General features: G+C 46.2%; 17 non-coding genes across 17 annotated transcripts; 1 reads left to right on the forward strand and 16 right to left on the reverse strand.

Moving 5' to 3' along the window:
* The first annotated feature begins 3,453 nt into the window (after positions 1–3,453).
* On the forward strand, positions 3,454–3,526 carry trnak-uuu (transfer RNA lysine (anticodon UUU)). The gene has a single exon. It is a non-coding gene; the product is annotated as a tRNA-Lys (tRNA).
* A 6,781-nt stretch (positions 3,527–10,307) lies between these two features.
* On the reverse strand, positions 10,308–10,380 carry trnak-uuu (transfer RNA lysine (anticodon UUU)). Its single transcript has one exon. It is a non-coding gene; the product is annotated as a tRNA-Lys (tRNA).
* Positions 10,381–16,928: 6,548 nt separating this feature from the next.
* On the reverse strand, positions 16,929–17,001 carry trnak-uuu (transfer RNA lysine (anticodon UUU)). Its single transcript has one exon. It is a non-coding gene; the product is annotated as a tRNA-Lys (tRNA).
* Positions 17,002–20,248: 3,247 nt separating this feature from the next.
* On the reverse strand, positions 20,249–20,321 carry trnak-uuu (transfer RNA lysine (anticodon UUU)). The gene has a single exon. It is a non-coding gene; the product is annotated as a tRNA-Lys (tRNA).
* A 729-nt stretch (positions 20,322–21,050) lies between these two features.
* Positions 21,051–21,123, reverse strand: trnak-uuu (transfer RNA lysine (anticodon UUU)). Its single transcript has one exon. It is a non-coding gene; the product is annotated as a tRNA-Lys (tRNA).
* A 2,719-nt stretch (positions 21,124–23,842) lies between these two features.
* On the reverse strand, positions 23,843–23,915 carry trnak-uuu (transfer RNA lysine (anticodon UUU)). The gene has a single exon. It is a non-coding gene; the product is annotated as a tRNA-Lys (tRNA).
* Positions 23,916–26,207: 2,292 nt separating this feature from the next.
* trnak-uuu (transfer RNA lysine (anticodon UUU)) lies at positions 26,208–26,280 on the reverse strand. Its single transcript has one exon. It is a non-coding gene; the product is annotated as a tRNA-Lys (tRNA).
* A 3,132-nt stretch (positions 26,281–29,412) lies between these two features.
* trnak-uuu (transfer RNA lysine (anticodon UUU)) lies at positions 29,413–29,485 on the reverse strand. Its single transcript has one exon. It is a non-coding gene; the product is annotated as a tRNA-Lys (tRNA).
* A 2,300-nt stretch (positions 29,486–31,785) lies between these two features.
* On the reverse strand, positions 31,786–31,858 carry trnak-uuu (transfer RNA lysine (anticodon UUU)). The gene has a single exon. It is a non-coding gene; the product is annotated as a tRNA-Lys (tRNA).
* A 1,541-nt stretch (positions 31,859–33,399) lies between these two features.
* trnak-uuu (transfer RNA lysine (anticodon UUU)) lies at positions 33,400–33,472 on the reverse strand. The gene has a single exon. It is a non-coding gene; the product is annotated as a tRNA-Lys (tRNA).
* Positions 33,473–36,589: 3,117 nt separating this feature from the next.
* trnak-uuu (transfer RNA lysine (anticodon UUU)) lies at positions 36,590–36,662 on the reverse strand. The gene has a single exon. It is a non-coding gene; the product is annotated as a tRNA-Lys (tRNA).
* Positions 36,663–37,390: 728 nt separating this feature from the next.
* Positions 37,391–37,463, reverse strand: trnak-uuu (transfer RNA lysine (anticodon UUU)). Its single transcript has one exon. It is a non-coding gene; the product is annotated as a tRNA-Lys (tRNA).
* Positions 37,464–40,392: 2,929 nt separating this feature from the next.
* On the reverse strand, positions 40,393–40,465 carry trnak-uuu (transfer RNA lysine (anticodon UUU)). The gene has a single exon. It is a non-coding gene; the product is annotated as a tRNA-Lys (tRNA).
* Positions 40,466–42,764: 2,299 nt separating this feature from the next.
* trnak-uuu (transfer RNA lysine (anticodon UUU)) lies at positions 42,765–42,837 on the reverse strand. The gene has a single exon. It is a non-coding gene; the product is annotated as a tRNA-Lys (tRNA).
* A 2,578-nt stretch (positions 42,838–45,415) lies between these two features.
* On the reverse strand, positions 45,416–45,488 carry trnak-uuu (transfer RNA lysine (anticodon UUU)). The gene has a single exon. It is a non-coding gene; the product is annotated as a tRNA-Lys (tRNA).
* A 2,025-nt stretch (positions 45,489–47,513) lies between these two features.
* On the reverse strand, positions 47,514–47,586 carry trnak-uuu (transfer RNA lysine (anticodon UUU)). Its single transcript has one exon. It is a non-coding gene; the product is annotated as a tRNA-Lys (tRNA).
* A 3,095-nt stretch (positions 47,587–50,681) lies between these two features.
* On the reverse strand, positions 50,682–50,754 carry trnak-uuu (transfer RNA lysine (anticodon UUU)). The gene has a single exon. It is a non-coding gene; the product is annotated as a tRNA-Lys (tRNA).
* Between the last annotated feature and the right edge of the window lie 8,944 nt (positions 50,755–59,698).

The raw sequence follows: 59,698 nt of genomic DNA on the forward strand, positions 1-59,698 counted from the left end.
GTGACTCGCGGTGTTCCCCAAGGATGTGTACTGGAACCTGCGCTGTATGTTTTATATATACAGTATAGTAAAGACATAGTTGAGTAGGTCAGTAGATTTACAAACAATACGAAGGCCGGTGGTGTTGTGGATAGCGTAGAAGACTGGCGAAGGACACAACGGCACATAACTCAATCGTAGATATAGTCATTGTCATAGTCATAGTCATAGTCATAATTTACTGATTCCGGGGGAAATTGGTTTTCGTTACAGTTGCACCATAAATAATCAATAGTAATAGAAATAGTAATAGTAATATTACTATTAGTAAATAGTAAATAGTGATAGTCATGGAAATAATAGTAATAGAATAGTAATAGAGTAATAGAACCATAAATAGTTAAATAGTAATATGTAAATTATGCCAAGAAATGAGTCCAGGACCAGCCTATTGACTCAGGGTGTCTGACCCTGCATCGGAGGAGTTGTAAAGTTTGATGGCCACAGGCAGGAATGACTTCCTATGACGCTCTGTGCTGCATCTCAGAGGAATGAGTCTCTGGCTGAATGTACTCCTGTGCCCAACCAGTACATTATGTAGTGGATGGGACACATTGACCAAGATGGCATGCAACTTAGACAGCATCCTCTTTTCAGACACCATCGTCAGAGAGTCCAGTTCCACCCCTACAACATCACTGGCCTTACGAATAAGTTTGTTGATTCTGTTGGTGTCTGCTACCCTCAGCCTGCTGCCCCAGCACACAACAGCAAGCATGATCGCACTGGCCACCACAGACTGGTAGAACATCCTCAGCATCGTCCGGCAGATGTTAAAGGACTTCAGTCTCCTCAGGAAACAGAGACTGCTCTGACCCTTCTTGTAGACAGCCTCAGTGTTCTTAGACCAGTCCAGTTTATTGTCAATTCGTATCGCCAGGTATTTGTAATACTCCACCATGTCCACACTGATCCCCTGGATGGAAACAGGGGTCACCGGTACCTTAGCTCTCCTCAGGTCTACCACCAGCTCCTTAGTCTTTTTTACATTAAGCTGCAGATAATTTTGCTCACAGCATGTGACAAAGTTTCCTACCGTAGCCCTGTACTCAACCTCATCTCCCTTGCTGATGCATCCAACTATGGCAGAATAATCAGAAAACTTCTGAAGATGACAAGACTCTGTGCAGTAGCTGAATTCCGAGGTGTAAATGGTGAAGAGAAAGGGAGACAAGACAGTCCCCTGTGGAGCCCCAGTGCTGCTGATCACTCTGTCGGACACACAGTGTTGCAAGCACACGTACTGTGGTCTGCCAGTCAGGTAATCAAGAATCCATGTTACCAGGGAAGCATCCACCTGCATCGCTGTCAGTTTCTCCCCCAGCAGAGCAGAGCGGACGGTGTTGAACGCACTGGAGACGTCAAAAAACATGACCCTCACAGTGCTTGCTGGCTTGTCCAGGTGGGCGTAGGCACGGTTCAGCAGGTAGACGATGGCATCCTCAACTCCTAGTCGGGGCTGGTAGGCGAACTGGAGGGGATCTAAGTGTGGCCTGAGCATAGGCCGGAGCAGCTCCAGAACAAGTCTCTCCAGGGTCTTCATGATGTGGGAGGTCAATGCCACCGGTCTGTAGTCATTGAGGCCGCTGGGGCGCGGCGTCTTTGGCACAGGGACGAGGCAGAACATCTTCCACAGTACAGGAACTCTCCGGAGCCTCAGGAATGAGCGGAGGAATGACAGTTGGAGCACATCCTGGCCAAATTGGAAGCGGTACACCTCGGGAGATCGAACGGAAAGGGATTGTATGCGGTTAACGGCAAGGCTGTTAACAGTGTTGCTGCGCGGAAGTATCCTGGACCCTAAGTTCATGCATGAAGGATACCAGGATTGGCCCCGTTAGTCACGTTTTCACGGAAGCACGCAGGGGAAAACGTCATTTGCGTCAGCAGCCAGCGCTGTCCGGCGATATGCTGGGTGTGGGGGCCAGCCCGCAAGTGTCTGCATGCCTCGGGCGCCAGCAGAGCATGCCCAACAGTTCCCGAGCCTTGGGAACGTGGGAGGAATCCGGGGCACCTGGAGGAAACGCACGCGCTCGCGGGGGAAAGCGGCAGCAGCGGGGAATGAAACCCCGCGCCGCCGAGCCGTCCTGACGCGGCCATCCAGCGGGCTTGGCAGAGAGCACGCAGGGCAGACCTGCTTTTATTGGACGCAGGAACTGAGTTCAAGGGACCGGTAGATGTGCCGCAGATTTATAAAACTCTAATTCGGCGGTACCTGGAGGATTTGCACTCCATTCTGATCGCCCCATTAGAGGGATGATGTGGGGTCTCTGGAGAGGACGCGGAAGAGGTTCGCCAAGATGCTGCCTGGATTGGAGGGCGTTTGATACAAGGAGAGGATGGACCAACTTGGATAGTTTTCTTGGAGCGGCGGGGGCTGATGGGAGAGCCGATATATATATATATATATATATATATATATATATAGAGAGAGAGAGAGAGAGAGAGAGAGAGAGAGAGAGAGGGAGGAATACATTGATTCGACAGTCTGCATCTCTTTCCCTGCGTTGCAATATTTCATAGCAGCGGTAAGGCATTTTAGGCGAGAGGGGGTAAGCCGAAAGGAGACAAGCGGGCCACTTCTTGAAACAGTGTGGTGTCTGCCCTGCTGCGGGTGGGAGTAAAGGGAAATACGGTAGAGGAGTTGAACTAACTTTTAGCTGACCACATGAAATGAGGATGTGCTCGTTTTGCAGGCAGAAGGGGTCAGTTCAGTCCGGCAATGGTTTATTAATAGGATAATTTCAGCACAACATGCAGGATCAGCTTTTCACTGTACCTCGATGCGCGGGAAAGTGATGAAGAATTTACTAATTTAAGCAACGCGCAGTAAACGCTGAAAGAAACTCGGCAGACCGGGCAGCGTTTATGGAAAAGAGTAAACAGTCGACGTTTCGGGCCGAGACCCTTCATCGGGACTGGAGAGAGAAAAAACAAAAGACGAGGAGTCCAAGTTAGAAGGTGGGGGGTGGGGAGGAGAGGGAGAAGCACAGGATGAGAGGTGAGACCGGGAGAGGGGGAGGGGTGAAGTAAAGAGCGAGGAAATATGGGGCTGGAGAAGGGGGAGCCTGATAGGAGAGGACAGAAGGCCACGGGAGAAAGAAACGGGGGGGGGGGGGCGGGAGGAAGGAGCACCAGAGGGAGGCGATGAGTAGGGCAAGGAGATGAGGTGAGAGAGGGAAACGGGAATGTGGAATAGTGAAGGAGGGAGAGAGGTTCATTACCCTAAGTTGGAGAAGTCAATGTTCATGCCATCAGGTTGGAGGCTACCCAGACGGAATATAAGGGTGTTGCTCCTCCAAACTGAAAGTGGCCTCATCGCGACAGTAGACTAATTTAACACGCGTGGAGCACTCGCGATACCGTGGAGTCACTCGAACGACAGAGGGCGCGTTGCACAAGGAATTAGCCCGGGCCTGGATAGCTCAGTCGGTAGAGCATCAGACTTTTAATCTGAGGGTCCAGGGTTCAAGTCCCTGTTCGGGCGATGCATTTTAAATGCCTATTCCGAGCACGGACAGTAAACAGAAGCTTACATTTGGCGTGAGAGCGGTAATTTCAAAGATTTTTTTTGGTTGTTTATCGAGAAAGAAAAGGGGGCAGTCAGAAAGAAGGGGCAAGGATTCATGAACGCACGGTGTTCTATTAATCGAAAAACTGCTGAACGCGCTCGCCAATCTTTACAGATGCGCCATTGCAAACAGCAAACCCGGGTGCATCCATGACTTGGTCGCACAGAAAAAGTTACAAAACAACAGCAGACTGTGGTGGACACGGCTCAGCGCATCTCGGAAACTAAACTCCCAACCACGGGCCCTGTCTACACTCCTAAAGTTTAGAAATGCAGCCAGCGTGATCAGCGGTTCGTCCACCTCGAACGTGCTCCCCTCGCCCGCCCTCCCGTCACGAGGAAGAGAGAGAGAGAGAGAGAGAGACCTCAGTACACCGGGTTACACCGAAGAAGAAGCGGCGTCTGATCACTGGTCCAGCATCATCGCCAATTTTAAACAGAGGCACCACAGAGGCATCGCAGCTCGGTACCAGAGGAAGGGAGACTGGAACCTGCACAGACTACACAGCACAGCAAACCAAGGAAAAATGGCTCTCCATTATATTGTGTTGTAACTAAGGGTTCTAATGAAGGTCTTTGGCCCGAACTATCTTTCCATTACCCACCTCTCATTCATCATTCCCCATCCCCTTTTCCCTCTCTTACCCGCCCATCGCCTCCCCTGGTGCACCTTCCCCCCTCCTTTTATTTCTTCCATGGCCTTCTGCCCTCTCCTGTCAGACTCCCGGCCCCCTTCTCCAGCCCCGTATCTCTTTCACCAATCACCTTCCCAGCTTTTTACTTCACCCCTCCCCCCTCCCGGTTTTACCGATCACCTCGCGCTTCTTCCTCCCCACCTACACACACCTTCTAACTCGGACTCCACTTCTTTTTCATTTCTCCAGTCCTGCCGAAGGTTCTCATCCCGAAACGCCGACTGTTTAATCTTTTTCTGTCGATACTGCCTGGCCCACTGTGTTGTTCCGGCATTTTGCGTGTGCTGCCTTTATTTCCAGCATCAGCAGATTTTCTCTTGCTTGCCTTTCTGTGGATGCTGCCTGACCCGCTGAGCTCCACCAGCATTTGGCGCGTGTTTCCCTCGGTGGATCCTGTCTATCCTTCCGGCTAACTCGGGGGAACAGGCAGCGCTATCAAACACGGACTATTCTCTCCTCTTCCCTCAGCCCACCACCGCCCCCTATCGGGCAAAATGTAAAATAAGAGCCGGAAAGCACGTGACACCTGGCTGGAAAGCAGCTTCTGTCACACTGAGATAGGATAACTGAAAGGTCAGTAAGATTACCACTATAACATGCACTCTTGTCCTAGCAAAACAACTTGCATTGGCTCTGGCCTGCAATAGTCTATGCGTAGACTATTGTCTACGTAATAGTATGTGTCCTTTCTCTCACTCTCCTTTTTCTCCCTCTGTCCCTCTGACTATACCCCTTGCTCATCCTCTGGTTCACCCCCGCCCCCCTTGTCTTTCTCGCCGGACCTCCTGTCCCATGATCCTCTCATATCCCTTTTGCCAATCACCCGTCCAGCTCTTGGCTCCATCCCTCCCCCTCCTGTCTTCTCCTATCATTTTGGATCTCCCCCTCCCTCTCCCACTTTCAAATCTCTTACTAACTCTTCCTTCAGTTAGAGCTGACGAAGGGTCTCGGTCTGAAACGTCGACTGTACCACTTCCTAGAGATGCTGCCTGTCCTGCTGCGTTCACCAGCAACTTTGATGTCATTACTTCAATGATGGTTTCGAGGAGGTGACGAAGGTGATCCATGAGGTTAGAGCCGATATTGTCTACAGGGTTTTTATTTTATAAGGCGTTTGACATAGTCCTTCATTGTTGACGAATCTGAGATGCGAAGAATCCGTGGTGAAGTGGCCATTTGAATTTAGAACTGACAGAGTGATGTGATGGAGTGTTACTCTACACGGAGGGACGGGAGGGTGGGGGTGTAATTGGCGCTGTTTTGTCGGGATCCGAGCAGGGAACGTTGCTCTTTGTGATATACTGGATGGAAACCTACATGCGGCAATGAACAGTCTTACAGAGCACACCAAGGTCGGTAGTGTGCACAGCGTGGAAGACTGGCGAAGGATACAGCTTCATGTCGATCAGTGACAGGAATGGGCGGAGATATGGCAGGTGGAGTTTGACGCGGCCAAGGGTGAAGCCTCACACCCGAGGAGATAAAATGTAAAAGGTGTCCGTATCTCCCGGATAGTGGGCATACAGGTTGATAGGTCTGTAAAGAAGGCATAAGCCCGTAAGACCATAAGACGTTGGGTCAGAATTAGGTCATTCAGTCCATCGAATCTGCTCCGCCATTCCTTCATGGATGCTCCCGGATCCCACTCATCCCCATATACTTGGCTTCTCGCCGTATCCTCTGATGCCCCGACCGATCAGGAAACGATCAACGTCCACCTTGAGCTGTCGTATGGAGGGGCGTTGCTGGCGGACCGAAATGCAAGACACAGACACTGAAGTACAAGGAACAGGACCAGGACGAGAGTTAAGTAAGCCAGGGAAGTTGGGAAGAAAGGACGCTGGACATTGACACAGGCCCTGGACGAGACTAGGATGCAGGGCCTGGGCTAGGAAATGGACAAAAGACACCGGACCTGGACGTGTAACTAGGAACGAGAAGCCTGGACTAGGACACGCAACTCGGGAACCAGAGCCTGGACAAGGACCCAGAACCTGGGTCTTGACTCGGGCTCGGACTCCGGAACTAAGCGAGGATATGACATGGCTACAGGACGACGAGTGACAACAGGACTGGACGTGAGACTCCTGGACAGGGCAAGGGAACCCCAGCTCTGGGCTGGGCGAGACACATGGATAGGACGAGAACACAAAGCCGTGGCTAGGACTGGACGAGGTTCTTGCACGTGACTGGACGGGGTCCCGAAGCCCTGACTTGGTCTTGGGAGACAAGAACGTAGAACACAGAGCCTTGGTAATCTTGGGAGTCAGGGACGCAGAGCACAGAGCCGGGACCCCCCTTGGGAACTGGACGTAGGGCCTGTACTCATACACAGAATGCTGAACACGACGAGATAGTTCCCAACACTAGGTAGCGGCAAACGGCCGAACCTACCCAGCGAATGCGTAAACACGGAGACAGTTCAAAACAATGATAGACAGTTCCTTATCTTGCTCCGGCGGTTGGACTTGACAGCGGTGCAGGCGAAGGTTACAGGCGAGGGTTACATTGCGAGGCAAGGCTTCAGGCGAGGCAAGGCTTCAGACATTGGTTGCAGGGCAAGGCTTCAAGAAGAAGGGGCAGAGAAGGGATTCAGACAGAGGTTGGACAAGAACAATCCAGCAGCCAAGCCCTGGTTTCCGGAGGTATTTATGTGTCTGCCCAAACGAGAATTATGTGCCTTCATTACAGCACCCAACAGAACAATGTGAAACCGGAAAACCTGGAATAAGGATCGACGGACCGGACCGTGAACCAGAATGCGGACTTCATGGACTGGACCATGACATAAATATACCCATGGGCTTGGCCTCCATCGCAGCCTGTGGCAGAGCATTCCACAGATTCACTACTCTCTTGTTAAAAAAATCCTCCTTACCCCTGTTCTAAAGGTTCGGCCCTCAATTTTGAGGCTGTGCCCTCTAGTTCTGGATACCCCCACCATAGGAAACATCCTCTCCACATCCACCCTATCTAGTCCTTTCCACATTCGGTAGCTTTCAATGAGATCAGACCTGCATTCTTCTAAATTCCAGTGAGCACAGGCCCAAAGCTGCCAACCGCTCCTCGTATATTAACCACTTCGTTCCCGGCACCATCCTCGCAAGCCTCCTCTTTACTCGCTCCAATGACAACACATCCCTTCTGAGATATAGGGCCCCAAATTGTTGACGATACTCCAAGTGCGGCCTGAGTGTGCCTTATAAGTCCTCAGCATTGTCTCCTTGCTTATAGCGCACGCGTGCCATTATTTGTCGAGAAACTTGAGGTCAGAAGTTGGGAACGCGTGTTGCAGATTTATAAACCTCGAGTGAGACCACATCTGGGGTACCGACTTCAATTCTGCCCCCCCCCCCCATTACATGAAGGACGTGGAGACTTTGGCGAGGGCGAAGAAGAAGTTTGGCAACGTGTTGCCCGAGTTACAGTGCACGGACAATTGGGTTGTTTTATCAGGAGAACTTAAGGTGAGAGGGGGAAATTTTGGATGGGTTCTGCGGGGCAAGATTTTTGTTTTACATATTCTACGTGTTGTCTCTTTGCTAGTTATTTATTTTTATCTAGCGATTCAGCGCGATTAGGCCCTTCCGCCCGAAAGAGCAGGACCGCCCAGAAACCCGCCATTTTAAAACTAGCCCAGTCACCGGACAATATACAACGACCAATGAGAGGAATTAAGGATGTGGAGCTTTGAAGCGGGCTAGGAGGTTTACCAGGATGTTACCCTACTTGGATGGCACGTCTTATAGGGAGGACGGGGTTGTGTGCAAAGTAGAGTTGAGAGGAGATCAGATAGAGTTTTCAATTGGTTTCAACAGGTACATTTAATGTCAGAGAAACGTAGACATCGTGAAATTCTTTTTCTTCGCAAACGTTCACGAAAGCAGAGGAGTGCCCCGAAGAATGAATGACAATTAAATGATAGAACCCCAAAGCCCCGCCCCAGCTCTCCCTCCCTACGAATAAGCAGCAGCAACAGCAACGACCTCCGCTTCCCCCACAAGCGAAAATGTATCGGCACCACCCACCCGCCCCCTACCGAGCACTCAAGCGTGCAGCAAAGCTTCAATAAAGACACAGACTTGCAGTACCCCAAAGACTACTCGTACACCCGGTATTCGACATACCACAGGCTCTCTCTCTCTCTCTCTCTCTCTCTCTCACTCACTCTCTCCTTAATAAGGGAAAAAAGAAGCGTCTCCGTTTCACAGCCAGAGGGGAAGCACAACAAGTAATTCGTTGATTTAAAAATCTGTTGCGTCGCTTTTACCGAGCTCTGCGCCCAGAGAGTCGGCCCCAAGGCGCAGCTCCCTGGACACACGGCCCACGGCAGCTAACCCGCTGCTCCCGAAGTTCCGTGTCCATATGGAATCACCCCGCCTCCAGAGCCACGAAAACCCGACACCCCGAATGCGTGCTGGTCTTCCAGGTCTCATCCTTGGCGTATCAAAAAGCGGCCGCTCGTGAGGCCCGGAACGTGGGGTCCATTCCCGCAAAGGACCGAAGTCAGAGAGTAGCTCCAGGTCAGGGGTCTTAAAAAAAGAGATATTAGAGATAGAATAGAGCTGTTTCCGAAGGTGCCAGCAAAGGAGTCACCGTTTAACGCTATCTTGACTTTGCTCCGCCCCTCCGTTCTCATCCTCATTCCCATTTATTCTGCTGCCCCACCGACACCAGAACGCGGTCAGCTTTGCAATAGAACATAAACGATACTAGAACAGTACAACACAGTACCGACCCTTCGGCCCACGAGGTTGTGACGACTCTTTAACCTACTCCATTATCAATCTAACACTTCCCTCCCAGATAACCACCCATAGCACTCTATGTACTTACATAAAAGTGTCTCAAAATGACCGTAAATAATCTGCATCGATCAGACGTGTTCCACGCATCTACCTATCACTGTTACACAAGAAATAACTACCCCTATACTTTTTGTCTATCACTGTTGAATTGTTCCCACTGGTAATCGTCATGTCCCCCCTGGGAAAATCCGAGTAGCCAGGGCATCAAAGGTTATGGTGAGAAGGCGGGCAAATGGGACTAAATGGGAGAATGGATCAGCTCATGATAAAATGGCGGAGCAGACTCGATGGGCCGAATGGCCGACTTCTGCTCCTTTGTCTTATGGTCTTATGGACTTTGGGTCTCTATTTGTATCTATGCTTCGTAACTTCTTGTACACCTCCGTCGTCACCTCTTCCTCTTCTTCTCTCCAAAGAGGAAAGCCCAAGCGGGATCAACCGATCCTCAGAAGACATGCTCTCTAATCCAGGCAGCATCCTGGTGAATATCCCCTGCAACTTCTCGGAAGCTTCACCATCCGCTCTGTAGTGAGGCGACCTGACTTGTACACAGTCGTCGCTGAACACGAGTAATCACAAAACTATCGCGGTGCAAAATGGTGTCATGTTGGCAAATAATAAAAATAGTCAGCAGTGTGAGAAATACTGCAACACATTCAGCACGAGAATGTTGTAAATGTGTTTATGGGGTGTAAATATGCGATATAAAGACAACTCCTCACCCGGGAGTTGCACCGCCGACCCTCAGATTAAAGATCCGATTCTTCACTGACTGCGCTCTCCAGACTCCGCATCACAGCTGCCAGCGCGCCCTCTGCTGGCTGAGTAAACCCTCTACACCGGTGATCGTCCATGCAATAAGCTGGTTCCCAGTTGAAGTACAGTTAAAGTGAATCAGACAATCAGGTTTATCGTCACATAGCACGAAAAGTGATGCCTTGCGGCGGCAGTTCAGTGTAAGACCTAAAAATCACTATGTTACTAAAACAGGTAGAGTATAATCGTTTGGACAGTAACTGTCTTACAGTGAGCTGTTTGGTCACGGGGAGAATATGACGGGGCAGATGTTATCTTCGGTACTGTTGAAGAGTTAAGACCGAATGACTTCTCAGATTATTGAAATAGGGAACACCATTTGCATATGTTCAGAACCATATATGTTGCGCTTGTGGTGAACCGACAAGATAAAGACAGCGCCTGAACAGGGACTCGAACCCTGGACCCTCAGATTAAAAGTCTGATGCTCTACCGACTGAGCTATCCAGGCTCAGTTGAAACGCCGGCCGATGGCGCCAATCGGAGCCGGGCCGGTACACCCAAGATCCGGTACCGGCCGCGATCCACCTCAAGAATCAAGATTGTTGAACGTCGTTCCCAGCACACAAACGCAAAGGCGAACAGAATAGCTCACAATCCAGATCGGATGCGGCACAAGAAACGCAATAAGATAAAGAACACAATATAATAAAGCACATTAATGCAAGTACATGCAAGGTTCCGTCGGCTGCGTAAGCCTCGGGAAGACAATCTCTGGCCCTGTCAAGCGGGTGAAGTTGAGATGCGGGTTCACCCCGAAACCACCCCAGCCCACTCCGCCATCTGTGTGGATGCCCTGTTACAAATCAGCGCCACGAAAATACAGACAGTACACCGCATACAATGAAAGGATTTTGCTTCATAATTCTTAATTTGACTACAGGGTTAGTGAAGAGAAAAGCCAAAAAGGAAAGGGGCCCATTTTAACGAAAAGTTGGGAGCTCACGGTTTCCCCTTTGCCGACCCTCCATCGAATTCTCCCGGGCTTCGACGACTGCCGGCCCGACTCCAAGTCCATCCGACGACCTCTCCTCTCCTGCGTCTCCTCCCTCCATCTGCCGCCAAACAAAAGACCCAGATCACCTCGGTGTCAGGCACACAACACAGTCCCCACAGTCCAAAGCACCGTTATCTCTAACTATAACCCAAACACTGCTGCTAGAGAAAGACCATCACGTCAGCAGTGAAATCTTTCCCAGGGTGTTACAGTATAACAAAACACATTAATATAAATACATAAGATAAGATATACACAGACTGATTGTGTGGACATACAGTGACGCTAGGTACTGTTACGTACCCCGTAACGGTTTAAAGAACCAGCAGAAATGGAACATTCCTTTGGAGTCTTCTATTGCTATTAACTAATGCTCCTTCATTAGTAACTACGCAATACAGTAATATAAATTCAGATATATCAAGTAGGTTAGCAATGATTTTATACCCCCCCCCCCCCACACACACACACACGCACACATATATATATGGGTGGAAATATATAAAAGCCAAGCTTATTCAAGCTTTGGAAGTTAATGGATACAGTCTTACGATGATGGGTAAAGTTCAGTTCAGTTCGTGGTATTGAGTTGAGTAGTGATGAAGAGAGAGAGAGAGAGAGAGAGGTGTTTAGTTCTTCACGTAAGTTGATGCCGTCGATTCTTCGTTGTCCTCCGAAATCCTTTAGAAGTCACCGACTGTGACCACAACAAAGGAACCGTCTTCTGTGGGTAAGTTATCAACCCAGGCGAGGGTTGGACACTGTAATAACTTCTCAGCCTCTGTTCCACACTGCGAGAGCCACTGATCGATCCTCCAAAATGTCACCCTTCCGTGGGTATGCAACAAAGCTCATCCAGTGTCTAACAACCAGCTGACTTTGTGTTTATCTCAGTAGGCTGAACACCAGCTGTCCATCACGTAGCTCCTCCCTTCTCTCTCTGTAGGAACTCAGAAGCTGGCAGTGTCCTTGCACAAATTCCAAACGAACTGTGAGCAGTCTTCGCCTCTCTCTCTCTTTCTCCCTCTCTCTCTCTCTCTCTCTCTCTCTCTCTCTCTCTCAGTAACAAGTTGCTTGTGCTGTACAGCTCGCTTTCTCTTTTTAAAAGCACAGTCCATGGGGATAATTCAGGATCCCGACACAGTACGGAAGTGTATGAGCATAAGGTGGCACTGAAAGACAACGATAAAGTAGTGGTGGGTTGTGTTCGTGGGTGCAGGTGCTGATCAGCGTTAATAATTAGGAAAACGAACTTTAAAAAAAAAAGTGGTGGCCCTGGCGTGGATGCTACGCAACGCCGTCCTTGATGGGACAAACAGTTCATGAGCAGGTTTGGGTGGGTGGGACCCTTTATGATGTTACTGGGAATCCCCTGGCACCTTTCTGTGTGTATTTTCCTGTTACCCCTCCTGGCCTGACTGACCGACTCGGCTCCCAGATCCGTTATCTCAGCTCACCTTGGCACAGCAGGTTACGCAAGGTTACGGAGAAATTACTTTAACAGAGGGTGGTGAATATGTGGAATTTGTTGCCTCGAGCGGCTGTGAAGGCCAAGTCATTTGGTGCAATTTAAGGCAGAGATAGACAGGTTCGTGATTAGCCAGGGCATCAAAGGGTATGGGGTGACGGGAAGAATTGGATCAGCCCATGGCTGAATGGCGGAGCAGACCCAATGGGCCAAATGGCCCACTTCTGCTCCTATATCTTATGGTCATATCGTCTTATGGAATCAGGAGGTGTTAAGTTTTATACGTAGTTTCAAACGAAAGCACTGTCTACACCTTGGAAATATGGAACTGCCCTATGATGTTTGGCACATAAAATATCGAACCCCAGGTAGGTGACTCTGCTGCGCAAGAGGGCAAGAAAAAGAGTGGCGGAGTTGTTGTGGTAGGGGATTCCATGGTGAGGAGAATAGAGAGGAGCCGCATGTGGTGTGTTTCCTCCCGGGTGCAAGGGTCAGAGATGTCTCGGAGAGGCTGCAGGCCATTCTGAAAGGGGAGGGTGAGCAGCCAGCTGTCGTGGTGCATGTAGCTACTAACGACGTAGGAAGAAAGCGGAATGAGGTCCTACAAGCTGAATTTAGGGAGATAGGAGATGAATTAAAGAGTAGGACGTCCAAGGTAATAATCTCAGGATTACTACCAGTGCCAGGTGCTAGCCAGAGTTGGAATAGCAGGATAGCTAGAATGAATACGTGGCTTGAGCGGTGGTGCAGGAGGAAGGGTTTCACATTCTTGGGGCATTGGAACCGTTTCTGGGGGAGGTGGGACCGGCACCGTCTGGATAGTTTGCATCTGGGCAGGGCTGGGATCAATGTCCCTGAGAGATTTATTGCTCTCTGCTGCTGGGGAGGTTTTAGATTAATATGGCAGGGGGATGGGAACCCACACAGAATAGAAGTGGGAAGTGATGCAGAGACCAAATCTAGAATTAGTGAAGAAAAAAAGTAAGAGTTCAGTCCATAAAAGTAAAAAGCAAAGATCGCATAGGTCTCTAGATTCTGAAAGGACAATGAGTATAAGTGCAGTTTATCTAAATGCCCGTAGTACTGCAAACAAGGCTAGTGAACTTGTGGCACGGATCAGTACCAAGGCATATGATTTAGTGGCCATTACAGAAAACTGGTTGCAAGGTGGAGATGACTGGGAATTAAATATCCAAAGGTATCTGGTAATACAGAAAGATAGGCAGGAAGGCAAACAAGGTGGTGTGGCGCTCTTAATTAAGGATGAGATCCGGGCGATTGTGAGAGACGATTATAAGATCTACGGAGCGGAATGTTGACTCCATCTGGCTAGAGATTAAGAATAGTACGGGGAAAAAAATCACTGGTGGGTGTTGTCTATAGGCCACCTAATAAAAATATTGCAGTGGCAGAGGCGATTAACCAAGAAATAACTGAGGCTTGTAAGAACTGAACGGCAGTTGTCATGGGGAATTTAACTTCCACATAGATTGGGTAAATCAGGTTGGTCAAGGAAGTCTTGAGGAGAACTTCATGGAATGCATCCGTGATGGCTTTCTTGAGCAGCATGTTAGTGAACCTACAAGGGAAAATGCTATCTTAGACCTAGTCCTGTGCAGTGAGGCGGGTAAGATTAATGATCTCGTAGTCAGGGATCCTCTTGGAAAGAGTGATCATAGTATGACTGAATTTCGCATACAGATGGAAGGTGAGATAGCTAGACCTAAAACTAGTGTTTTATGCTTGAACAAGGGAGGCTACAACAGGATGAGGGAGGAGTTGGCTAATGTGGATTCGGAGCACAGGCTATTTGGTAGGACAGAAGTTGAGGAACAGTGGAATACTTTCAAAGAGATTTTCACAGTGTTCAACAAAAGTATATTCCAGTCAAAAGTAAGGACAGGAAGTGTGGGGAGAGCCAGCCTTGGGTAACTTAGGAAATAAAAGATAGTACTAAATTAAAAGCTAATGTGTACAAAGTCGCAAAGAGTAGTGGGAGACTGGAGGATTAGGAAATCTTTAAAAAGCAACAAAGGACAACTAAACAAGAAATAAGGAAAGGGAAGATAGAGTATGAAAGTAAATCAGCCCAAAATATAAAAACAGATAGCAACTTTTTAAAATAAATATATAAAGCGGAGGAGGGTGGCTAAAGTCAATGTAGGTCCCTTGGAAGACGAGAAGGGGAAATTGATATTGGGTGATAAGGAAATGGCTGAGGTATTGAACGACTATTTTGTGTCGGTCTTCACGGTGGAGGACACGTCTAATATGCCAAAGAAGGATGTTATGGACGAAAATGGAAGTGAGGACCTCGACAAAATCACTGTCACTAAAGAGATAGTGATGAGAAAGCTAGAAGGCCTGAAGGTAGATAATTCTCCTGGTCCTGATGCGATGCATACCAGGGTGCTGAGGGAATTGGTGGAGGTTATAGGAGACGCCTGGGTAATCATTTACCAAAATTCTCTGTCATTTACCAAAATTTTCTGGACTCTGGGCAGGTCCCAGCGCATTGGAGGACAGCAAATGTCACGCAACTTTTAAAAAAAAGGATGTAGGCAAAGGACGGGCAAATATAGGCCAGTTAGCTTAACATCTGTAGAGGGAAAATGCTTGAAACTGTTATTAAGGAAGAAATAGCGAAATATTTACAAAGGAGTGGTTACATTAGACAGACGCAGCATGGATTCAGAAAGGGCAGGTCCTGTTCGACAAACTTCCTGGAGTTCTTTGAGAACATAATGAGTGCAGTGGATAGAGGGGAACGGGTAGATGTCGTATACTTGGATTTCCAGAAGGCGTTCGATAAGGTGCCGCACAAGAGACTTATAAATAAGATATGGATGCATGGAGTCGGAGGAAGTGTATTGGCATGGATAGTGGATTGGTTAACCAATAAAAGGCAGAGTGTTGGTACAAATGGGAGTTTCTCCTGTTGGCAGTCAGTGGTGAGTGGGGTGCCGCAGGGGTCGGTGCTGGGCCCGCAGCTGTTTACCATTTACATTGATGATTTGGAAGAGGGGACTGAATGTAACGTAGCAAAATTTGCCGATGACACTAAACTGAGTGGAAAAGCAAATTGTACAGAGGATGTGAAGAGTCTGCAGAGGGATATAGATAGGTTAAGTGAGTGGGCCAAGGCCTGGCAGATGGAATACAACATTGGTAACTGCGAGATCATCCACTTTGGAAGGAATAATAGAAGAGAAGATTATTATTTAAATGGTGAGAGATTGCAGCATGCTGTTGTGCAGAGGGACTTGGGAGTGCTTGTTCATGAATTTACACCGGGGAACCTCAGCCATCTACACTTGAACACCGCTGCTGCAGACAGGAGCGCGTGCTCCGCCACGATCCGTGACGTCAACAACCGGCTCCTTCCTCCGGCTGACACCGACAGAACAGCGGTCGCCTCGACAACGTCCGACCGACTCTCTCTCCTTCTGGCACCGCTCGACAGGACAGTTACTGGGTGTCAGAGATTTAAGAAAGCACCTAGTTTATCCTTCCCGGTCGTCAGGCACGGACTTGAAATCTTCTGGCGTTACTCCAAGTGCGCGCGATGTGAATTCAGCGCCTAAACAGGGATTTGAATTGTGGAGCCTGAGATTAAAAGTTTGAAGCTCTGCAGACTGGTGTATCCAGGCGCCGGGTCACGGGCTGCCAACGCGCCCTCTGCTGTCTGACTAACCCCCGCCCGCTCAAACTTCGGACGTGTTTTCTGTGTGTGGTAAATTAGCATGTTGGTTCATTATTAACACACGTGTCGAGCTACAGGGAAAAACATGGTTAGCATACCCGTGTTCCGCGTGATCGCGTTATGCACTGAACTGTTTGAAGGTCGGAAAGGGTCTGATGAGCTGAATAGCTTGTCGCTGCGCTTTCTAATTCTTTAAAGTCAACAAGGATTCTGCACAACACTACCGGCGAGAGTCTGTTGGGTGACGCCACACAACCGCCTTTCCCACCGCGTCAGGAAGGAGCTGCTCACCAGCTTCAGGGACGAGGAGGAGGTCGCGCCTCTGACTCCATCAATGCCCTGAGGTGGAGATTTCCTTTCTTTCTTTTCTTTATTTGTTAATCGACACAGCGCGGATTAGACTCTACCGGTCCCTTTAGCAGCTCTGTCTCAGCATACTGTAACATCACCGATCTAACGCCAGCCCCTTGCAAAAAAAGGGACTATTTATAATGACCAGTTAAACTACCCTCATGGACTGCGGGAGGAAACCGGGGCACTCGGGGATAAAGCACGCACTCTACGGGGCCTACGCATGGTCGTTATACAGAGGAGGCCAGATTGAACTCCGAACCCCTCACCCGCCCCCCCCCCCCCCACACACACAAGCTGCAATATCGTTGCCCTTCGGGCTACTCCTCCAAGGTGCCTGAACTAATCTTTGGGTAGTCCATGGGCTTCTAACTTCAGGCTCCTGCAAATCTTCACCAGAGGAGCGTATCGCTGGCAATATAACGCGTGTCGGCTAATCGCTAGGCGACTCAATAAGTTTACTTTGAACTCTTGATGCATCGCCTGAACAGGGACTTGAACCCTGGACCCTCAGATTAAAAGTCTGATGCTCTACCGACTGAGCTATCCAGGCTCTGTTGCATGGCTGAAATTTCCAGGAAAGAAATAGCGACACACACGAAATGCTGGAGGAATTCAGCAGACCAGGCAACATCTATGGAAAAGAATCGATGTTTCGGTCCGGGACCTTTTATCAGGACTTTAAGTCTTAATTCTGTTGAACGTAGGAGGTTTGAGGGGGACGGTGATCTGTCAGAGGTATATATGCTGATGAGGGTGATAGAATCCATGTTTCGGTCCGGGACCTTTTATCAGGACTTTAAGTCTTAATTCTGTTGAACGTAGGAGGTTTGAGGGGGACGGTGATCTGTCAGAGGTATATATGCTGATGAGGGTGATAGACAGAGTGAAAGAACACGCAGAACACACGCACAAAATGCTGGAGGAATTCAGCAGACCAGGCAACATGTATGGAATAGAGTAAACAGTCCTCGTTTCGGGCAGAGAAGCTTCATCAAGACTGGGAAGGATGGCAAGAATTCAGAGTAAGAAGTTAGGGGGAAGGGGAGGGGAGGGAAAATGCGAGGTGACAGGTGATAGGTGAAATTGGACGCGGGAGTAGGGTTCAGGTAACGAAGAACACCAGTAGTTTACAGGCGGCTGATTAAACCAAGGCTCCACACAGACAACACTCCGATCTATGACCCGGAATGTCTTCTTCTTCTGTGAGACTTCAGTAGAATCAGATTCCGGTTTCTTCTCAGTGTTTTATCTCAGGTGAACTTCGGTGTTTCTCGACTGCAGTGGGTGAAACGAGTTTAAATTACAAATAAACAAACAGCACATAAACAAAGGATTAGAGATTTAGTGCTTCAGAAAGATTAGATTCCAAACTCCGGACCCTGCGAAACTGCGTGTGTTTTATGAGGATGGTATGGAACTGTATCAGACAGTGGAAGAGGCGACTACAGACACGAGGTTCAGAGGGCTGCCCGTCAGCATCATCAAACCGAGGGAAAGCCTGGCTGAGCAGTCATCCCGATCTGCTTGGGAAATAGTAAGAGAACCGAGAAAGCAGGGGACGGGAGGAGGGCGAGAGAATATCAGGAAAAGACTGTGAGTTTTCCGAAGACAGCTCTCGCCCCCTCCAGGAGAGCCATAAGGTTTGGCTAACTTTAAAAGTGTTTATCAGATAAATGTAAGGAGAAACAGGCAGTGCTATACCTATTTCAAGAAATACTTATTATAACGTGGATTTCATATTACTCAATTCTTAAAATTCTTTCATTCACTCCTTTTTCCCCACGTAAATGAGAATATATAAATGGGAGGAATGCACAGGGAAATTTGTTCTGTGTAATGGACATAGACTTGTTCACTTAACTTTTATGGGTACTATAATGGGGACCTCGCCCAACTCACAGAGAGGAGGGGCTATCCCCCACGGCTGGACGTTTCCTCCAGTTCAACTCAGGGTCATCTACCAGAGACCTCAGCCTTGGAATCACACTTCCGTTTCTTTTTTTTATTATTCGCGTTTCCTGATTCTAGTTTGTTCAGGGAATAGATCGACTCAGTTTTATTCTGCTAATTTCAACGATATATTGATAGATAAATACATAGGGCTAAGGACGAAGTAAAATTCATTTTTTTAAATGTCAATGGGCTGTTAAAGCCAACCAAACGTTGTAAAATTCTATTTTACAGGAAATGGTGACAATTACAGAAAAATCACAAGTGATAACGAACATGGAAAACCAAAGAGAATGGGCTTCACTAATTCGTTTTTCTCCTCATATAAATCAGGACATAGTAGAGAAATTGCTATTCTTATCTCAAGCAAGCTAAATTTTGAAAAAGTATTCTAAATGGGAGATAAGGAGGGCAGATATATACTGGTGAGGGGGAATATAGATGGAAATTCAGTTACTCTATTCAATATATACGCACCCCAAGGAATTGATATTAGTTTCTTGCAGAAAATTACTAATATTATGGTAACGGAAACAGAAGGTCTCCTGATATGTGGGGGAGACATAAATTTACAATTGCAACGAAAGTTAGACACTTCCAACAGAAAAATCTATGAAACAAGATCCTTACATAAGAGAGTTAATACACTTTTTGAGGATGTTGGTTTAATTGATATATGGAGGGACCTTTTCCCCGACGGAAGGAATTGCACTCATTATTCTGCCCCCCCCCCCCCCACCATTCTGTATATACAAGAATAGACTATTTCATAACATTAGGAAAAGATAAAGACAAAATAAACACCTGTGGAATTTGGAGAATAGATGTAGGTGACCATGCACATATATATTAATGTGTTGATTTTGACCTACAACCAAAGAATGCTATTTGGAAACTAAATTCAAGTCTACTCAATGATCCCTACTTTAAGGAAAAAAATTAAAAAGAAATTGGTCTTTACTTAGAATTCAAAGATACTGGAGAGGTTTCACCTCCCATTCTATGGGATACTCTGAAGGCTGTCTTAAGAGGGAAAATTATGGCGATATCTTCATATAAGAATAACAAAGGAATAAAACACTAGAGGAATTACAAAATAGGCCGAAGGAGCCAGGAAAGAAAACACAAATTGAATTTTGCACAGGATACATCAGAGGAAATTAAAATTATAAGGCATGAAATTAATAATTTGGCTAGGCAAGAAATCAGGAAGAATTTAATGTTTCTGAAACAGAGACATTATGAAAGTGAATCTAAGTTTATGAAAGTACTGGCGTGGAAACCGAAGAAAAAGATAGCCAAAAATACAATTCATAGAATTAGGGATCCAAGAACAAAAATTATAAAAAATAACCTGAGTGAAATTCAAGAAGTTTTTGAAGCGTTTTAAAGAACTCTGTCATCGATAACTATTGATTATTTCTTTCTTATTATTATTTTATTGATATTTTTCTCTCGTTGCATTTTCATCGTTTGTTGCCTTTTGAGAATGGGCTGTTTGTCAGCCTTTGCTGTCAGTGGTTTTCATTGATTCCATCGTGGTTCTTCATAGCGACTGGGAATGCTGCAAGAAAATGAACCTCAGGGCAGGATGGTGACATTTATGCACTTTGATAATGACTTTTCTTTAAACTTTGATGTACCTTGAACTTTGATTATACGGGCCGCAGAGAGACGTGTGCTTCTGATGTCACGGGTCGAGTCCACTGTACTCTGTTGCGTTTCTGCACATTCACATTGCCCTACCAGGTAATTATGCAAACGGCATGTTTAACAGTACATGGAGGTCTCAGTGACAAGTTGTTGACTCGTTTTCCGATGCAGTTGGATTTTAAATATAAATTTAGCGGCCGAACATGGACTTGAACCCTGGACCCTCAGATTAAAAGTCTGATGCTCTACCGACTGAGCTATCCGGGCTTCCAGAAAATGAACCAGCTTATGCGTATCTGGGTGGAACTCCATCTGCCGCTTCTCAGCCCAGTTTTGCATCCTATCAGTGTCCCACTGTAACGTCTGACAGCCCTCCACACTATCCACAACACCTACGCCCTTGGTGTCATCAGAAAATTTACTAACCCATCCCTCCACTTCCTCATCCAGGTCATTTATGAAAGTCACGAAGAGAAGGGGTTCCGGAACAGATCCCTGAGGTACACCACTGGTCACCAGCCTCCTTGCAGAATATGTCCCGTCTACAACCGCTCTTTGTCTTCTGTGAGCAAGCCAGTTCTGGATCCACAAAACAATGTCCCCTGGATCCCATGCCTCCTTACTTTCTCAATACCCCTTGCATGGGGCACGTGGTCAAATGCCTTGCTGAAATCCACATAAACTATGTCTACTGCTCGACCTGCATCACTGTGTTTAGTCACATGCTCAAAAAATTCATCGGGAAAGGCACAACCTTTCATAAAGGCAATGTTGACTATTCCTAATGATATTATGCTTCTCCAAATGTTCATAAATCTTGCCTCTCAGGATCTTCTCCATCAACTTACCAACCACTGAGGTAAGACTCATGGTCTATAATTTTCTATGCTATCTCTACTCCCTTTTTTGAATAAAGGAACAACTTCCGCAACGCTATAACGCGTGTCGGCTAATCGCTAGGCGACCCAATAAGTTTACTTTGAACTCTTGGTGCATCGCCTGAACAGGGACTTGAACCCTGGACCCTCAGATTAAAAGTCTGATGCTCTACCGACTGAGCTATCCAGGCTCTGTTGCATGGCTGAAATTTCTAGGAAGGAAATAGCGACACACACGAAATGCTGGAGGAATTCAGCAGGCCAGGCAGCATCTATGGAAAAGAGTAAGCAGTCGACGTTTCGGGCCGGGACGCTTCATCAGGACTGGAAAGGATGCGGAGAATTCGGAGTAATTGGGGGAGGGGGAGGAGAGGAATTAATAGAAGGACACAGGTGAGAGGTGAAACCGGACGCGGGAGTAGGGTTCATGTAACGAAGAGCACCAGTAGTTTACAGTAGACTGATTAAACCAAGGCTCCACACAGACAACACTCCGATCTATGACCCGGGGTGCCTTCTTCTTCTGCGAGACTTCAGTAGAATCAGATTCCTGTTTCTTCTCCGTGTTTTAACTCAGGTGAACTTTGCTGTTTCACGGCGGCAGTGGGGTGAAACGAGTTTAAATTACAAATGAACAAACAGCATGACAAAAAAACCATTAGAGCTTTAGTGCTTCAGAAAGTTTAGATTCCAAACTCCGTACCCTGCGAAACTTCGGGTGTTTTATGAGGATGGTATGGAACTGTATCAGACAGTGGAAGAGGCGACTACAGACATGAGGTTCAGAGGGCTGCCCGTCAGCGTGATCAAACCGAGGGAAAGCCTGGCTGAGCAGTTATCCCGATCTGCTTGGGAAATAGTAAGAGAACCGAGAAAGCAGGGGGCGGGAGGAGGGCGCGAGAATATCAGGAACAGACTGTGAGTTTTCCGAAGACAGCCCTCGCCCCCTCCAGGAGAGCCATGAGGTTTTGCTAACTTTAAAAGAGTTGATAAGATAAATGTAAGGAAAAACAGACGGTGCTATACCTATTTCAAGAAATACTTATTATAACGTAGGTCTGATATTACTCAATGCTTAAAATTCATTCATTCACTCCTTTTCCCCCACGTAAATGAGAATATATAAATGGGAGGAATGCACAGGGAAATCTGTTCTGTGTAATGTACATAGACTTGTTCACTTAACTTTTATGGGTACTATAATGGGGACCTCGCCCAACTCACAGAGAGGAGGGGCTATCCCCCACGGCTAGACGTTTCCTCCAGTTCAACCCAGGGTCATCTACCAGAGACCTCAGCCTTGGAATCACACTTCTGCTTCCTTTTTTTTATTATTCGCGTTTCCTGATTCTAGTTTGTTCAGGGAGTAGATCGACTAAGTTTTATTCTGTTAATTTCAATGATATATTGATAAATATAGAATTGTTATTCTTATCTCAATCAAGCTAAATTTGAAAAATTATTTTAAATGGGAGATAAGGAGGGCAGATATATTCTGGTAAGGGGGAATATAGATGGAAATTCAGTTACTCTATTGAATATATACGCACCCCCAGGAAGTGATAGTAGCTTCTTTCAGAAAATTACTAATATCATGGTCACGGAAACAGAAGATCTCCGGATATGTTGGGGAGACATAAATTTACAATTACAACGAAAGTTAGACACTTCCAACAGGAAAACCCATGAAACAAAATCCTTACATAAGAGAGTTAATACACTCTCTGAGGATGTTGGTCTAATTGATATATGGAGGGACCTTTTCCCGACAGAAGGGATTACACTCATTATTCTGCCCCCCATTCTGTATATACAAGAACAGACTATTTCATAACATTAGGAAAAGACAAAGACAGAATAAACACTTGTGGAATTGGGACAATAGATGTAAGTGACCATGCACATATATATTTATCTGTTGATTTTGATCTACAACCAAAGAATGCTATTTGGAAACTAAATTCAAGTCTGCCCAATGATCCCTACTTTCAGGAACAAATTAAAAAAGAAATTGGTCTTTACTTAGAATTCAATGATACTGGAGAGGTTTCACCTCACATTCTATGGGATACGTTTAAGGCTGTCTTAAGAGGGAAAATTATAGCAACATATTCAAAAAGAAAAAAAAAATAAGGAATAAAATATGAAAGGAATTCCAAAATAGACTGAAGGAACTAGAGAAAAAGCACAAATTGAATTTGGCACAGGATACATTAGAGGAAATTAAAATTATAAGGCATGAAATTAATAGTTTGGCTACGCAAGAAATCAGGAAGAATTTAATGTTTCTGAAACAGAGACATTATGAAATTGGATCTAAGTTTATGAAAGTACTGGCGTGGAAACTGAAGAAAAAGATAACCAAAAATACAATTCATAGAATTAGGGATCCAAGAACAAAAATTATAAAAAATAACCTGAGTGAAATTCAAGAAGCTCTAGAAGTGTTTTACACAACTCTGTCATCGATAACTATTGCTTATTTCTTTGTTATTAATATTTTGTTGACATTTTTCTCTCGTTGCATTTTCGTCGTTTGATGCCTTTTCAGAATGGGCTGTTTGTCAGCCTTTGCTGTCAGCGGTTTTCATTGATTCCATCGTGGTTGTTCATAGCGACTGGGAATGCTGCAAGAAAATGAACGTCAGGGCAGGATGGTGACATTTATGCACTTTGATAACGACTTTGCTTTAAACTTTGAGTTACCTTGAACTTTGAGTATTCGGGCCGCAGAGAGACGCGTGCTTCTGATGTCACGGGTCGAATCCACTGTACTCTGTTGCGTTTCTGCACATTCACATTGCCTTACCAGGTAATTATGCAAACGGCATGTTTAACAGTACATGGAGGTCTCAGTGACAAGTTGCTGACTCGCTTTCCGATGCAGTTGGATTTTAAATATAAATTTAGCGGCCGAACAGGGACTTGAACCCTGGACCCTCAGATTAAAAGTCTGATGCTCTACCGACTGAGCTATCCGGGCTTCCAGAAAATGAACCAGCTTATACGTATCTGGGTGGAACTCCATCTGCCGCTTCTCAGCCCAGTTTTGCATCCTATCAGTGTCCCGCTGTAACGTCTGACAGCCCTCCACACTATCCACAACACCTACGCCCTTGGTGTCATCAGAAAATTTACTAACCCATCCCTCCACTTTCTCATCCAGGTCATTTATGAAAATCACGAAGAGTAGGGGTCCCGGAACAGATCGCTGAGGTACGCCACCGGTCACCAACCTCCTTGCAGAATATGCCCCGTCTACACCCGCTCTTTGTCTTCTATGAGCAAGCTATTTCTGGATCCACAAAGCAATGTCCCCTTGGATCCCATGCCTCCTTACTTTCTCAATACGCCTTGCATGGGGTACGTGGTCAAATGCCTTGCTGAAATCCACATAAACTATGTCTACTGCTCGACCTTCATCACTGTGTTTAGTCACATGCTCAAAAAATTCATCGGGAAAGGCACAACCTTTCATAAAGGCATGTTGACTATTCCTAATGATATTATGCTTCTCCAAATGTTGATGAATCTTGCCTCTCAGGATCTTCTCCATCAACTTTCTAACCACTGAGGTAAGAGTCATTGTCTATAATTTCCTGGGCTTTCTCTACTCCCTTTTTTGAATAAAGGAACAACATCCGCAACCCTCCGATCCTCCGGAAACTCTCTCTTCCCTATTGATGATGCAAATATCATTGCCAGAAGCTCAGCCATCTCCCCACTCGCCTCCCAGAATAGCCTGGGGTACATTTCATCCCGTTCCGGTGACTTATCCAACTTGATGCTTTCCAAAAGCTCCAGCACAAATTCGCTTTCTTAATATCTACATGTCCAAGTTTTTCCAGTCCGTGCAACTCATCCCTGCAATCGCCAAGAATTTTTTCCGTTGTGAATACTGGAGCAAAGTACTCATTAAATACCTCTGCTATCTCCTCCGGTTCCATGCACATGCTGAGTTTCTTTCGGCATCTGAGGAATTGGAGCTTCCCGTGCACTTTCCTAGCCGCAGCAGGATCGGGAGAAATTGTCGGTGATAATTACACCGGGGAACCTCAGCCATCTACACTTGAACACCGCTGCTGCAGACAGGAGCGCGTGCTCCGCCACGGTCCGTGACGTCAACAACCGGCTCCTTCCTCCGGCTGACACCGACAGAACAGCGGTCGCCTCGACAACGTCCGACCGACTCTCTCCCCTTCTGGCACCGCTCGACAGGACAGTTACTGGGTGTCAGAGATTTAAGAAAGCACCTAGTTTATCCTTCCCGGTCGTCAGGCACGGACTTGAAATCTTCTGGCGTTACTCCAAGTGCGCGCGATGTGAATTCAGCGCCTAAACAGGGATTTGAATTGTGGAGCCTGAGATTAAAAGTTTGAAGCTCTGCAGACTGGTGTATCCAGGCTCCGGGTCACCGGCTGCCAACGCGCTCTCTGCTGTCTGACTAACCCACGCCCGCTCAAACTTCGGACGTGTTTTCTGTGTGTGGTAAATTAGCATGTTGGTTCATTATTAACACACGTGTCGAGCTACAGGGAAAAACATGGTTTGCATACCCGTGTTCCGCGTGATCGCGTTATGCACTGAACTGTTTGAAGGTCGGAAAGGGTCTGATGAGCTGAATAGCTTGTCGCTGCGCTTTCTAATTCTGCAAAGTCAACAAGGATCCTGCACAACGCTACCGGCGAGAGTCTGTTGGGTGACGCCACACAAACGCCTTTCCCACCGCGTCAGGAAGGAGCTGCTCACCAGCTTCAGGGACGAGGAGGAGGTCGCGCCTCTGACTCCATCAATGCCCTAACGTGGAGATTTCCTTTCTTTCTTTTCTTTATTTGTTAATCGACACAGCGCGGATTAGACTCCAGCGGTCCTTTTAGCAGCTCTGTCTCAGCATACTGTAACATTACCGATCTAACGCCAGCCCCTTGCAAAGAAAGGGACAATTTATAATGACCAGTCAAACTAACCTCATGGACTGCGGGAGGAAACCGGGGCACTCGGGGATAAAGCAAGCACTCTACGGGGCCTACGCATAGTCGTTATACAGAGGAGGCCAGATTGAACTCCGAACCCCTCACCGCCCCGCCACAAACTGTAATAGCGCCGCGCTTCGGGCTACGCCTCCGAGGTGCCTGAACCAATCTGCGGGTAGTCTATGGGCTTCTAACTTCAGGCTCCTGTAAATCTTCACCAGAGGAGCGTATCGCTGGCAATATAACGCGTGTCAGCTAATCGCTAGGCGACCCAATAAGTTTACTTTGAACTCTTGATGCATCGCCTGAACAGGGACTTGAACCCTGGACCCTCAGATTAAAAGTCTGATGCTCTACCGACTGAGCTATCCAGGCTCTGTTGCATGGCTGAAATTTCCAGGAAGGAAATAGCGACACACACGAAATGCTGGAGGAATTCAGCAGGCCAGGCAACATCTATGGAAAAGAGTAAGCAGTCGACGTTTCAGGCCGGGACTTTTTATCAGGACTTTAAGTCTTAATTCTGTTGAACGTAGGAGATTTGAGGGGGACGGTGATCTGTCAGAGGTATATATGCTGATGAGGGTGATAGACAGAGTGAAAGAACACGCAACACACACACACAAAATGCTGGAGGGACTCAGCAGGCCAGGCAGCATGTATGGAATAGAGTGAACAGTCGACGTTTCGGGCCGGGACGCTTCATCAGGACCAGAAAGGATGGCGATAATTCAGAGTAAGAAGTTGGGGGGAGGGGGAGGAGAGGAAGTAATACAAGGTGACAGGTGACAGGTGAAACCGGACGCGGGAGTAGTGTTCAGGTAACGAAGAACACCAGCAGTTTACAGGCGACTGATTAAACCAAGGCTCGACACCAGCAACACCACGATCTATGACCCGGGATGTCTTCTTCTTCTGTGAGACTTCAGTAGAATCAGGTTCCGGTTTCTTCTCAGTGTTTTGTCTCAGGTGAACTTTGGTGTTTGTCGGCGGCAGTGGGGTAAAACGAGTTTAAATTACAAATAAACAAACAGCACAAAAACAAAGGATTAGAGATTTAGCGCTTCAGAAAGATTTGATTCCAAACTCCGTACCCTGCGAAACTGCGGGTGTTTTATGAGGATAGTGTGCAACTGTCGCACATAGGGGAAGAGGCGACTACAGACATTAGGATCAGACGGCTGCCTGTCAGCGTGATGAAACCAAGGGAAAGTCTGGCTGAGCAGTTATCCCGATCTGCTTGGGAAATAGTAAGAAAACCGAGAAAGCAGGGGACGGAAGGAGGGCGAGAGAATATCAGGAAGAGAATGTGAGTTTTCCGAAGACATCCCTCGCCCCCTCCAGGAGAGCCATAAGGTTTGGCTAACTTTAAAAGTGTTGATAAGATAAATGTAAGGAAAAACAGACGGTGCTATACCTATTTCAAGAAATACTTATTACAACGTTGATTTCATATTACTCAATTTTTAAAATTCATTCATTCGCCCCTTTTTCCCCACTTAAATGGGAACATATATATGGGAGGAATATACAGGGAAATCTTTTCTGTGTAATGGACATAGACTTGTTCACTTAACTTTTATGGGTACTGTAATGGAGACCTCCCCCAACTCACAGAGAGGAGGGGCTATCCCCCACGGCTAGACGTTTCCTCCAGTTCAACCCAGGGTCATCTACCAGAGACCTCAGCCTTGGAATCACACTTCCGTTTCCTTTTTTTTATTATTCGCGTTTCCTGATTCTAGTTTGTTCAGGGAGTAGATCGACTAAGTTTTATTCTGTTAATTTCAATGATATATTGATAGATAAATACACATGGCCAAGGACAATGTAAAATTCCTTTCTTTTAATGTCAATTGGTTGTTAAATCCAAACAAAAGTAGTAAAATTCTATTTTACCAGGAATGATGACAATTACAGGAAAATCACTTAAGTGATAATGAGCATGGAAATGTAAAGAGAATGTGTTTCACTAATTTGTTTTTCTCCTCATATAAATCAGGACATAGGAGAGGAATTGTTATTCTTATCTCAATCAAGCTAAATTTAGAAAAATTATTTTAAATGGGAGATAAGGAGGGCAGACATATTCTGGTAAGGGGAAATATAGATGGAAATTCAGTTACTCTATTAAATATATACGCACCCCCAGGAAGTGATAGTAGCTTCTTTCAGAAAATTACTAATATTATGGTAACAGAAACAGAAGGTCTCCTGATATGTTGGGGAGACTTGAATTTACAATTACAACGAAAGTTAGACACTTCCAACAGAAAAACCCATGAAACAAAATCCTTACATAAGAGAGTTAATACACTCTCTGAGGATGTTGTTCTAATTGATATATGGAGGGACCTTTTCCCGACCGAAGGGATTACACTCATTATTCTGCCCCCCATTCTGTATATACAAGAACAGACTGTTTCATAACATTAGGAAAAGACAAAGATAAAATAAACACTTGTGGAATTGGGACAATAGATGTAAGTGACCATGCACCTATATATTTATCTGTTGATTTTGACCTACAACCAAAGAATGCTATTTGGAAACTAAATTCAAGACTACCCAATGATCCCTACTTTGAGGAACAAATTAAAAAAGAAATTGGTCACTTACTTAGAATTCAATGATACTGGAGAGGTTTCACCTCCCATTCTATGGGATACGCTTAAGGCTGTCTTAAGAGGGAAAATTATAGCAACCTCCTCAAAAAGAAAAACAAAATAAGGACTAAAATATGAAAGGAATTCCAAAATAGACTGAAGGATCTAGAGAAAAAGCACAAATTGAATTTGGCACAGGATACATTAGAGGAAATTAAAATTATAAGGCATGAAATTAATAGTTTGGCTACGGAAGAAATCAGGAAGAATTTAATGTTTCTGAAACAGAGACATTATGAAATTGGATCTAAGTTTATGAAAGTACTGGCGTGGAAACTGAAGAAAAAGATAGCAAAACATACAATTCATAGAATTACAGATCCAAGAACAAAAATTATAAAAAATAACCTGAGTGAAATTCAAGAAGCTCTCGAAGTGTTTTACAAAACTCTGTCGTCGATAACTATTGCTTATTTCTTTGTTGTTAATATTTTGTTGACATTTTTCTCTCGTTGCATTTTCATCGGTGGTTGCCTTTTCAGAATGGGCTGTTTGTCAGCCTTTGCTGTCAGCGGTTTTCATTGATTCCATCGTGGTTCTTCATAGCAACTGGGAATGCTGCAAGAAAATGAACCTCAGGGCAGGATGGTGACATTTATGCACTTTGATAATGACTTTTCTTTAAACTTTGATGTACCTTGAACTTTGATTATACGGGCCGCAGAGAGACGTGTGCTTCTGATGTCACGGGTCGAGTCCACTGTACTCTGTTGCGTTTCTGCACATTCACATTGCCTTACCAGGTAATTATGCAAACGGCATGTTTAACAGTACATGGAGGTCTCAGTGACAAGTTGCTGACTCGCTTTCCGATGCAGTTGGATTTCAAATATAAATTTAGCACCCGAACAGGGACTTGAACCCTGGACCCTCAGATTAAAAGTCTGATGCTCTACCGACTGAGCCATCCGGGCTTCCAGAAAATGAACCAGCTTACACGTATCTGGGTGGAACTCCATCTGCCGCTTCTCAGTCCAGTTTTGCATCCTATCAGTGTCCCGCTGTAACGTCTGACAGCCCTCCACACTATCCACAACACCTACGCCCTTGGTGTCATCAGAAAATTTACTAACTCATCCCTCCACTTTCTCATCCAGGTCATTTATGAAAATCACGAAGAGTAGGGGTCCCGGAACAGATCGCTGAGGTACGCCACCGGTCACCAACCTCCTTGCAGAATATGCCCCGTCTACACCCGCTCTTTGTCTTCTGTGAGCAAGCCATTTCTGGATCCACAAAGCAATGTCCCCTTGGATCCCATGCCTCCTTACTTTCTCAATACGCCTTGCATGGGGTACATGGTCAAATGCCTTGCTGAAATCCACATAAACTATGTCTACTGCTCGACCTTCATCACTGTGTTTAGTCACATGCTCAAAAAATTCATCAGGCTAAGGCACAACCTTTCATAAAGCCATGTTGACTATTCCTAATGATATTATGCTTCTCCAAATGTTCATAATTCTTGCCTCTCAGGATCTTCTCCATCAACTTACCAACCACTGAGGTAAGACTCATGGTCTATAATTTCCTGGGCTATCTCTACTCCCTTTTTTGAATAAAGGAACAACATCCGCAACCCTCCGATCCTCCGGAAACTCTCTCTTCCCTATTGATGATGCAAATATCATTGCCAGAAGCTCAGCCATCTCCTCCCTCGCCTCCCAGAATAGCCTGGGGTACATTTCATCCCGTTCCGGTGACTTATCCAACTTGATGCTTTCCAAAAGCTCCAGCACAAATTCGCTTTCTTAATATCTACATGTCCAAGTTTTTACAGTCCGTGCAACTCATCCCTACAATCGCCAAGAATCTTTTCCGTTGTGAATACTGGAGCAAAGTACTCATTAAGTACCTCTGCTATCTCCTCCGGTTCCATGCACATGCTGAGTTTCTATCGGCATCTGAGGAATTAGAGCTTCCCGTGCACTTTCCTAGCCGCAGCGGGATCGGGAGAAATTGTCGGTGATATTTACACCGGGGAACCTCAGCCATCTACGCTTGAACATCGCTGCTGCAGACAGGAGCGCGTGCTCCGCCACGGTCCGTGACGTCAACAACCGGCTCCTTCCTCCGGCTGACACCGACAGAACAGCGGTCGCCTCGACAACGTCCGACCGACTCTCTCTCCTTCTGGCACCGCTCGACAGGACAGTTACTGGGTGTCAGAGATTTAAGAAAGCACCTAGTTTATCCTTCCCGGCCGTCAGGCACGGACTTGAAATCTCCTGGCGTTACTCCAAGTGCGCGCGATGTGAATTCAGCGCCTAAACAGGGATTTGAATTGTGGAGCCTGAGATTAAAAGTTTGAAGCTCTGCAGACTGGTGTATCCAGGCTCCGGGTCACCGGCTGCCAACGCGCCCTCTGCTGTCTGACTAACCCCCGCCCGCTCAAACTTCGGACGTGTTTTCTGTGTGTGGTAAATTAGCATGTTGGTTCATTATTAACACACGTGTCGAGCTACAGGGAAAAACATGGTTTGCATACCCGTGTTCCGCGTGATCGCGTTATGTACTGAACTGTTTGAAGGTCGGAAAGGGTCTGATGAGCTGAATAGCTTGTCGCTGCGCTTTCTCATTCTTCAAAGTCAACAAGGATCCTACACAACGCTACCGGGAGAGTCTGCTGGGTGACGTCACACAACCGCCTTTCCCACCGCGTCAGGAAGGAGCTGCTCACCAGCTTCAGGGACGAGGAGGAGGTCGCGCCTCTGACTCCATCAACGTCCTGAGGTGGAGATTTCCTTTCTTTCTTTTCTTTATTTGTTAATCGACACAGCGCGGATTAGACTCTACCGGTCCTTTTAGCAGCTCTGTCTCAGCAAACTGTAACATCACCGATCTAACGCCAGCCCCTTGTAAAAATAGGGACCATTTATAATGACCAGTTAAACTACCCTCATGGACTGCGGGAGGAAACCGGGGTACTCGGGGATAAAGCACGCAGTCTACGGGGCCTACGCATGGTCGTTATACAGAGGAGGCCAGATTGAACTCCGAACCCCTCACCCGCCCCCCCCCCACACACAAGCTGCAATATCGTTGCCCTTCGGGCTACGCCTCCAAGGTGCCTGAACTAATCTTTGGGTAGTCCATGGGCTCCTAACTTCAGGCTCCTGCAAATCTTCACCAGAGGAGCGTATCGCTGGCAATATAACGCGTGTCGGCTAATCGCTAGGCGACCCAATAAGTTTACATTGAACTCTTGATGCATCGCCTGAACAGGGACTTGAACCCTGGACCCTCAGATTAAAAGTCTGATGCTCTACCGACTGAGCTATCCAGGTTCTGTTGCATGGCTGAAATTTCCAGGAAGGAAATAACGACACACACGAAATGCTGGAGGAATTCAGCAGGCCAGGCAGCATCTATGGAAAAGAGTAAGCAGTCGACGTTTCGGGCCGGGACGCTTCATCAGGACTGGAAAGGATGCGGAGCATTCGGAGTAATAAGGTGGGGGAGGGGGAGGAGAGGAATTAATACAAGGCGACAGGTGAGAGGTGAAACCGGACGCGTGAGTAGGGTTCAGGTAACGAAGAACACCAGTAGTTTACAGGAGACTGATTAAACCAAGGCTCCACGCAGTCAGCACTCCGATCTATGACCCGGGGTATCTTCTTCTGTGAGACTTCAGTAGAATCAGATTCCGGTTTCTTCTCAGTGTTTTAACTCAGGTGAACTTTGCTGTTTCTCGGCGGCAGTGGGGTGAAACTAGTTTAAATGACAAATGAACAAACAGCATGACAAAAAAAAAACATTGGAGATTTAGAGCTTCAGAAAGATTAGATTCCAAACTCCGTACCCTGCGGAACTGCGGGCGTTTTATGAGGATGGTATGGAACTGTATCAGACAGCGGAAGAGGCGACTACAGACATGAGGTTCAGAGGGCTGCCGTCAGCGTGATCAAGCCGTGGGAAAGCCTGGCTGAGCAGTTATCCCGATCTGCCTGGGAAATAGTAAGAGAACTGAGAAAGCAGGGGACGGGAGGAGGGCGAGAGAATATTAGGAAGAGACTGAGTTTTCCGAAGACATCCCTCGCCCCCTCCAGGAGAGCCATAAGGTTTGGCTAACTTTAAAAGTGTTGATAAGATAAATGTAAGGAAAAACAGACGGTGCTATACCTATTTCAAGAAATACTTATTATAACGTAGGTCGGAAAGGGTCTGATGAGCTGAATAGCTTGTCGCTGCGCTTTCCAATTCTTCAAAGTCAACAAGGATCCTGCACAACGCTACCGGGAGAGTCTGCTGGGTGACGTCACACAACCGCCTTTCCCACCGCGTCAGGAAGGATCTGCTCACCAGCTTCAGGGACGAGGAGGAGGTCGCGCCTCTGACTCCATCAACGCCCTGAGGTGGAGATTTCCTTTCTTTCTTTTCTTTATTTGTTAATCGACACAGCGCGGATTAGACTCTACCGGTCCTTTTAGCAGCTCTGTCTCAGCAAACTGTAACAGCACCGATCTAACGCCAGCCCCTTGTAAAAATAGGGACCATTTATAATGACCAGTTAAACTACCCTCATGGACTGCGGGAGGAAACCGGGGCACTCGGGGATAAAGCACGCAGTCTACGGGGCCTACGCATGGTCGTTATACAGAGGAGGCCAGATTGAACTCCGAACCCCTCACCACCCCACCACAAGCTGTAATAGCGCCGCGCTTCGGGCTACGCCTCCGAGGTGCCTGAACCAATCTGCGCGTAGTCTGTGGGCTTCTAACTTCAGGATCCTGTAAATCTTCACCAGAGGAGCCTATCGCTGGCAATATAACGCGTGTCGGCTAATCGCTAGGCGACCTAATAAGTTTACTTTGAACTCTTGATGCATCGCCTGAACAGGGACTTGAACCCTGGACCCTCAGATTAAAAGTCTGATGCTCTACCGACTGAGCTATCTAGGCTCTGTTGCATGGTTGAAATTTCCAGGAAGGAAATAGCGACACACACGAAATGCTGGAGGAATTCAGCAGGCCAGGGAACATCTATGGAAAAGAATCGACTTTTCGGGCCGGGACCTTTTATCAGGACTTTAAGTCTTAATTCTGTTGAACGTAGGAGATTTAGGGGGACGGTGATCTGTCAGAGGTATACATGATGATGAGGGTGATAGACAGAGTGAAAGAACACGCAAAACACACACACAAAATGCTGGAGGGACTCAGCAGGCCAGGCAGCATGTATGGAATAGAGTAAACAGTCGACGTTTCGGGCCGGGACGCTTCATCAGGACCAGAAAGGATGGCGAGAATTCAGAGTATGAAGTTGGGGGGAGGGGGAGGAGAGGAAGTAATACAAGGTGACAGGTGATAGGTGAAACCGGACGCGGGAGTAGGGTTCAGGTAACGAAGAACACCAGTAGTTTACAGGCGACTGATTAAACCAAGGCTCCACACCAGCAACGCTCCGATCTATGACCCGGGATGTCTTCTTCTTCTGTGAGACTTCAGTAGAATCAGGTTCCGGTTTCTTCTCAGTGTTTTATCTGAGGTGAACTTTGGTGTTTCTCGGCGGCAGTGGGGTAAAACGAGTTTAAATTACAGATGAACAAACAGCACATAAACAAAGGATGAGAGATTTAGCGCTTCAGAAAGATTTGATTCCAAACTCCGTACCCTCCGAAACTGCGGGTGTTTTATGAGGATGGTATGGAACTGTGTCAGACTACAGACATGAGGATGAGAGGGCTGCCCGTCAGCATGATCAAACCGAGGGAAACCCTGGCTGAGCAGTTATCCCGATCTGCTTGGGAAATAGTAAGAATACCGAGGAAGCAGGAGACGGGAGGAGGGCGAGACAATATCAAGAAGAGTCTGTGAGTTTTCTGAAGACAGCCTTCACCCTCTCCAGAAGAGCCGTAGGGTTTGGCTAAATTTAAAAGTGTTGATAGGATAAACGAAAGCAAAAATATACGGTGTTCTACGTATTTCAAGAAATACTTATAATAATGTGGATTTCATATTACTCAATTTTCAAAATTCATTCATTCACTGCTTTTTCCCCACCTGAATGAGAATATATATATGGGAGGAATACACAGGGAAATCTTTTCTGTGTAATGGACATAGCCTTATTAACTTATTTTTATGAGTAGTGTAATGGGGCTTTCCCCCAACTCACAGAGAGGAAGGTAGAGGAGGGTAGCCCAGGGCTAGAAGTTTCCTCTAGCTCAACCCAGGGTCATCCAGTAGAGAGCTCAGTCTTGGAATCACACTTCCGTTGCCTTTTTTTTTATTATTCGCGTTTCTTGGCTCGAATTTGTTCAGGGAGTAGATCGATAAAGTTTGATTCTGCTAAATTCAATGATATATTGATAGATAAATACACATGGTTAAGGACGAAGTAAAATTCATTTCTATTAATATCAATGGGCTGTTAAATCCAACCAAACGTTGTAAAATTCTATTTTTCAGGAAATGGTGACAATCACAGAAAAATCACTTAAGTGATAACGAACATGGAAAACCAAAGAGAATGGGCTTCACTAATTTGTTTTTCTCCTCATATAAATCAGGACATAGGAGAGGAGTTGCTATTCTTATCTCAAGCAAGCTAAATTTTGAAAAAGTATTCTAAATGGGAGATAAGGAGGGCAGATATATTCTGGTGAGGGGGAATATAGATGGAAATTCAGTTTCTATTTTCAATATATACGCACCCCAAGGAAGTGATATTAGTTTCTTGCAGAAAATTACTAATATTATGGTAACGGAAACAGAAGGTCTCCTGATATGTGGGGGAGACTTAAATTTACAATTACAACGAAAGTTAGTCACTTCCAATAGAAAAACCTATGAAACAAAATCCTTACATAAGAGAGTTAATACACTTTTTGAGGATGTTAGTTTAATTGATATATGGAGGGACCTTTTCCCCGACGGAAAGAATTACACTCATTATTCTGCCCCCCACCATTCGGTATATACAAGAATAGACTATTTCATAACATTAGGAAAAGATAAAGACAAAATAAACACCTGTGGAATTTGGAGAATAGATGTAGGTGACCATGCACATATATATTAATGTGTTGATTTTGACCTACAACCTAAGAATGCTATTTGGAAACTAAATTCAAGTCTACTCAATGATCCCTACTTTAAGGAAAAAAATTAAAAAGAAATTGGTCTTTACTTAGAATTCAATGATCTGGAGAAGTTTCAGCGGCCATTCTATTGGATACTCTGAAGGCTGTCTGAAGAGGGAAAATAATGGCGATATTTTCCATATAAGAATAACAAAGGAATAAAACAATAGAGGAAATACAAAATAGGCTGAAGAAACCAGGAAAGAAAAGACAAATTGAATTTGGCGCAGGATACATTAGAGGAAATTAAAATTATAAGGCATGAAATTAATAGTTTGGCTGCGCAAGAAAACAGGAAGAATTTAATGTTTCTGAAACTGAGACATAATGAAAGTGGATCTAAGTTTATGAAAGTACTGGCGTGGAAACTGAAGAAAAAGATAGCCAAAAATACAATTCATAGAATTAGGGATCCAAGATCAAAAATTATAAAAAATAACTTGAGTGAAATTCAAGAAGTTTTTGAAGCGTTTTACACAGATCTGTCATCGATAACTATTGCTTATTTCTTTGTTATTATTATTTTGTTTATCGTTTTCTCTCATTGCATTTTCATCGTTTGTTGCCTTTTGAGAATGGGTTGTTTGTCAGCCTTTGCTGTCAGTGGTTTTTCATTGATTCCATCGTGGTTCTTCATAGCGACTGGGAATGCTGCAAGAAAATGAACGTCAGGGCAGGATGGTGACATTTATGCACTTTGATAATGATTTTTCTTTAAACTTTGATGTACTTTGAACTTTGATTATACGGGCCGCAGAGAGACGTGTGCTTCTGATGTCACGGGTCGAGTCCACTGTACTCTGTTGCGTTTCTGAACATTCACATTGCCGTACCAGGTAATTATGCAAACGGCATGTTTAACAGTACATGGAGGTCTCAGTGACAAGTTGCTGACTCGCTTTCCGATGCAGTTGGATTTTAAATATAAATTTAGCGCCCGAACAGGGACTTGAACCCTGGACCCTCAGATTAAAAGTCTGATGCTCTACCGACTGAGCTATCCGGGCTTCCAGAAAATGAACCAGCTTATACGTATCTGGGTTGAACTCTATCTGCCGCTTCTCAGCCCAGTTTTGCATCCTATCAGTGTCCCGCTGTAACGTCTGCCAGCCCACCACACTATCCACAACACCTACGCCCTTGGTGTCATCAGAAAATTTGCCAACCCATCCCTCCACTTTCTCATCCAGGTCATTTATGAAAATCAGGAAGAGAAGGGGTTCCGGTACAGATCCCTGAGGTACACCACTGGTCCCAGCCTCCTTGCAGAATATGTCCCGTCTACAACCGTCTTTGTCTTCTGTGAGCAAGCCATTTCTGGATCCACAAAACAATGTCCCCTGGATCCCATGCCTCCTTACTTTGTTAATCAGCCTTGCATGTGGCGCGTGGTCAAATGCCTTGCTGAAATCCACATAAACTATGTCTACTGCTCGACCTTCATCACTGTGTTTAGTCACATTCTCAAAAAATTCACCGGGCTAAGGCACAACCTTTCATAAAGCCAATGTTGACTATTTCTAATGATATTATGCTTCTCCAAATGTTCATAAATCTTGCCTCTCAGGATCTTCTCCATCAACTTACCAACCACTGAGGTAAGACTCATGGTCTATAATTTCCTGGGCTATCTCTACTCCCTTTTTTGAATAAAGGAACAACATCCGCAACCCTATAACGCGTGTCGGCTAATCGCTAGGCGACCCAATAAGTTTACTTTGAACTCTTGATGCATCGCCTGAACAGGGAGTTGTACCCTGGACCTTCAGATTAAAAGTCTGATGCTCTACCGACTGAGCTATCCAGGCTCTGTTGCATGGCTGAGATTTCCAGGAAGGAAATAGCGACACACACGAAATGCTGGAGGAATTCAGCAGACCAGGCAGCATCTATGGAAAAGAGTAAGCAGTCGACGTTTCGGGCCGGGACGCTTCATCAGGACTGGAAAGGATGCGGAGGATTCGGAGTAATAAGGTGGGGGAAGGGGAGGAGAGGAATTAATACAACGACACAGGTGAGAGGTGAAACCGGACGCGGGAGTAGGGTTCATGTAACGAAGAGCACCAGTAGTTTACAGGGGACTGATTAAACCAAGGCTCCACACAGACAGCATTCCGATCTATGACCGGGGTGTCTTCTTCTTCTGTGAGACTTCAGTAGAATCAGATTCCGGTTTCTTCTCAGTGTTTTAACTCAGGTGAACTTTGCTGTTTCTCGGCGGCAGTGGGGTGAAACTAGTTTAAATGACAAATGAACAAACAGCATGACAAAAAAAAAAACATTGGAGATTTAGACCTTCAGAAAGATTAGATTCCAAACTCCGTACCCTGCGAAACTGCGGGCGTTTTATGAGGATGGTATGGAACTGTATCAGACAGTGGAAGAGGCGACTACAGACATGAGGTTCAGAGGGCTGCCCGTCAGCGTGATCAAACCGTGGGAAAGCCTGGCTGAGCAGTTATCCCGATCTGCTTGGGAAATAGTAAGAGAACCGAGAAAGCAGGGGACGGGAGGAGGGCGAGAGAATATTAGGAAGAGACTGTGAGTTTTCCGAAGACATCCCTCGCCCGCTCCAGGAGAGCCATAAGGTTTGGCTAACTTTAAAAGTGTTGATAAGATAAATGTAAGGAGAAAGAGACGGTGCTATACCTATTTCAAGAAATACTTATTATAGCGTAGGTTTCATATTACTCAGTGTTTAAAATTCATTCATTCACTCCTTTTTCCCCACGTAAATGAGAATATATAAATGGGAGGAATGCACAGGGAAATCTGTTCTGTGTAATGTACATAGACTTGTTCACTTAACTTTTATGGGTACTGTAATGGAGACCTCCCCCAACTCACAGAGAGGAGGGGCTATCCCTCACGGCTAGACGTTTCCTCCAGTTCAACCCAGGGTCATCTACCAGAGACCTCAGCCTTGGAAACACACTTCCGTTTCCTTTTTTTATTATTCGCCTTTCCTGATTCTAGTTTGTTCAGGGCGGAGATCGACTAAGTTTTATTCTGTTAATTTCAATGATATATTGATAGATAAAAACACATGGCTAAGGACAATGTAAATTTCCTTTCTTTAAATGTCAATGGGCTGTTAAATCCAAACAAAAGTAGTAAAATTCTATTTTACCAGGAATGATGACATTTACAGGAAAATCACTTAAGTGATAATGAGCATGGAAAAGTAAAGAGAATGTGTTTCACTAATTTGTTTTTCTCCTCATATAAATCAGGACATAGGAGAGGAATTGTTATTCTTATCTCAATCAAGCTAAATTTAGAAAAATTATTTTAAATGGGAGATAAGGAGGGCAGACATATTCTGGTAAGGGGAAATATAGATGGAAATTCAGTTACTCTATTAAATATATACGCACCCCCAGGAAGTGATAGTAGCTTCTTTCAGAAAATTACTAATATTATGGTAACGGAAACAGAAGGTCTCCTGATATGTTGGGGAGACTTGAATTTACAATTACAACGAAAGTTAGACACTTCCAACAGAAAAACCCATGAAACAAAATCCTTACATAAGAGAGTTAATACACTCTCTGAGGATGTTGTTCTAATTGATATATGGAGGGACCTTTTCCCGACAGAAGGGATTACACTCATTATTCTGCCCCCCATTCTGTATATACAAGAACAGACTGTTTCATAACATTAGGAAAAGACAAAGATAAAATAAACACTTGTGGAATTGGGACAATAGATGTAAGTGACCATGCACCTATATATTTATCTGTTAATTTTGACCTACAACCAAAGAATGCTATTTGGAAACTAAATACAAGACTACCCAATGATCCCTACTTTGAGGAACAAATTAAAAAAGAAATTGGTCTTTACTTAGAATTCAATGATACTGGAGAGGTTTCACCTCCCATTCTATGGGATACGCTTAAGGCTGTCTTAAGAGGGAAAATTATAGCAACTTCCTCAAAAAGAAAAACAAAATGAGGACTAAAATATGAAAGTAATTCCAAAATAGACTGAAGGAACTAGAGAAAAAGCACAAATTGAATTTGGCACAGGATACATTGGAGGAAATTAAAATTATAAGGCATGAAATTAATAGTTTGGCTACGGAAGAAATCAGGAAGAATTTAATGTTTCTGAAACAGAGACATTATGAAATTGGATCTAAGTTTATGAAAGTACTGGCGTGGAAACTGAAGAAAAAGATAGCAAAACATACAATTCATAGAATTACAGATCCAAGAACAAAAATTGTAAAAAATAACCTGAGTGAAATTCCATAAGCTCTAGAAGTGTTTTACAAAACTCTGTCGTCGATAACTATTGCTTATTTCTTTGTTGTTAATATTTTGTTGACATTTTTCTCTCGTTGCATTTTCATCGTTTGTTGCCTGTTGAGAATGGCCTGTTTGTCAGCCTTTGCTGTCAGCGGTTTTCATTGATTCCATCGTGGTTCTTCATAGCGACTGGGAATGCTGCAAGAAAATGAACCTCAGGGCAGGATGGTGACATTTATGCACTTTGATAACGACTTTTCTTTAAACTTTGATGTACCTTGAACTTTGACTATCCGGGCCGCAGAGAGACGTGTGCTTCTGATGTCACGGGTCGAGTCCACTGTACTCTGTTGCGTTTCTGCACATTCACATTGCCTTACCAGGTAATTATGCAAACGACATGTTTAACAGTACATGGAGGTCTCAGTGACAAGTTGCTGACTCGTTTTCCGATGCAGTTGGATTTTAAATATAAATTTAGCGCCCGAACAGGGACTTGAACCCTGGACCCTCAGATTAAAAGTCTGATGCTCTACCGACTGAGCCATCCGGGCTTCCAGAAAATGAACCAGCTTATACGTATCTGGGTGGAACTCCATCTGCCGCTTCTCAGCCCAGTTTTGCATCCTATCAGTGTCCCGCTGTAACCTCTGACAGCCCTCCACACTATCCACAACACCTACGCCCTTGGTGTCATCAGAAAATTTACTAACCCATCCCTCCACTTCCTTATCCAGGTCATTTATGAAAATCACGAAGAGAAGGGGTTCCGGAACAGATCCCTGAGGTACACCACTGGTCTCCAACCTCCTTGCAGAATATGTCCCGTCCACAACCGCTCTTTGTCTTCTGTGGGCAAGCCAGTTCTGGATCCACAAAGCAATGTCCCCTTGGATCCCATGCCTCCTTACTTTCTCAATACGCCTTGCATGGGGTACGTGGTCAAATGCCTTGCTGAAATCCACATAAACTATGTCTACTGCTCGACCTTCATCACTGTGTTTAGTCACATGCTCAAAAAATTCATCGGGAAAGGCACAACCTTTCATAAAGCCATGTTGACTATTCCTAATGATATTATGCTTCTCCAAATGTTGATAAATCTTGCCTCTCAGGATCTTCTCCATCAACTTACCAACCACTGAGGTAAGAATCATTGTCTATAATTTCCTGGGCTTTCTCTACTCCCTTTTTTGAATAAAGGAACAACATCCGCAACCCTCCGATCCTCCGGAAACTCTCTCTTCCCTATTGATGATGCAAATATCATTGCCAGAAGCTCAGCCATCTCCCCCATGCGCCTCCCAGAATAGCCTGGGCTACATTTCATCCGGTTCCGGTGACTTATCCAACTTGATGCTTTCCAAAAGCTCCGGCCCTTTCTCTTTTTTAATATCTACATGATCAAGTTTTTCCAGTCCCTGCAAGTCATCCCTACAATCGCCAAGAATCTTTTCCGTTGTGAATACTGGAGCAAAGTAGTCATTAAGTACCTCTGCTATCTCCTCCGGTTCCATGCACATGCTGAGTTTCTTTCGGCATCTGAGGAATTGGAGCTTCCCGTGCACTTTCCAACCGCAGAAGTATCGCGAGAAATTGTGGGTGATATTTACACCGGGGAACCTCAGCCATCTACACTTGAACACCGCTGCTGCAGACAGGAGCGCGTGCTCCGCCACGGTCCGTGACGTCAACAACCGGCTCCTTCCTCCGGCTGACACCGACAGAACAGCGGTCGCCTCGACAACGTCCGACCGACTCTCTCTCCTTCTGGCACCGCTCGACAGGACAGTTACTAGGTGTCAGAGATTTAAGAAAGCACCTAGTTTATCCTTCCCGGTCGTCAGGCACGGACTTGAAATCTCCTGGCGTTACTCCAAGTGCGCGCGATGTGAATTCAGCGCCTAAACAGGGATTTGAATTGTGGAGCCTGAGATTAAAAGTTTGAAGCTCTGCAGACTGGTGTATCCAGGCTCCGGGTCACCGGCTGCCAACGCGCCCTCTGCTGTCTGACTAACCCCCGCCCGCTCAAACTTCAGGTGTGTTTTCTGTGTGTGGTAAATTAGCATGTTGGTTCATTATTAACACACGTGTCGAGCTACAGGGAAAAACATGGTTTGCATACCCGTGTTCCGCGTGATCGCGTTATGTACTGAACTGTTTGAAGGTCGGAAAGGGTCTGATGAGCTGAATAGCTTGTCGTGCGCTTTCTAATTCTTTAAAGTCAACAAGGGTCCTGCACAACGCTACCGGGAGAGTCTGCTGGGTGACGTCACAGAACCGCCTTTCCCACCGCGTCAGGAAGGAGCTGCTCACCAGCTTCAGGGACGAGGAGGAGGTCGCGCCTCTGACTCCATCAACGCCCTGAGGTGGAGATTTCCTTTCTTTCTTTTCTTTATTTGTTAATCGACACAGCGCGGATTAGACTCTGCCGGTCCTTTTAACAGCTCTGTCTCAGCAAACTGTAACAGCACCGATCTAACGCCAGCCCCTTGTAAAAATAGGGACAATTTATAATGACCAGTTAAACCACCCTCATAGACTGCGGGAGGAAACCGGGGCACTCGGGGATAAAGCACGCAGTCTACGGGGCCTACGCATGGTCGTTATACAGAGGAGGCCAGATTGAACTCCGAACCCCTCACCCGCCCCCCCCCACACACACCCAAGCTGTAATATCGTTGCCCTTCGGGCTACGCCTCCAAGTTGCCTGAACTGATCTTTGGATAGTCTATGGGCTTTTAACTTCAGGCTCCAGCAAATCTTCACCAGAGGAGCGTATCGCTGGCAATATAACGCGTGTCGGCTAATCGCTAGGCGACCCAATAAGTTTACTTTGAACTCTTGATGCATCGCCTGAACAGGGACTTGAACCCTGGACCCTCAGATTAAAAGTCTGATGCTCTACCGACTGAGCTATCCAGGCTCTGTTGCATGGCTGAAATTTCCAGGAAGGAAATAGCGACACACACGAAATGCTGGAGGAATTCAGCAGGCCAGGCGACATCTATGGAAAAGAGTAAGCAGTCGACGTTTCAGGCCGGGACTTTTTATCAGGACTTTAAGTCTTAATTCTGTTGAACGTAGGAGATTTGAGGGGGACGGTGATCTGTCAGAGGTATATATGCTGATGAGGGTGATAGACAGAGTGAAAGAACACTCAACACACACACACAAAATGCTGGAGGGACTCAGCAGGCCAGGCAGCATGTATGTTTTAGAGTAAACAGTCGACGTTTCGGGCCGGGACGCTTCATCAGGACCAGGAAAGATGGCGATAATTCAGAGTAAGAAGTTGGGGGGAGGGGGAGGAGAGGAAGTAATACAAGGTGACAGGTGATAGGTGAAACCGAACGCGGGGGTAGGGTTCAGGTAACGAAGAACACCAGTAGTTTACAGGCGACTGATTAAACCAAGGCTCCACACCAGCAACACTCCGATCTATGACCCGGGATGTCTTCTTCTTCTGTGAGACTTCAGTAGAATCAGGTTCCGGTTTCTTCTCAGTGTTTTATCCGAGGTGAACTTTGGTGTTTCTCGGCGGCAGTGGGGTAAATCGAGTTTAAATTACAAATGAACAAACAGCACATAAACAAAGGATTAGAGATTTAGCGCTTCAGAAAGATTTGATTCCAAACTCCGTACCCTGCGAAACTGTGGGTGTTTTATGAGGATGGTTTGGAACTGTATCAGACAGTGGTAGAGGCGACTACAGACATGAGGTTCAGAGGGCTGTCCGTCAGCGTGATCAAACCGAGGGAAAGCCTGGCTGAGCAGTTATCCCGATCTGCTTGGGAAATAGTAAGAATACCGAGGAAGCAGGAGACGGGAGGAGGGCGAGACAATATCAAGAAGAGTCTGTGAGTTTTCCGAAGACAGCCCTCACCCTCTCCAGAAGAACCGTAGGGTTTGGCTAAATTTAAGAGTGTTGATAGGATAAACGGAGGCAAAAATATACGGTGTTCTACGTATTTCAAGAAATACTTATAATAATGTGGATTTCATATTACTCAATTTTCAAAATTCATTCATTCACTGCTTTTTCCCCACCTGAATGAGAATATATATGGGAGGAATACACAGGGAAATCTTTTCTGTGTAATAGACATAGGCTTATTAACTTACTTTTATGAGTAGTGTAATGGGGTTTTCCCCCATCTCACAGGGAGGAAGGTAGAGCAGGGTAACCCACGGCTAGAAGTTTCCTCTAGCTCAACCCAGGGTCATCCAGTAGAGAGCTCAGCCTTGGAATCACACTTCCGTTGCCTTTTTTTTATTATTCGCGTTTCTTGGCTCGAATTTGTTCAGGGAGTAGATCGATAAAGTTTTATTCAGCTAATTTCAATGATATATTGATAGATGAGTACACAGGGCTAAAGACGAAATAAAATTCATTTCTGTTAATGTCAATGGGCTGTTAAATCCAACCAAACGTTGTAAAATTCTATTTTACAGGAAATGGTGACAATTACAGAAAAATCACTTAAGTGATAACGACCATGGAAAACCAAAGAGAATGGGCTTCACTAATTTGTTTTTCTCCTCATATAAATCAGGACATCGGAGAGGAGTTGCTATTCCTATCTCAAGCAAGCTAAATTTTGAAAAAACTATTCTAAATGGGAGATAAGGAGGGCAGATATATTCTGGTGAGGGGGAATATAGATGGAAATTCAGTTACTCTATTCAATATATACGCACCCCAAGGAAGTGATATTAGTTTCTTGCCGAAAACTACTAATATTATGGTAACAGAAACAGTCTGAAGGAACCAGGAAAAAAAAACACAAATTGAATTTGGCACAGGATACATTAGAGGAAATTAAAATTATAAGGCATGAAATTAATAGTTTGGCTACGCAAGAAATCAGGAAGAATTTCATGTTTCTGAAACAGAGACATTATGAAAGTGGATCTAAGTTTATGAAAGTACTGGCGTGGAAACTGAAGAAAAAGATAGCCAAAAATACAATTCATAGAAATAGTGATCCAAAAATTATAAAACATAACCTGAGTGAAATTCAAAAAGCCCTTGAAGTGTTTTACACAGCTCTGTCGTTGATAACTATTGCTTATTTCTTTGCTATTATTATTTTATTGATATTTTTCTCTCGTTGCATTTTCGTCGTTTGTTCCCTTTTGAGAATGGGCTGTTTGTCAGCCTTTGCTGTCAGCGGTTTTTCATTGATTCCATCGTGGTTCTGCATAGCGACTGGGAATGCTGCAAGAAAATGAACGTCAGGGCAGGATGGTGACATTTATGCACTTTGATAATGATTTTTCTTTAAACTTTGATGTACCTTGAACTTTGATTATACGGGCCGCAGAGAGACGTGTGCTTCTGATGTCACGGGTCGAGTCCACTGTACTCTGTTGCGTTTCTGCACATTCACATTGCCTTACCAGGTAATTATGCAAACGACATGTTTAACAGTACACGGAGGTCTCAGTGACAAGTTGCTGACTCGTTTTGCGATGCAGTTGGATTTTATATATAAATTTAGCGCCCGAACAGGGACTTGAACCCTGGACCCTCAGATTAAAAGTCTGATGCTCTACCGACTGAGCTATCCGGGCTTCTAGAAAATGAACCAGCTTACACGTATCTGGGTGGAACTCCATCTGCCGCTTCTCAGCCCAGTTTTGCATCCTATCAGTGTCCCGCTGTAACCTCTGACAGCCCCCCACACTATCCACAACACTTACGCCCTTGGTGTCATCAGAAAATTTAGTAACCCATCCCTCCACTTCCTCATCCAGGTCATTTACGAAAATCACGAAGAGAAGGGGTTCCGGAACAGATCCCTGAGGTACACCTCTGGTCACCAACGTCCATGCAGAATATTACCCGTCTACAGCCGCTCTCTGCCTTCTGTGGGCAAGCCATTTCTGGATCCACAAAGCAATGTCCCCTTGGATCCCATGCCTCCTTACTTTCTCAATAGGTCTTGCGTGGGGTACCTTGTCAAATGCTTTGCTGGAATGCATACACACGACATCTATGGTTCTATCTTCATCAATGTATTTAGTCACATCCGCAAAAAATTTGTCAGGCTCGTAAGGCGCAACCTGCCTTTCACAATACCGTGTTGAGTATTCTAAATGATATTATGTTTGTCCAAAGGTTCATAAATCCTGCCTCTGACGATCTTCTCCATCAACTTACCAACCACGGAAGTAAGACTCCCTGGTCTATAATTTCCTAGGCGATCTCTACTCCCTTTCTTGAATAATGGAACAACATCTGCAACCCTCCAGTCCTCTGGAAACTCTCTCGTCCTCATTGATGATGCAAAAATCATCGCCAGAAGATCAGCAATCTCCTCTCTACTCCCACATCTCATCCGGTCCCGTTGACTTATACAACTTGATGCTTTCCAAAAGCTCCAGCACGTATTCTTTCTTAATATCTATAAGCTCAAGTTTTTCAGTCCGTGTAATTCATCCCTACAATCGCCAAGATCCTTTTCCGTATTGAATACTGAAGCAAGGTACTCATTAAGTACTTCTGCTATCTCCTGCGGTTCGATACACATGCTGAGTTTCCATCGTTATCTGAGGAATTGGAGACTCCCGTGCAATTTCCTAGCCGCAGCAGGATCGGGAGAAATTTTCGGTGATATTTTCGGGCGTCAATCCAAGTACGTGCGATGTGAATTCAGCGCCTAGACAGGAATTTGAATTGTGGACCCTCAGATTAAAAGTTTGAAGCTCTGCAGACTGAGGTATCCAGGCTCCGGGTCCGCGCCCTCTGCTGTCTGACTAAGCCCACCACCGCCGCCCCACCCCCGAAATTTCGGAGGTGTTTTCCGTGTGCGGCAAATTGCCATGTTGGTTCACGTGTGTCGAGCTATAGTGAAAAACATAGCTTGCATGCGCGTGTTCTGCGCGTCCGCGTTATGCATTGAACTGTTTGAAGACCGGAAAGGATCCGATGAGCAGAAGGGCTTGTCGCTGCGCTTTCTAATTCTTCAATGTCAGCAATGATCCTGCACAACACTACCGGCGAGAGTCTGTTGGGTGACGCCACACAACCGCCTTTCCCACCGCGTCAGGAAGGAGCTGCTTATCAGCTTCAGGGAACGAGGAGGAGGTCGCGCCTCTGACTCTATCAACGCCCTGAGGTGGAGATTTCCTTTCTTTCTTTTCTTTATTTGTTAATCGACACAGCGCGGATTAGTCTCTACCGGTCCTTTTAACAGCTCTGTCTCAGCAAGCTGTAACAGCACCGATCTAACGCCAGCCCCTTACAAAAAAAAGGGACAATTTATAATGACCAGTTAAACTACCCCCATGGACTGCGGGAGGAAACCGGGGCACTCGGGGATAAAGCACGCACTCTACGGGGCCTACGCATGGTCGTTATACAGAGGAGGCCGGATTGAACTCCGAACCCCTCACCCCCCCCCCCCCCCACAAGCTGTAATAGCGCCGCGCTTCGGGCTACGCCTCCGAGGTGTCTGAACCAATCTGCGGGTAGTCTATGGGCTTCTAACTTCAGGCTCCTGTAAATCCTCACCAGAGGAGCGTGTCGCTGGCACTATAAAGCTCTCGGCTAATCGCTAAGCGACCCAATAAGTTTACTTTGAACTCTTGATGCATCGCCCGAACAGGGACTTGAACCCTGGACCCTCAGATTAAAAGTCTGATGCTCTACCGACTGAACTATCCAGGCTCTGTAGGATGGCTGAAATTTCCAGGAAGGAAATAGTGACACGCAGAAAACTCAGGAGGCCAGGCAGCATCTGTGGAAAATGTAAACAGTCGACGTTTCGGGCCGAGATCTTTTATCAGAACGTTAGGTCTTAATTCTTCTGAACGTAGTAGATTTGAGGGGGATTGTGACCTGCCAGAGGTATATATGATTATGAGGGTCATAGACAGAGTGAAAGAACAGGCAACACACACATAAAATCCTGGAGGAACTCAGCAGGCCAGGCAGCATGTATGGAAAAGAGCAAACAGTCGACGTTTCGGGCCGAGGCGCTTCACCAGGACTGGAAAGGATGGGGAGAATTCAGAGTAAGAAAGTGGGGGGAGGGGGAGCGGAGGAAGTAATACAAGGTGACCGGTGAGAGGTGAAACCGAAAGGGGGAGTAGGAGAGTAGGGTTCAGGTAACGAAGAACACCAGCAGTTTACAGGCGACTGATTAACCCAGGGCTCTACTTTGATCTGTCCTACCGTTGATGGGGAATGATGTGTCTGTGATATAATGGGCTGAGCCCATTGCATATTCATTTTTCCCTACCAGACCATTATGCACCTATGTCATAATTATGGACTGTTTAAATATAACATTAACGCCCGAACAGGGACCCTCAGATTAAAAGTCTGATGCTCTACCGACTGAGCTATCCGGGCTCTTGGTTATTACGCACTGCACAGCACCAACAGGCCGCTGATGTCAGGTGCTCCAGCTGAGACATGAGCTCTCCTCCTCCACCGACAGTTGTTTCTCGACGCGTTGAGTGCCTTCCAGCGTCGCTGGATCTATACCATCTGCACCACTACACCTGCAACAGCCCGCTCCCCGCCAATCACCTCTACAACCCAGTGTCACAGAGCCCCCTGCGGCGTCACAGTTACTCAGTGTGATGTCAATAATACGTCCAAATCTGCTTACATCGCTGATCTCATTCAGGTTTCAGGTAACAAGGAAAACCAGTGAACTACAGGCGTCGGATTAAAGCTCCACACAGACAGCTCTCTGAAATAAGTCCCTGGATGATCCCTGTGGAGGACTTGCTTCGGTGTCAGAATCTGGGTTATTATCAGTGACGTGGAATTTATGGTTTCTCGATAGCCGTCTGGAGCCAAGGCATACGATGAGCCCAAGTTACAAATGAATAAATAGCGCGACAATAAGTTGATTTAAGTGCTCATGGCCGTCTTGAAATCGGATGGCGTGGAGAGTAAGTTGTGTAACGCTCAGCTATATTGGCTCGTATATATCTAGGGGAAACCCCGTCCGCCGCCCGCCTGGTCTCCCTGTTGTGTCGGTTACTGTATCACTGCCACCGAATTCAGCTTCAAACATCAATCATCAGCCAGCACTCACAGTGCGTTTTACCAATTACACTTTATAGATATCACCAAGTCTATGAGATTAATATAAGTTCAATACAGGAAAAAAAAGGAATGGAAAAGGCGCCAGACTCATCAAAGTTCAATTTCTCCGTGCACACGTTGGAGCTCAGGAATTCCTTCGGGACCACCCGGACCCCGTCGACTTATGGCTCAGGACCACCCGGAGTGATTGACCGGAGCCTTCCCGCCCGCCCATCGTCCTCCCGGTCTCTCGTCCGACTTCCCGCCAAAAAACCCTCGTTCTGAGTCAGCATTATCACCCCAAGAAATAATAACATGGACACCCATTGGTTAATAGCACCCTGCTGTCTGTATTAACCCAAGCAAATGTCTAGCCAGAGACTTTCTCAGCATTTAACATAACATGGAAGCCATCTTAATCCACATACGCAGCAGTTTAGAAGATTAACATAACTAAGAAGCCATTTTAAATTTAACATAACAAAGAATAAACCCCGTACAGTTGTTTACGAATCAATTCGTAAGAACCTTTCCGAGATAATTATTCATGAAATAATTGTAACAGTTCTAGGAAAATCATTAGTTTAAAAAATCGTTTGGCGTAAAATAAGTGCATTATGAGCAAAGTGACTTAAAAGCAGTGCCTAAAGAGGGCTTATATCCTCTCGGCGCCAAGGTCAGAAATCTGATACTGCACTGACTGGGCTACTCTACTCTGACCTAGAGGGTACCTGCTGCCCTCACCACACCCCCCCCACCCCCGCTGGCTATTCCACGCTATTACCATGCTCACACTCTGCACGCACTCGGCAATGATCCTATGATCCTATCAGTCTGTGCTCTCCTGGCATATGTGGTATATGTATATATACTTGATTCAAAGTGGTCAAAATGTCGGTAAACTGCTGTGATTAAAGTATTCCCGGGGATTCGAGAAGAAAAGGGCTGAAGGAGGAAGTTTTCTGTTCTTGTGGGATTTCGTGTTTCTCTACATCTTTTCAGATGGAGAGGGTGGCTGCCCGAAGAAGGCACGGCCAGGATGGTGGTGATCTTTGGTCATGCCGCGTAGCCCTTTCAAGCAACGGCTCCTGTTGATAATCATTGAGCATCGAGGGCCCCACCATCCGGGCCACGTTCTCTTCTCGCGCTGGCTATCAGGAGGGGGGTACAGGAGGGTCAGGACGCAAACCAGCAGGTTCAGGTAAGTATTTTCATCAACCATCAAGCTCCCGTCCAGAGTGGGTAACTTTGCTCTAGTTCACTCATCCCAGCCCTGAACTGATCCTATTAATTATCGATTCACTTTCAAGGAATCTACAGCTTAGGTTGTCGATATTTATTGCTTATTTCTTTGTTGTTATTATTTTGTTGATATTTTTCTCTCGTTGCATTTTCGTCGTTTGTTGCCTTTTGAGCTTGGGCTGTTTGTCAGCCTTTGCTGTCAGCGGTTTTTCATTGAATCCATCGTAGTTATTCATAGCTGTTGGGAATGCCCGCAAGAAAAATGAACCTCAGGGCGGGTTGGTGACGTTTACGTTCTTTGATAATAACGTTTCCTTAAACTTTGATGTACCTTGAACTTTGATCATACGGGCCGCGGGGAGACGTGTGCTTTTGATGTAATTGTCCGAGTCTACTGCACTCTTCTGCATTCCTGCACATTGCCTTAAGATTGCTGACTCGTTTTGAAGGATGCAGTTGGAGTTTAAATGTAAGATTAGCGCCCGAACAGGGACTTGAACCCTGGACCCTCAGATTAAAAGTCTGATGCTCTACCGACTGAGCGACCCGGGCTCTCGCTTTCTTAGCACCAGGAAATCGCTGTTATTAGATCTTCGACCATTGACTGCACCCAGCGTTGCAGGTTTTATGACGTCTGCCCCTCTGCACCGGGAGCAGAGGGCAATAGACCCAGGAAGGAATTCGGCCCACTCCCCGCCTACCACCTCTGTTGCAGCCCGCGTCCCCGTCTGTCGCGTACCTAGTGTGACGTCAACAATCCGCCCTGATCTGTTTCCATCGCTCATCTCATTCAGGGGTCAGGTAACAAGGAGCACCAGTGGATTAGAGGCGTCGGATTGAAATAGCGCTCCACACAGACAACTCTGTGATCTAAGATCCCTTGTAAATTAGAATCTGATTTATAATAATTTAATATTTGCTATTAATTTACTATAATTTACTTTAAAATAATTTACTACTATTTAAATGGGGAAAGAATTCAAAGTTCTGAGATACAACGGGACTAGGGAGTCCTCGTGCAGGATACCCTTAAAGTTAACCTCCAGGTTGAGTCCGTAGTGAAGAAGGCGAATGCAATGTTGGCATTGATTTCTAGAGGAATAGAGTGTTGGAGCAGGCATGTGATGTTGAGACTCTATAAGGCGCTGGTCAGACCTCACTTGGAGTACTGTGGGCAGTTTTGGTCTCCTTATTTAAGAAAGGATGTGCTGACGTTGGAGAGGGTACAGAGAAGATTCACTAGACTGATTCCGGGAATGAGAGCGTTAACATATGAGGAAGGTTTGTCCGCTCTTGCACTGTATTCCTTGGAGTTTAGAAGAATGAGAGGGGACCTCATAGAAACATTTCGAATGTTAAAAGGCATGGACAGAGTGGATGTGGCAAAGTTGTTTCCCATGATGGGGGAGTCTAGTACGAGAGGGCATGACTTAAGGATTGAAGGGCGCCCATTCAGAACAGAAATGCGAAGAAATTTTTTTAGACATAGGGTGGTGAATCTATGGAATTTGTTGCCACGGGCAGCAGTGAAGGCCAAGTCATTGGGTGTATTTAAGGCAGAGATTGATAGGTATCTGAGTAGCCAGGGCATCAAAGGGTTATGGTGAGAAAGCGGGGGAGTGGGACTAAATAGGAGAATGGATCAGCTCATGATAAAATGGCGGAGCAGACTCGATAGGCCGAATGGCCTACTTCTGCTCCTTTGTCTTATGGTCTTATGGTCTTATCTGACGTCAGATTTGTTGTTTCTTGGTAGCAGCCGAAAGCAAAGGCACGAAATGAGTCTGAATTATAAATTCGTAAAACGAATAAGCATTTCTGTTTGAAGTTCAATAAGCGTAGCTGTTATTCTGTGTGTTACTGGCGTATGGGCTACGGCAGATGAGTATATATGACACGAATGTGTTTGTCCATGTGTGTTTGATGGGTGTAAACAGATTGCTGTGCTCCCGGTGTGCATCCCCGACGCCGTCCAGCAAAATATGGTAGCAAATGTAAAGGCTGTTACTTGGATGTACCAAGATAAGTTTATGCTAATTTGAGGTTGTGAAATTGCTACAGCTCTGCCCAAGGCCAAGTAGCAGATCCCACCGACACATTTGTTTTCTCTGGAGAGTCAGACACTGAAGGAATACCTGGCCGAAATTTATAAGATTACGAGAGGCCTAAATTGACAGAACATTTCCTTTCTCTAAGGTAGAACTAGCAAATAGGATATAGGTTAAATACGGGAGCGGGCGAAAAAAAAATTAACGAGGGAATGATTAGAAATTTTGCACCTAGCTTACGTCAACGCACTGAACATCAGCAAGACAACGGAAGTGACAGTGGGCGCCAGGAAGTGGACGTCGGGAGAACACACACCAGTCTTCACTGAGGGCTCAGCAGTGGGCAGAGTGAGCAGCTTCAAGTTCGTAGGCGCTAATATCTGGGCGGACATGCCCCGGACAGAATGCTTTGACAGCATCGCGAAGACGACAGTCCACTTGTTCTCCTTCGTTGGCAGCTTGAGCGAAGTTGGTTATTTCTCCAGAGGCTCTCTCAGATTTAAATAGACGTATAATGGTGGATGTGGAGGGGGGGGGGGGTGTCATTCTGAACGGTTGCATCACCTCCTGAGGGTTGCGTCGTCAGTCAACTGCGTCACGGGAAGAACACACCTAACCAGCGAGGGCACCTTCAAATTCAGGACTCGGGAGCGGCAGCAATTTAGGGTCATCACCATCCGGGTCGTGAGTTCCTGTCAGTACGGCCATAGGCGAGGAGCTACCGGAGATTGAAGTCCCGGGCTCAACGTTTCAGAAACGGCCTCTTACACCTCCGCCGTCAGAATTCTGGCCGGCCCATTAACTCACGTAAAATATCCCGCTATTCCTTTTTTTTGAATAATTACGTCAGGTAACCTCAGCGATTAGAAAAAAAAAACAAATCAGATTCTGATTACATACAGAATGGCAAATGCCCAGAACGGGCTGCCCCGAGGAGGTGGAAGCGTTTGCAATCAGGCTTGAGAGATATTTAGACAGGCAACGAACAAACAGGAGATGGAGGAATAATGACAGTGCACGGGAAGACAGGACTGGTGTGGATCGGCATCACGGCCGGCTCACGCCTCTTTTTTCCCCTGTACTGTTCTATTTTCTCCCTTTGCTGTAGTTAAAGTGGTAGAGGTGAGCAGGGCAAAAGCCATTCTGCTCAATTCATCCCCGCCAGGCTGCCCACCTTAAGTGTTCCCATTTGCCCGCATTGGGACCATATGCCTCCAAACCTTTGCTGTCCACGCGTCTCTTAAATAATGCAATTGTACCCACTCTAATACTTCTCCTACCAGGGCGTTCAATACTCAGACCGCCCCCAGTGTTAAACATTGTCGCTTAAGTCCCTTTAAAATCTTTCCGCTCTCACCTTGGACCTACGCCCACTGGTTTGGAGCTCCCCTGCTCTGGCAGAGAAAACAATATCTTATCCCCATATCTCATGAATCTTTAAACCGCCTTGAAGTCACATCGGAACATCCTTGGCTCTAGGGAAAACAATCTCCTCTTGTCGCTAGTAACCTGCAGACATAATTAGTGTCTGTGATCGGATGGATGGTGCCCTTGATGCATTGCTATCGCTTCCGAACATCCTATGAAATAGGCATATTTGATATTCTTGCTTCTTTTTTTTTGTCCAGTCAGTTGTAGCAATAATTAAGCTTTTTAATATCACAATTCCAGCGTCACTGATGAAAATTAATGCGTACGTGTGTTAAATATCGAAAAAGGAAAATTCAGCGGCCACTTTATTAAGTACCTCCTGTACCTAATAAAGTGGCCACTGAGTGCCCAGTCCGTGAAATCCGAAGCAACACATACAAAATGCGGGATGAGCTCAGCAGGTCAGGCGGCATCTATGGGAAAAGATAGTCGACGTTTGGGACCGAAATGTCCTGTAGATTTTTTTTTTTTTTTATCCACAGATGCTCCCTGGCCAGCTGGTTTCCTCCAGCAGCTTGTGTGAGATGATCTACGTTACTGACGTTATTTGTCAGGTCGGACCGCTCTCCTCTGACCTCTCTCACAAGCAAGGCGTATCGGGAAAGACTTACAAGTGTCATGGTCCGGTCCGTGAGGTCCATATTCCGGTTCACGGTTCGGTCCATCGACCCTTGGTCCAGGTTTTCCTGTCTACCCTGTTTCTGTTCTTGTTGAGCTAATTGAGGCAGCTGATGCCCATTGGGGCTGGCTGCATAAATACCTTCAGAGACCCAGGCGTGGCTGCTAGTTTGATCTTGTCCTTACTACTTGTATCCCTTGCTCTGCCTTCTGTTTCCTCGCCTGAAGCCCTGCCTTGTCTTGCCGGTAACTCTCGCCTCGCCTGAAGTTCTCGTCTCGCCTTGAATTGCCTGAAGCCTTGCCTTGTCTTGCTGGTAACTCTCGCCTCGTCTCGCCTGTAGTCTTGTCCTGGAGCCACCCTGTACCTAGCTCCTTTCCTGTCCCTTGCCTCCGCCCAGGTAAGCCAGGCCGTCTTGCCGTTACCTGCGATTGGTTCTGTCCTTTCCTGTACCTTGCCTCTGTCGGGTGGTGATCCGCTCCCTGCCCAGGAGTACCGCGCCCTGCCCAGGAGGAGCCTCTAGTCTCCGACCTCCAGCCAAGCCTCTAGCCTCCGGCCTCCAGCCAAGCCTCGAGCCACCGACCTCCTGCCAAGTCTCTAGCCTCTTTCCTCCTGCGAAGCCTCGCCTCTGGTCTCTAGTTTCAAGCCTGAAGACTCTAGCCTCCTGCCAAGCCTCAAGCCTGAAGACTCCAGCCTCCTGTCAAGCCTGAAGCCTGAAGACTCCAGCCTCCTCCAAGCCTCAAGCCTGAAGACTCCAGCCTCCTGCCTGCCTGCCAAGTCTCGTCCTTACCTAGTTCTGGGGTCCGAGCCAGAGGCAAGACCCAGGTCTGTGTCCTTGTCCAGTCTCTGGCTCGGAGTCTAAGCACGGGCTCCTAGTTCTCTTGTCCAGTCCTGTTCCAGGTTCCTGGTTTTCGTGTCCATGTCCTTGCCATCGCCCTGTGTCCTAGTCCTGTCCCTGGTACTTCAGTGTCTGTGTCTTGCACTTGGGTCTGTTCCCAGCCACCTCATCTCCGTATGACAACAAGGAGCCCAGCTAGGACTTGTGCAATTGAGTTACAGGGAGAGGTTGGACACCACAGCGAATGCCAAACTACTGTAAGTTTGCATCTATATACTACTAAAACTCTCACTGTCTGTCTGTCTGTTTGTCTTTTTGTGACCTTCAATTAGCGCCAACAGTGCATTACAGCGGCACTTACTTTTGGCTAAACCGAGTTAAAATGCGCTAACTTACAGAATGCAGGTAAAGTTCAGGGTTATATATTCGTATACAATTGCTCATTCGCCAAAAATCAACAGGCTGGCTTTCACCCGAGACCTGATCGGTCATCATGGAAATCGGGACGAGACAGCCCGACGCATGCGCACGTCCACCCACTGCAGCGACACCTATCTGTGCAAAAGAGCAGGGCAACTCGATTTCGCGGGGTCACATTCTGCTCATCACCCTGAGCATGTGCAGGATTGGGACAGATCTAACTGCCACCCATCAATAAGAGATAATTAAATCTTTTTGTAATGTCGTACTTCGAGATACCCATAAAACCCTTTGCTGCAGTCAAAGGACAGCGGTGACTATATCACGTCCATTTAGGAGAGGGACAACCACATCATCAAGAATAATCAGCATCCTTTGGTGTTACTGCTTCGTATCTTCTATCCAGCATCAGGGTAAAAAAATTGATCAGCCTAATTATGCCCCGCGGAAAGGGAAGGGGGACAGTATGGTCAAGAGATGACGCCAAACGTCGTCGGGAAGCAGTAAGGAGAGGGAGAGAACAAGAATCGGATGAGGCCAGGGCCGCACGACTCCAGGATCAAAAAGGATGAAAAAAGATTAGAGAAGAAGAGACAGAGGAGGAGAGGCATGCACGTCTCCAGGATCAGAGACAAATAACAAAAGCCGAAGAGATGAAGAGACGGGGGATGAAAGGACTGCAGGTCTTCAGAATGACAACGAGAGTGGCAGATAAACCAGAAATGATGCCATCAAAATTGTCCTTCGTTAAACGAGAAGGAGTTATATTTGCTTTGCTATGCATCGCTCTTCTTTAATAAACTGAGGTTTTCTACTTCAGTTTCCAAAGCAAAGCGATACCAATAGCATTCAGGAAAATTTAATGTTCATTCTGGTCACATCAGACTGCACTACCCTTCTCTGAAAGGGTGCCCCAACGGGTCACTTCGTCGTCTAGTGGCGAATAAAGTTGATCCTCGTTCCCTTATTCCTTAGAGGGCAGGAGACTGAGAGGCGTATAAGTTCAAGAGGGCAACAATAAAGTCAATGCATTCAGCGTTTTTTTCAGAATTCAGCAATCAGGAATTAGAGGGCATAGACGACAGGGGCGGGATTTAAGAGGAACCTAAGGGGAAAATTTTATTTTTACACAAAAAGCCGTATCTGTGTGGAAGAAGCTGAGAGAGGAAATTGTTGATGTAGGCAAAGAAAGAGAGAGAGAGAGAGAGAGACAGACAGACAGACAGAGAAGAAAAAGAGACGGAGAAGGCTTGGGGGAGGGGGAATGACAAGAATTTGTAGGAGAGACGAGAGAGAGGAGGAGGGCAGAGTGTGGCGAAGGGATGAGAAAAGGGGAGCAAGGGAGTGAAGAGGGAGCGTGGAAGGAGAAGAGGAGGAAAGGACAAAGACGGGGGAGATGGTGGATAAGACTGTGGGGACAGGGATAGAAACATAGACACATAGAACCTACAGCATAATATAGGCCGAACATGTCCTTATCTTAGAAATCACCTGGGGTTACCCATAACCTTCTATTAGATATAAAAACTTAGAAAATAAAAAAAAAACTCTTTAAAACAAAATACAGTCCGTCACCTGGGCCAAATTTGGGATTACAAGCCAGATCTTCTGACCTACACCCAGAAGTTTCAGCAGAGAGCTGACTTTACTTACATACTGACTGCAGCTCCATGAGGCAGCTCTCATCTGCTTCTTTTATTCAGCCTGGGACGGGAGAAAGGGATGGGTAAGGGTGAGAAGAAATGCGGTGTCAGGGTGCGTGGGCTCAGTGGTCAGACAGACAATGTCAGAGATTAGGGGAGAGTTAGGGGGGGACAGACACAAGGCCAGGTGTCGAGGTGTGTTGGGGGTCAGGGGTAATCGTCCGTGGTCAGGTATTTTGATGTTGAGGGTTCTGAGGTCATGAACAGGGAGGGGCCGGAGACAGGGAAAGATACAAGTTGAGACGGTTGTCAAAGAGGGTAGATGGAGATGCGGGAGAGTTGGATATCGGGGGAGAGGAATGCAGCTGAAAGAGGGAAATGGGATGAGAGGGATGCAGCGTGGAGGTTGTGAGAGGGAAGGGGACGAAAGAAGGAGACAATGGGGGGAGACGGGGAATAGGATGGGTAAATGGGGTGGAAAGAGGGGGCAAGACGGGTTATAGGTGTGGGAGAGAGGGAGGAGGAAAGCGGGCCTTCTAACCTGATGGCATGAATATCGATTTCTAAAACTTCCGTCAATTTCCCTCACCATCCTTAACCATTCCCATTCCTGTTTCCCTCTCTCACCTCATTTCCTTACTTGCCTATCACTTCCCTCCGTTGCTCCCCCTCCCCCGCTTCCTTCCATGGTCTTCTGTCCACTCCTATCAGGTTCCCTTTCTTCCAGACCTATATTTCTTTCTCCAACCAACTTCCCAGTTCTTTACCTCATCCCCACCCTTCCAGGTTTCGCCTTGAACTTATTCATCCCCTCCCCCCATATTCCTACCCTGACTTCTTCCCTTCCTTTCCAGTCCTGCTGAAGAGTCTCGGCCCCGAAACGTCGACTGTTTACTTATTTTCCACAGATGCTGCCTGGCCTGCTGAGTTCCACCAGCGTTTTGTGTGCGTGATTTGGAGCTCCAGCACCTGCAGATTTTCCGTGTTTCTGACACGCAGTCGTTGCATCCGCTCCCGCCACCTTTCCCGAGGGCGGTGTCCAGATGCAAACTACTTCCTCCATGTAAGTACACCCTCACCCCTCAGATCACTTTTAAACCACTGTCTTCTCACTCTGATGCTTTACTCTTCTCCATGGATATTGAATGCCTGTACGCAAATATAGAGACAGACAGGTGTATAGAGGCAGTTAAGGAGATCCTGCAAAAAAAAAATCCAGTGAGAGTAGACATTTTAGAGGGGTAGAATCTCGAGGATATTGCAGCCAGTACCAAGTGTGACGCGTGGCCAAATGGTCAGGGCGTTGGACCAGCGAGCTGAAGGTCGTGGGTTCGAGCCCCAGTCGAGGCAGGGTGTCTGTCTTCAAGCAAGGCGCTTAACCACACAATGCTCCAGTCTACCCAGCTGAGACTGGGTACCGGCAAAATGCTGGGGGTTAACCTCGCGGTAGACTGGCTGGAATCCTATCCGGTGGACGGGGGGTGGAACCTCGTTCTCTCAGTCGCTTCACGCCACGGAAACCGGCCTAAGTCGGGACAGACTTTAACATTTTTTAACGGAATTGCATGCACAACCCCAGACTGTGGTGTGGAAGACTGCGGGACATGGATGCAGGCACTTAAGAGTATCAAAAGGACTTCCTGGAAAGTGGGCCTAGGAAGACCAAAGGATAATTTGTGAACAGCGGAACATAGCTTTCGTAATTCAGTGTAAAAAAATACCATAATATACGAGGGGTGATCGATAAGTTCGTGGCCTAAGGTAGACGGAGTCAACTTTACAAAATCTAGCACATTTATTTTTCCTACATTTCACACTTAGTCCGGCGGTCGTGGAGCATATGGATCCCTTCTTTGTAGAAGTCGGCGTCTTGGACCTCCAGCAAGTGGTGCACAGCAGGGGTGATTGATGGCCTAAGATAGATGTGATGAGGAGAAACTTGAAACTTTCTGCATTATCATTCAAAGAGTTGAACTGCACGTGCTTGTAACGAGCGCTGTATTACTTATCGCCTTCTACCTTAGGCCACGAACGTATCAATCTCCCCTGCTGTGGACCACCTGGAGGTCCAAGACGCTCTCGTTACAATCACGTGCAGTTCAACTCTTTGAGTGATTATGCAGAAAGTTTGAAGTTGACAACTCATCTCCTTCTACCTTAGGCCTCGAACTTATCAATCACCCTTCCTATACACAAGGGAGACAGGCAACTCTAAGATTCAGACTCACAGTAATATTGCAGTGGTTAACCAGGACAGTGTGGGCACGTGGCCAAGTGGTTAAAGCATTGGACTAGCAACCTGAAGGTCGTGAGTTCGAGCCCCAGCTGAGGGAACGTGTTGTGTCCTTGAGCAAGGCACTTAATCACACATTGCTCTGCGACGACACTGGTGCCAAGTATGGGTCCTAATGCCCTTGCCTTGGACAACATCAGTGTCGTGGAGAGGGGAGAGGGGAGACTTGCAGCATGGGCAACTGCTCGTCTTCCATACAACTTTGCC

This window comes from Mobula birostris, chromosome 13 (genome assembly GCF_030028105.1).
Source record: "Mobula birostris isolate sMobBir1 chromosome 13, sMobBir1.hap1, whole genome shotgun sequence".
In the NCBI taxonomy this organism is placed as follows: domain Eukaryota; kingdom Metazoa; phylum Chordata; class Chondrichthyes; order Myliobatiformes; family Myliobatidae; genus Mobula; species Mobula birostris.